General features: G+C 43.9%; 1 pseudogene; it reads right to left on the bottom strand.

Annotated features, from left to right (window-relative positions):
* Positions 1-20,605: 20,605 nt before the first annotated feature.
* Positions 20,606-59,272, bottom strand: LOC127346964 (uncharacterized; annotated as a pseudogene).
* Between the last annotated feature and the right edge of the window lie 12,817 nt (positions 59,273-72,089).

The following is a 72,089-nucleotide window of genomic DNA, read 5'->3' as shown; positions in this document are numbered from 1 at the left end:
TAAGGTTGAGTTAAGGCTAGGCACCCTAAGTAATTATTTATTCAGGGCTGCTATCAAGGTTGGTTCATCTTGTTGGTGGTAGCTAGCTAGGGTTTATAGGTCCTTATAAGCAGGGTTGATGATGATTCTTTATTTACTTCAAAAGAATAACTTTTGAAGAACATACTTCTTAAATAATAAGAAGTATATTAATTAGGGTTTAGGTGGTCTAGGTTTTACTGTTGGTTCTATTAAGTAAGGAATAATTGGCTCTTAAATAGGATGGTTGATAAGTATCCAACACTGGTAGGGTTTAGTGGAATATGGTTAGGTAATGCTAAATAATTGGTATGGTTGATACTAGGGTTTTTCTCAATGGTGTGATGCTAAATAGGGATAAATAAGGATGACGGCTTTGGTAAAAGGATCAAGGGTTTACACTTGGTTGACCCTACCTGATTATCTAGGTCTGATGAAGGTGGACACACGGGATACCCATATATTGGCGATAGGTCTTCTATACTTTATGTGGCCAAGACAAGTATTTATTTGTTACTAAGTTTCTATGTTTTGAAAGAAGGTGCCATGATCACATGTTCTAACCTAGGGTTTAGGTTAGAAGCAATCCAGGGTTCACCTGAATAATGGAACTAGGGTTCCTAATGGAGTTAGGGTTTTAGGGCTTCTTATGAAATGATGGGTTGTAATATCATTCAAAATGGAATTAGGGTTTGTTATTTACCATATAGTCCTATGATTAATAACTTCATTTTAAAGTTGAAGTTATTAGTAACTTGTAAATAAAATAATATTGAATTTGGCATGTTATTATTTTTAAACAATTAACAATTAGGGTAATTATTAATCAGGGTTTAAATCTCTCTAATAATGATTTAACAAAATAACATATAAAGATAATTACTTTTAAAGTTTTATTTGTTTATTTACTGATTTTTTATTTAAATTTGAAAAGTTTTCCTAATTTTCTGAATTTTAATTGTATTAATAATTAAAGGAAAATGCTTAATTGACAAGTATTAAATAATTGAATTTTTATCAAAAATAAAAATTTCATATTATATTTTTATTGGATAGAGTTTACTTTTTAAGAATTTTGATATCTTATTTATATTTATCTAGGTTAAAATGAATTTTTTATAATTATTTGAAGTTGCAGCAATATATGAAATTGGATTTAAAAGGAAATCTGCTAAAGCTACCCGGACAGAACACCCACACAGTCCATGACTGGTGGGCCGTGTCCACGCTGGCAGCCACGTGGTGCCGACGTGGCAACCATGTGCCTCACCGGCGGCCAGTGGTGGTCGCCGCCGGCGATTCCGGGTTCCCGCGTGGGCGCGCGCATGCTTGCTGGAAAGAGGACGCCGAGGCGAACCTCCTGGTGGTGGCGCCGCTCCGGTTTGGTCACTGGAGCGTGCCCGGCGGCGAGGTGCGGCGGCGGTGCTCACGGGCTAACAGCGTGGCAGTGCTACGGCGGGCAATCGAGCGAGGCGTGAATGCTATGAGGCTCAGAAGCTCACCAGGGTTACGCCAGGCTTGACGGCGAGGTCGGAAAAAGCCCGAGTCACCGGAATTCATGGCTCCGGCCGTCGGAGGGAACGAGCTCGACGGAGACGCTACGGATCGCCATGGCTCGATTCCTTCTGTACGATGACCATGTCGAGGACAGCGATCACAGTGGTGGTCACGGCGGGGTCTGGGGCTTCCCCAATCGACGGCGATAGCCGGGGTCCGAGTGCGTTAGGGTTTCGGTTTGGGAAGGAATTGGGGCGAAGAGAGGGAAAATGGAGGTTCTCTACGCCTTTTATAGGTGCTCTGGCGTGTGCTGGCGGTCAGCAACGGCGGCGACGACCGCGGGACGTGGCTCTGGCCATCGCGGTGGCGAGCTCCCGCGCGTCCAGGACGAAGACGAAGGCGAGGACGTCTCCTTCGTGTTTATCCTCGCAAAGAGGTACTTGGGCCGTGATGGGCTGTGCTGGGCTGTGGTTGCTGGGCTGGTTTTGGGCGCCGGCTTGGGCCAGTGTTAGGCCACTCCACGGGGCTGCACACGGCTGTGTAAGCTCCTACTCTATTTTTCCTCTTTTTGTTTTTTCTATTTTCTGTTTTCTATTTTCTATTTGAATCTGATTTGGATTCAAATTTTATTTGCAGGTTTCTTGTTATGATAATTGAATTAAGGTGTAGTGCAAGGACTATTACAATATTCTTTATTTGAAACAAATATTTTATATGGGATTATAATGCATAGTTGTGGCTTGTTCATAATAGCAAATAGGCATGGGTTTCAATTCTCATTTTAATTTCCGTTTCCTTGTGGAAAAACTATTCTGTTAATGTTGTTGGAAATTGATGATCTCTTCATAACAGAAATATTACCAAGTCTTGGTAATGCTCTTAATCACATAGTTAGCTCTATGATTTGAGAATGTTGTCATTTGCCTATTATTTTATGTGCCCATTTAATTAATAAAGAGTTGAGTCTTAGGTTAAATCTATTCCATGTTTGCTACTAGTATTGTATTAATTCTATCTTGAATGCCCTAGGGTGAACATTATTCTCAGCATAGTTTGGTTTTGATCTATGAGGATAAGTGGTTGATCACACATATGGTTTTAATTATAGTATTTAGCACTAGGCTAATCTTAGGTTCAATAATTGAAGCCTCAGATTTAGTTTGTGAGCAATTCTAAGGTTCTAATGATATTCACCTAATGGCATATGGTTTGGAACTCAAATGTGAACTAGGTTTATGGTTATGATCACCCAAGTGATGCACCAACTAGGGTTTAGTCTTCCCTATCCATGATAAGGTGGTTACTTGCTTAATAGTTGGGGTTCTCCTTTAGTTACTAAGGACTTGAGAATTAGTTTTGTCTTCTCCCAATTAACTTCTATTACTATTCTCAATTTATCATTAAAGTAACTACATTGGTTATAGTTCTTTTTATAGTTAACTTTGGTCATATGGATGGATAGTTTCTCACCATATTGTGTATGGAGTTTTACTCTAAGGTTTTCCTAGGTTCTTTAATTTATGAAGCATAGATATGGTAGGATTCTACTTATGATCACCAACTGGTTCACAAGTAAAGATTGGAATATAATTCTAGGGTTGCTTACTAGTTACCTCCCTATGATTTCATGTGGTGACTGATATCTACTTATCCTATTAGGATTTAACTTATCTACACCTACCTTAAGAGCATGATCAACTTGTTCTAAATATCTCTACCTCAAGTTCTTAGGGTTCATGATCATCACTCAATTTATAATGATCAAGGTTTGGCTTCCTAAGGTATCTCTCATTAAATTGGTTTCTCACTTCCATGATGAAGCATTATCTTGACCAACTAAGGTATAATCCTTTTATTATATTTTCTTTGGTGGACATGGCTATGGTTGCCTCTATAGTTAATATCCCAGGAGAATGCCTGAGATATCCACTTAGAGTTCTTCTCAAGGAATGATGATTTACTCATATGGATATATGGATAGTTCTCTCCCTCAAGTACAAGTGTTGCCTCAACTAACTTGAGTGTAACACCCTAGCTTGAGTTCTCTCATATAGGAATAGTTATTCTAGGGTTTAGGGTGTTCTCCTAATATCACCGTAGGTATCTAGGCTCAAGTTCCACTTGTCTAGCATAATTGGGTTAGTCTCTTCCTCACCTTATCAATTCATGGATATGGTATTATTCCATGTGATAATAGGGTATCTCACCACTCCAAGATGAAATGGTTAATCTCCTAAGGTTAATCTCCAAAGATAATGATGTAGTCACCAATATCTATGGCTAACATAAATGGGTTCTCTCTCTAGGGAAGGTCTTGAATAATATCCTAGGGTTCCTCTGAAAGATGATGATCTGAATACTTGGATGTATATCCAAGGTTTAGCTCAAGGTTTGTTATTGCTTCTCTAATAATTATTATAGAACTCTCACCTCTCTAGGTTTGATGTATAATAATATGGAATAGAGTAGAATATATATTTCTAGAGTTGATCTCCTTGTTATGTTTCCAGGATTAAAGTAGAATGAATACCATGAGGTTTCATGGTAGGATGATGGAATAGTTTTAAGACATGGAAAAGATAAGTCTAGAATAGTTCTCCATTTTATTGTTACTTGATTTATAGTTAAATAGATGTTCATATGTTATGGCAAGGAATATCATGTTGTGATCTTTAATAAAATCAAGTAGTTGATCCTTGATTAATAAGTTCTTGTGTTGATTTTAATTCCATTTGATCTAACCCTTTAGATCAATCATCTCTACCCAAAACAAGGTTTTAAACAAAGTCACATTGAGCTTTATAGCGCTTGACTTGATGAGCTACTTCAATTCCACCAAGGTCAAGTGAAACTTTAGTTACTGTGACTGTTTTACTTTAAAGCGCGAAAATTCCCCGGATTTTCTATGCATGAATGCAATGCACACTTCTGTTTCCTCTATTTTTGTAACCCCAATACCTGGGATATTACAGTCTCTACCCCTTAAACTAAACTTCGTCCTCGAAGTTTGATCTCTCTCACGTTTCTGGAGTGTGGATCTGACTTATGCAGATTATATCTTTTCTCGAACTCCGTATTAATCTTGTTGGATATATTTGAATATATCCCTTGTCCAGATTCTTCCTGGAATCCCTTATGGTTTGTCGCTGAACCATGGCTCCTTACTTCAATTTCCATGATTTCTTTCAATATCATAATCTTGTTTCCTTTCCCATTGAAGATTCAATGATGGAACTTCTTCTGGTGTTGCTAGTCTTAACTGAAGACTAATTTGATAATAAACTCCTAATTGATAAATAGGTCTTTGTTTTCCCTTACTACCAAAAGTGCAATAATGGTACTTAGTAAGGTACTTACCATGGAAATGATTTTGACGGTTTCTTTTACTAAGAAGGTTAGACTCATTTAGCCTATCCAATCATAGTTTATAGTTGATACATATAACTATTTTGGGTTCTTTAGGTTCCATGAAAGGAATTTTTCAAATAGTATCTGATTTTGGTATTGTCAGTCTTCTTCAGTCTTTGGCCATCTTGTGCTTTATTGAGCCTATTGTATTTCCGTCGTCCAACTTCTTTATGCTTGACTTACTTGAGCTTTAGTACTTCTGAGTAAATACTACTCACTTTTTCAAGTTATAATCCACTTCTTACTTCCTCGAGGTATAAAACTCGGCTTCTGGTCTGATATCCTTCTGAAAGTAGTGTTCAACACCCTTATGAAAATAAGGTTGAACTTCCTCTCAGCTCAGACCTTCTTCTTCTATTTTTCTCAAAGTATTGAGTTATTGTACATCCAACTCAATCTTTACTCTACCCCTTAGAGTTTTCTTATGGTCTTCAACTCCTTTTCTTCCAACCATTGGACTTATGGTTAGAATATTGGTCTGGTTCTAACTTATGGTTTGTACTTCTTCAAAGGTCCCGCGAAGAATGTTTGTGGTGTATCCACTCAATTGTGGACATCCAATGTGAATCCTTCGACTAAATGTTTATAGGTCATTGTTATTTGGCTAATAAGGTTTTATTCGTTCACAACTTCTTGGTATGAAGAATCCAATTATGGACTAGTTGATATCAACTGTGGCTATTTGATATCAAAAAAATGGATTCTATTATAGGTTCTAATTAACTGGACGAGACATCTTCTACTTTATCTCGCAGTATTGATCCTATATCAACTATGGTCTTCTGATATCAACTATGGTCTTCTTATATCTGCTATGATTTCATATATCATCTTCCTTTCTTCGGGGTTTATTTTGCAAGAAAACCACTATGAATATAGTATCCAAAGTGATTTCCCATGCATTCCCCCTTCTATATTAATTATGGATCTGCTTCAGCTTCACCATAATCACCAGATTTCTCACCTTCATGCTTCTTATGTACTAAAGTACTCCTCTTTTGAGGTGAAGCATGAGTTTTGGGTTGGTACTTCCTTCTAGTATTGTGGTTACTTCCCACAACTTTGCTTCCTTTATCGATGAACCTTCATCTTGTCTTCAGAATCTTCAAAATTCGTCACTTCCTCACACGAATACCATTACCCTCTAGATCTATAACATCAAGTAAGAAATTGATATTGCAACATGCATTTGCGTATCAAAGTCAAACTTCATGTATGGATCTAGTCAAACAATGAAAATCCAATAAAATCCAAGAAGATCCAGCTTTGTGCATATAATACACACCATCATAAGCCTGAATATAATAGTTGAGTAAGGCATCTCTAAACATCAGGCTGAGATGTGTAGTATATAACACCACATAATATAGGTTCATGTCGTGATACTTAGCACGAATACTTGGCGTAATACTATTTGTCTCAACATTTACTCTAACTGCTCATTTGCAATCGAATAAAATTGAACAAATTGGTCCAGAATAGTTGTGGTTGACCTAAAGTTCTTTTGGAAGTATTAACTTAGCTTCCATTATGTTGAGGACTACTTCACATGATATGTCTGGTTCTAACATTGCTACTCTAAACACATAACTATGGAAATATAGCTCTTATACTTCCAAGTGTTTATACTATCATAAGACTATGGACATGATGTGCTTAGCACACTTCCCATGGTTTTGAAACACAATTTTACATTATTGTTTGAACAACTGGCTGCTTAACATACTCCTCCTAGGTCTTCATAATGTTCTAGTCCATCACATAATGATTCTCAGATGAATCATATATGATTAGTAACTCTATCATGTAGACATATTTTATTCCTATCTCTCTTCCTTACCTCCCATGATTGACTCATCATGGTCTACACTACCTCATATAACTCATATTTATCACTAACTACCAGTTGTTTCATAAGTTTGGATAATTTACTTACCCATTACTTGTATTGGTTTACACCTTCTAATAGGATATTTTTCTTGTACACATATCTTCATTACTTGATATTACTCTTATTACAAATCTGAATAGTTCTTACTTAACCACAATATGTGTTGGTACACATCTTCCAATAGGATATCTTCCTTATGGTTGTATCCTGTCTTTGGACTACCATGTATTGTATACCAACTATGGTCTACTCATCTATAGTTTTAAGAACTTAATGATGTGCTACATATTTGGGATTAGCTAACTAACTTCACTTAGGGAAGATAGGTAAGAAGGTTGACTCAAGTGTGTCAGGATTATTCGCAAGTGAATATCCATCTCAAGTCATAAGAAGTATTTGGTTTAGCTAAGACAACTTCCTATAGACACTACCAATCCTATAGGTCTCCTTAAAGGGTTTTAATCCTAGGGTCAAAGCATTTGCTCTGATACCAACTGTGGTGACCCAACATACCACTGCATGGTGTAGTATGCAAGTCTGATATAATACCAATGAAACACCGTTCCACTAGTATTATATCGCTCAGAGTGGTACAACAGAAACATATGTGGGTCCAAGGCATGTCTATAGAATTACACACAGACTCTTTTATATAAGATCATCACAGCCTCCTACTTTACAATGAGGTAAAACTGCAAATAAACTCCAGAAAAACGACTCGTAGTCTAATCCTAACACGAACTCTATTTGCAGAGTATTTAACTAGCTATAGAGGCTATGTATAGATTCTAGCTAAATAGGAGCTAAGTTTAGGAAGCTAGTTCCTTTCTATTGCTAATCTAGGTTTCCTCCTTGTTGTATGTGGTATCTGACTCTTCTGACAGATCATGTCCCTTGAAGTAGTTGTGGACTCCTCGGCCTTCGAGTTGCATTGTAGATCCTCCTTCGATGCCTCCATATCTAAGCAGGGGATTTAAGAGTGGGATGAGTACGAGCGTACTCAACAAGTTCATTATAGGAAAGAGGTGTTTAATGCACTAGCTACGGCATTAGACCAGAAAGTCTAATACCAATGCAGGTTTTCATAATCATTTCTTCAAAAGGTTGCTTTTATTCAGAAGAACTATGTCCGTCAGCCTTCACCGGTTTACTAGAACTTCATGGAGTTCCTTTCCGGCCGCGTTCGCAGTTCCATATCCCGGAACAGGGAGTGCCAGGTCACGATTCATTACACTCTGCAGAGGTGTGTTGCTTTACCCATAAGAGATCTTAACCTTGGTGCCAACCGAGCTGCGTGCTCGTCCACACTTCCTTTGGTGTGAGGCCCGGTATAAGGTCCTAGTCAATCATGTTCCTCCGCTACCTCGAACACCCACCCTTTGTTGCATACCCCGACCCTGGGTCCTCGTCGGTCCCATTATTCCCACTCACGGGTGGACCCCGACCACGACAACAGTTTGGGACTCGTTAACCAAACTCCTTCGCCGGTAGCTGCAACCCATCATAGACCGCAATACCGTGGGGAACTTAAGGCTTCCCCAGCCTACCGCTTGCTCCTCGGGCGACAAGTGTCTACAGACGATGCCGTGGGGACTTAAGGCTTCCCCAGCCTACCGCTTGCCCCCGGCAGATACAAGTGTCTACGGTAAAGCGCGTCCGTTGATGAACGAGAGGTGGAAACACTTTTGACTACTCCGTCCCACTCCATATCTTATGGTTAACACGGGTATTACGACACAAGAATCACTAGACGACATTTTTTGTTTAATCCTAGATGGATATAAACCCTTGCAATGGAACCTCCACCATATCAACACAATCCATGGTTCCATTGCCCACCACATAGTCATATTCATAGTTATGAAAATAGTGGTTTTGCTTTTTACGCAATAGTGATAAACATAGTACTTTGCAAGTAATTTGGTAAAAATACTCAAATGACATGAGCAAGCGATGAACTTGCCTTTCTTGGCTGCAAGATTATGCAGACAAGGTCTTCGATACGCAATAACTCCAAATTCTGAAATAGCATCATCGTCCGGTAAGGATGATGTTTAAAAGATTGGCAAGGATGCAATAATGCATAAGTATGAGATGCAATCGCTCTAAGCGTGACTTAACCCCGATGATTTAGGATTAGTGAGTTGTAATTATTAGTTTCGAGTGTGTTGCACTTTTAGAGTGATTCACAAACAAGGTTCTTATTCAGGTGTGATTACTTGGTATCATAAACAGGTGACATAATACAACATAATAATCAATTGAGCACACAAGGAATTATAATTGGCATAATGTTCATATGTAAAGAACAGTTGTCAGTTTTAGTACTATATGGCATGGTTAATGATTACTTGTTATATTCTTCAAAAGAATAACTTTAGAAGAACATGTTCTTTAATAAAGAACAAGTATGATAAATAGGTTTGTGGGGTTCTATGGTGTACTATGGTTTCAACTAGTTTCTGGAGTAGGTATTAGATGGATCACAACAATGTTGGATTCATTGACATCTAGGGCTTGTAAGGTTGAGTTTAGCCTAGGCACCCTAAGTAATTATTTATTCAGGGCTGCTATCAAGGTTGGTTCATCTTGTTGGTGATAGCTAGCTAGGGTTTATAGGTCCTTATAAGCAGGGTTGATGATGATTCTTTATTTACTTCAAAAGAATAACTTTTGAAGAACATACTTCTTAAATAATAAGAAGTATATTAATTAGGGTTTAGGTGGTCTAGGTTTTACTGTTGGTTCTATTAAGTAAGGAATAATTGGCTCTTAAATAGGATGGTTGATAAGTATCCAACACTGGTAGGGTTTAGTGGAATATGGTTAGGTAATGCTAAATAATTGGTATGGTTGATACTAGGGTTTTTCTCAATGGTGTGATGCTAAATAGGGATAAATAAGGATGACGGCTTTGGTAAAAGGATCAAGGGTTTACACTTGGTTGACCCTACCTGATTATCTAGGTCTGATGAAGGTGAACACACGGGATACCCATATATTGGCGATAGGTCTTCTATACTTTATGTGGCCAAGACAAGTATTTATTTGTTACTAAGTTTCTATGTTTTGAAAGAAGGTACCATGATCACATGTTCTAACCTAGGGTTTAGGTTAGAAGCAATCCAGGGTTCACCTGAATAATGGAACTAGGGTTCCTAATGGAGTTAGGGTTTTAGGGTTTCTTATGAAATGATGGGTTGTAATATCATTCAAAATGGAATTAGGGTTTGTTATTTACCATATAGTCCTATGATTAATAACTTCATTTTAAAGTTGAAGTTATTAGTAACTTGTAAATAAAATAATATTGAATTTGGCATGTTATTATTTTTAAACAATTAATAATTAGGGTAATTATTAATTAGGGTTTAAATCTCTCTAATAATGATTTAACAAAATAACATATAAAGATAATTACTTTTAATGTTTTATTTGTTTATTTACTGATTTTTTATTTAAATTTGAAAAGTTTTCCTAATTTTCTGAATTTTAATTGTATTAATAATTAAAGGAAAATGCTTAATTGACAAGTATTAAATAATTGAATTTTTATCAAAAATAAAATTTTCATATTATATTTTTATTGGATAGAGTTTACTTTTTTAAGAATTTTGATATCTTATTTATATTTATCCGGGTTAAAATGAATTTTTTATAATTATTTGAAGTTGCAGCAATATATGAAATTGGATTTAAAAGGAAATCTGCTAAAGCTACCCGGACAGAACACCCACACAGTCCATGACTGGTGGGCCATGTCCACGCTGGCGGCCACGTGGTGCCAACGTGGCAACCATGTGCCTCACCGGCGGCCAGTGGTGGTCGCCGCCGGTGATTCCGGGTTCCCGCGGGGGCGCGCGCATGCTTGCTGGAAAGAGGACGCCGAGGTGAACCTCCTGGTGGTGGCGCCGCTCCGGTTTGGTCACCGGAGCGTGCCCGGCGGCGAGGTGCGGCGGCGGTGCTCACGGGCTAACGGCGTGGCGGTGCTACGGCAGGCAACCGAGCGAGGCGTGAATGCTATGAGGCTCAGAAGCTCACCAGGGTTACGCCAGGCTTGACGGCGAGGTCGGAAAAAGCTTGAGTCGCCGGAATTCATGGCTCCGGCCGTCGAAGGGAACGAGCTCGACGGAGACGCTACGGATCGCCATGGCTCGATTCCTTCTGTACGATGACCATGTCGAGGACGGCGATCACAGTGGTGGTCACGGCGGGGTCTGGGGCTTCCCCAATCGACGGCGATAGCCGGGGTCCGAGCGCGTTAGGGTTTCGGTTTGGGAAGGAATTGGGGCGAAGAGAGGGAAAATGGAGGTTCTCTACGCCTTTTATAGGTGCCCCGGCGTGTGCTGGCGGTCACCAACGGCGGCGACGACCGCGGGACGTGGCTCTGGCCATCGCGGTGGCGAGCTCCCGCGCGTCCAGGACGAAGACGAAGGCGAGGACGTCTCCTTCGTGTTTATCCTCGCGAAGAGGTACTTGGGCCGTGATGGGCTGTGCTGGGCTGTGGTTGCTGGGCTGGTTTTGGGCGCCAGCTTGGGCCAGTGTTGGGCCACTCCACAGGCTGCACGGCCAGGTAAGCTCCTACTCTATTTTTCCTCTTTTTGTTTTTTCTATTTTCTGTTTTCTATTTTCTATTTGAATCTGATTTGGATTCAAATTTTATTTGCAGGTTTCTTGTTATGATAATTGAATTAAGGTGTAGTGCAAGGACTATTACACCATTCGTTATTTGAAACAAATATTTTATATGGGATTATAATGCATAGTTGTGGCTTGTTCATAATAGCAAATATGCATGGGTTTCAATTCTCATTTTAATTTCCATTTCCTTGTGGAAAAACTATTCTGTTAAGGTTGTTGGAAATTGATGATCTCTTCATAACAGAAATATTACCAAGTCTTGGTAATGCTCTTAATCACATAGTTAGCTCTATGATTTGAGAATGTTGTCATTTGCCTATTATTTTATGTGCCCATTTAATTAATAAAGAGTTGAGTCTTAGGTTAAATCTATTCCATGTTTGCTACTAGTATTGTATTAATTCTATCTTGAATGCCCTAGGGTGAACATTATTCTCAGCATAGTTTGGTTTTGATCTATGAGGATAAGTGGTTTATCACACATATGGTTTTAATTATAGTATTTAGCACTAGGCTAATCTTAGGTTCAATAATTGAAGCCTCAGATTTAGTTTGTGAGCAATTCTAAGGTTCTAATGATATTCACCTAATGGCATATGGTTTGGAACTCAAATGTGAACTAGGTTTATGGTTATGATCACCCAAGTGATGCACCAACTAGGGTTTAGTCTTCCCTATCCATGATAAGGTGGTTACTTGCTTAATAGTTGGGGTTCTCCTTTAGTTACTAAGGACTTGAGAATTAGTTTTGTCTTCTCCCAATTAACTTCTATTACTATTCTCAATTTATCATTAAAGTAACTACATTGGTTATAGTTCTTTTTATAGTTAACTTTGGTCATATGGATGGATAGTTTCTCACCATATTGAGTATGGAGTTTTACTCTAAGGTTTTCCTAGGTTCTTTAATTTATGAAGCATAGATATGGTAGGATTCTACTTATGATCACCAACTGGTTCACAAGTAAAGATTGGAATATAATTCTAGGGTTGCTTACTAGTTACCTCCCTATGATTTCATGTGGTGACTGATATCTACTTATCCTATTAGGATTTAACTTATCTACACCTACCTTAAGAGCATGATCATGGATTATGCATGATCAACTTGTTCTAAATATCTCTACCTCAAGTTCTTAGGGTTCATGATCATCACTCAATTTATAATGATCAAGGTTTGGCTTCCTAAGGTATCTCTCATTAAATTGGTTTCTCACTTCCATGATGAAGCATTATCTTGACCAACTAAGGTATAATCCTTCTATTATATTTTCTTAGGTGGACATGGCTATGGTTGCCTCTATAGTTAATATCCCAGGAGAATGCCTGAGATATCCACTTAGAGTTCTTCTCAAGGAATGATGATTTACTCATATGGATATATGGATAGTTCTCTCCCTCAAGTATAAGTGTTGCCTCAACTAACTTGAGTGTAACACCCTAGCTTGAGTTCTCTCATATAGGAATAGTTATTCTAGGGTTTAGGGTGTTCTCCTAATATCACCGTAGGTATCTAGGCTCAAGTTCCACTTGTCTAGCATAATTGGGTTAGTCTCTTCCTCACCTTATCAATTCATGGATATGGTATTATTCCATGTGATAATAGGGTATCTCACCACTCCAAGATGAAATGGTTAATCTCCTAAGGTTATTCTCCAAAGATAATGATGTAGTCACCAATATCTATGGCTAACATAAATGGGTTCTCTCTCTAGGGAAGGTCTTGAATAATATCCTAGGGTTCCTCTGAAAGATGATGATCTGAATACTTGGATGTATATCCAAGGTTTAGCTCAAGGTTTGTTATTGCTTCTCTAATAATTATTATAGAACTCTCACCTCTCTAGGTTTGATGTATAATAATATGGAATAGAGTAGAATATATATTTCTAGAGTTGATCTCCTTGTTATGTTTCCAGGATTAAAGTAGAATGAATACCATGAGGTTTCCTGGTAGGATGATGGAATAGTTTTAAGACATGGAAAAGATAAGTCTATAATAGTTCTCCATTTTATTGTTACTTGATTTATAGTTAAATAGATGTTCATATGTTATGGCAAGGAATATCATGTTGTGATCTTTAATAAAATCAAGTAGTTGATCCTTGATTAATAAGTTCTTGTGTTGATTTTAATTCCATTTGATCTAACCCTTTAGATCAATCATCTCTACCCAAAACAAGGTTTTAAACAAAGTCACATTGAGGTTTATAGCGCTTGACTTGATGAGCTACTTCAATTCCACCAAGGTCAAGTGAAACTTTAGTTACTGTGACTGTTTTACTTTAAAGCGCGAAAATTCCCCGGATTTTCTATGCATGAATGCAATGCACACTTCTGTTTCCTCTATTTTTGTAACCCCAATACCTGGGATATTACAGGCGGCGTGCCGGAACAGAGACTTCTGTCCCCCGAATCTTTTCTTCGCGATGGCGGCGGCTACGGAACTCTTCGTGGAGTATGACTTGTTGTTTTAGGGTTTTTGCGACGGAGAGAATATATAGGCGAAGGGGCGATGTCGGTGGAGTCCCGAGGGGCCCACACCATAGCTGGGCGCGCCCCCCCTCTTGGCCGCGCCGCCAGGTGGGGTGGCCACCTCGTGGCCCTTCTCCGTCTCTCCTTCGGTGTTCTGGAACACTCCGTGGAAAATAAGGCCGTGGGCTTTTGTTTCGTCCAATTCCGAGAATATTTCCTGTGTAGGATTTCTGAAACCAAAAACAGCAGAAAACAGGATCTGGCACTGCGGCATCTTGTTAATAGGTTAGTCCCGGAAAATGCATCAAAATGATATAAAGTATGAGCAAAACATGTAGGTATTGTCATAAAACTAGCATGGAACATAAGAAATTATAGATACGTTGGAGACGTATCAAACGCCTGGGCAAGCAAGATCATGATCTCAGCGAGGTGCTTGGCAGTAGGAGATGAACAAGTGATTGGCCAGAGATCATTGCGAGGAGTTGTCGAGGTGCTTGGCCAGCGGCCGGCAAAGATCAGAGGTGCCGGCAAGATGCTTGGCTGGCGGCTGATACATCTCCAACGTATCCATAATTTCTGATGTTCCATGCTTGTTTTATGACAATACCTACATGTTTTGCTCACACTTTATAATGTTTTTATGCGTTTTCCGGAACTAACCTATTAACAAGATGCCACAAAGGCAGTCTCGTTTTCTGTTGTTTTTGGTTCCAGAAAGGTTGTTCGGGCAATATTCTTGGAATTCGACGAAACGAAGACCCAACATCTTATTTTTCCCGAAAGACCCCAGAACACCGAAGGAGAGTCGGAGGCCGCGCCAGCCTATGGTGAGGAGGCCCCACGCACCTCCCTGCGCCGCCTCTTCGCCTATAAGACCCCTTTCGACCTAAAAAGGCGATACCAATTGACGAAACTCCAGAAAGACTCCAGGGGCGCCGCCGCCATCGCAAAACTCCAATTCGGGGGACAGAATCTCTGTTCCGGCACGCCGCCGGGACGGGGAAGTGCCCCCGGAAGCCATCTCCATCGATGCCACCGCCTCCATCATGCTCCGTGAGTAGTTCCCCCATGGACTACGGGTTCTAGCTGTAGCTAGTTGGTACTCTCTCCCCCATGTACTTCAATACAATGATCTCATGAGCTGCCTTACATGATTGAGATTCATCTGATGTAATCGGTGTTGTGTTTGTTGGGATCCGATGGATTGTTACATTATGATTAGTCTATCTATATAAGTTTGTGAAGTTATTGTTGCTGCAATCTTGTTGTGTTTAATGCTTGTCACTAGGGCCCGAGTGGCATGATCTTAGATTTGAGCTCTATAATTATTGCTTAGATTGTATCTACAAGTTGTTTGCACATGTCTATGTCCGGAACCTGAGGCCCCAGAGTGACAGCAACTGGGATAACTGGAGGGGAAGGCTTAGATACGAGGATCACATGTTTTCACGGAGTGTTAATGCTTTGCTCCGGTGCTCTATTAAAAGGAGTACCTTAATTTCCAGTAGATTCCCTAGAGGCCCGGCTGCCACCGGCTGGTAGGACAAAAGATGTTATGCAAGTTTCTCATTGCGAGCACGTATGACTATATATGGAAAACATGCCTACATGATTAATAATCTTGATGTTCTGTCTTAATGCTATTTCAATCCTATCAATTGTCCAACTGTAATTTGTTCACCCAACACTTGTTACTTGTTATTTGAGAGTTACCACTAGTGTAGAAAGCTGGGAACCCCGGTCCATCTCTCATCATCATATACTCGGTCCTATATGTCATTGGAAGTAGTATCAACTATTTTCTGGTGCCATTGCTCTCATATTACTGCTACTGCTGCTGTGTTACTGTTACTACAGCTCTCATATTACTGCTGCTTTCACATCACCCCTGTTACTAGTGCTTTTCCAGGTCCAGCTGAATTGACAACTCAGTTGTTAAGGCTTATAAGTATTCTTAACCTCCCCTTGTGTCGAATCAATAAATTTGGGTTTTACTTCCCTCGAAGACTGTTGCGATCCCCTATACTTGTGGGTTATCAAGACTATTTTCTGGCGCCGTTGCCGGGGAGGCATAGCTCTACTCATAAGTTCACCTGGGGAGTACATTCTACCTCTCTCTCTGTTTTTACTTTATTTTATTTTGTTTTGCCTAGTTTATTTCTGTCTAGTATTATTTTGCCTAGTTTACTTTTGTTTAGTTTGTTTTTGCTTTGTTTTACTTTTCTCATATACCCAAAAATCCATAAAAATTTGAAAAACAGAAAAATTAAAAACTGTTGTTATGGAAGAACCCACAACCTATTTGGAGCTTATAGAATTATATAATAATTATAGAGAATCAAGAACGGGAAAAGTTATGAGTGTTGTGATAGAAAAATTGAATACAATTGCTAAAATCTTGCTTAAATGCCATGATATAAACTATTGCTCTAAACAGGATACTAAACATCTTAAATTTCAATGTGGCTTTAGTGAGGAAGTTTTAATTAAGAACTATAATTGGAACAGCCATATTCATATTGGGTTCGAAGAGGTAGAACAATTTGTCTTATTTATGGGAGCCACTGAGATAGAATCCTTCATGGCTAAAAATTATGAAACTTGTGTTGTTTGTAAGGACCTTGAAGATTATGTCTCTTCTATCCTTAATTTTTGCATAGAAAGTTACAGCAATAATCCTTATATCATTGATTATAAAGAGAGACTCATTAATGCACAAGAATGCACTCACAATTTGCAGGAACCCGTGGAAGAAGAAATTGATGAACCTGAAAGCTCATTGGATGAAAAAGAGGAGGAAATTGATGAACCTGAAAGCTCATTGGATGAAAAAGAAGAGGAGAGTGATGAACAAAAGGAGGAAGAATGGATTAGCTACCCATGCCAACCTTCTAATGAGAGTAACTCTTTATCTCTTACACTATTTGATTGTCCTCCATGCTTACAAGTTTTACTCATATTACTAGCACAAGTTTTACTCATATTATATATTTCAAGTGAATCCACAGGAACATAACATTCATCCTCCTTTGGTAAGCATGGGGGACAATCAAATAATGTAAGGGATAAAGAGTTACTCTCATTAGAAGGTAGGCATGAATAGCTAATCCATTCTTCCTCCTTTTGTTCATCACTCTCCTCCTCCTTTTTAACGCGCCTCTCATGACTTTACCCTTATATGATCCTCTATACTTTATAAAATGTTCCATAGAGGGTCTAGCAGGTTCTTCCATAACAACAGTTTTTTAGACTTTCAGTTTTTCAAATTTTTGCGGATTTTCGGGTATATAAGAAGAAAAAAACAAGACAAAAATAAACTAGACAAAATTAAACTAAACAAAACACTAAACAGAAATAAACTAAGCAAAAATAAACTAGACAAGACAAAATAAAATAAAATAAAATAAAAATAGAGAGACAGGTAAAGTGTACTCCCCAGGTGAACTTATGAGTAGAGCTATGCCTCCCTAGCAACGGCGCCAGAAAATAGTCTTGATGAACCAGAAGCTAGTATAGGAGATCGCAACAGTATTCGAGGGAAGTAAAATTCAAATTTATTGATTCGACACAAGGGGGGTAAAGAATACTTATAAGCCTTAACAACGGAGTTGTCAATTCAGCTGCACCTGGAAAACACTAGTAACAGGGGTGATGTGAAAGCAACAGTAATATGAGAGCAATGCCAATAGTAACACAACAGCAGTAGCATAGAGGATATGCACCAGAAAGTACTCCAGTGTGGAGTTGACTTTAGAGAAATAATGATGATAGAAGGACCGGGGTTCCCATCTATCTACAGTAGTGGTATCTCTCCAAATAACATGTGTTGGGTGAACAAATTACAGTTGGGCAATTGATAATTGTGAGCGCATGATAATGCATGCTATGATAATATAAATTTTACTGTAGTATTTAATGTGGCATTACAACATAATACATAGACCGTAATCTATCTGCGTCTATGACTAATAATCCACCTTCAGGTTATCATCCGAACCCCTTCCAGTATTAAGTTGCAAGCAACAGATTATCCCATTAAGTAACGTGTGTAAAGTAAACAATAGAATTATCCTTAGACAAAATATTGTTGTTTTCTCCCTAGTAGCAGCATCGCATCTACAATCTTACAAGTTATTGTCACTCTTCCAGGAAACTAGGTGCATGAACCCACTATCGAGCATAAATACTCTCTCTTGGAGACACATGCAACTACTTGATCAAGGTAACTACAAGTATTGGAGAGCATGCAAGATCTTAAATAACAGTAGTATGATAATATGATGAACAATCTGATCACAATTCCACAATTTATCGGATCCCAACAAACACAACACCGATTACATCATATAGATCTCAATCATGTAAGGCGGCTCATGAGATCATTTTATTGAAGTACATGGGGGAGAGAGTACCAACTAGCTACAATCGAGAACCCGTAGTCCAGGGGGGAACTACTCATGAACCATCATGGAGTCGAAGTGGAGGCGGTGGAGTCGATGGAGATGGCTCCGGGGGTCAATCCCCGTCCCGGCAGGGTGCCGGAACATGAACTTCTGACCCCCGAAACTCGTCTGGACGATGACGGCAGCGACGGAACTTTTCGTGGACAGAGGCTAGATGATTTAGGGTTTTTGCATCGAAGGGAATTTATAGGCGGGAGGGCGAGGTCGATGGCCGCCTGGGTGGCCCACACCATGCCTAGGCGCGGGCCAAGGCGAGGTCACGCCTAGGGGTGGTTTGGTCGTCTTCTGGCCCCCTCCGTCTCTCTTCTAGACTCCGTCTTCGTTTCGGTAGAATAGCAACTTTGGCCTTTGTGTGTTCCAATTCCGAGAATATTTCCTGTACAACTTTTCTAAAATAAAAAACAGTAGAAAACAGGGAACTAGCATCTTGTCAATAGGTTAGTTCCGGAAAATGGATAAAAGTGCCACGAAATGTAGACAAAACATGTAGAAATTGGTGTAAAACAAGCATGGAGCATCAAAAATTATAGATACGTTTGCAACATATCACGCCCCAAAGGCCCTTTCCGTCCGGCACGGCCCAATACAGCGTCCGGTGCCCCGAGCCCATCCCCGCTCGACAGGGCACGCTCCGGGCACGCCAGACACAATGAAATGCGAGGCGGGGAGTGGCGGGACCGACGCGTCAGCGAATCACGAATGAAGCGTCGCAACTTTGCCTTAATGGCGACGGAAGGGCAGGAGAGACGTCTCGTCGGCGCTGCGCCCTCCACGAGTCGCCGGCGTTCGCACGCCGCCGCGCGTCCTCGCGCTTTCTTCCTGCCGCTTCTAGCCTCTTTCCGCGTTATCTTCCCGCCTCTTCTGGCGGCGCCAGCGTCTATAAAAGGCCTCTCCTGCTCAATGGTAGCCACCACAGCCGCCGGCAACCCTTTCTTCGCCGCAAGCACAACCCTCGTCGCATAAACACCACTTGCGCAATGATGAACCACCCCGGCGCCGGGCTGTTCCCTCCACCACCTTCAGCACCGCAGTTCAACATCGGCTCGGAAGCTGCGGAGAACGAAGCGTGGGAGGAGGCGGCGCTGGAGGACACCATAGCGGTGTTCGACGCCGCCACGGCGGAAGTGGCGCGACGGCACCGGGCAGAGGAAATGAGCGAGCGGTGGCGTGCAGAGCGGCAGCGCCTGCACATGGAGCGGGATCTAGTACCGTGAATGGCGGGAGGGGATTGAGTAGCGGCGGCGGGAGGCGGCGGAGCGTCAACAGCAGGAGGCGGCGCTGGCATCAGCGGATGCATTGGCGGCAGCTATGGCGGCGCAAATGGAGGAGGAGGAGGAGGAGGAGGACGACGACGAATTCGACTGGTCCGACGATGACGGGACGCACCCGGACGAGGCGGCAGATAAAATATGAACGCTCGTCGAGTCCTTCGAGTCGCGGAAGAAGCTGCAAGACGACGCCCGTGCCCGCGAAGACGAGCTGATTCGCCGCGCCGTCGAACTCTCCCTCCAAGCGGCACAGCAGGGGAGGGCAGGCGATGACGCGCTGATGGAGCGCTAGCGTCTTCTCGTCACCCTCCGCAGAGAGAGGCGGCGCGCGGCGCAGGAGCTGCTGCGGAGGGGAGGCGACGACGGAGCGGGGCCATCGAACGCGCCGCCGGGTGGCCAGTAGGCTAGGGTTAGATAAAATCTAACCGTTTTCATTTAAACTTGTAAAATATAAATTAAATTTGAATGAAAATCTTTATTTTCGTGCACTTTTATTTATTTGGAGGCGCGTTTGGGGGACGCGGCTGGGGAGCGACGCTCTCCAAAAATGTGTCCCCGAAAGGCTCGATCTGACGTCGTTTGGAGGATAATTTGGGGGACATGGCTTGGAGGATAATTTGGGGGACACGGCTGGAGATGCTCTTACGTAGTCCAGGCACGAAGTGACAAGATCAAACACTCAAAGCACTAAGCAACTTAGTATGCATACAGATTCCCAGGATTACAGCGGTACGAAGTAACAACAGCAACTTATTGCACTACACCTAAGATACAGTAGTGAAATATACTAGTCTATTACGGCACAAAAGCAGGCAGCTAATTATATCTAGATCCATACAAATTACTATATTGGGACAAGGTTTGTTACCCAAGAGATAGGGCAACAGGGTACACACAACTTGATGTATTTACAATCATGCAGTCGGATGCAATGGAGTCACTTAATTAGGGCAGTCCGACCTCTATCCAGCAAGGGAGTAGTAGGAAAGAACTTTTGACTATCCACACACGGTTCCCCATCAACTGCCATGTGTAACATGCTCTCTGGACTGGGAGGCGTAAACTCGATGTTATGAAAGACAGGAGCTTTACCACACCATTTACAAATGTACAGTTCAAACGGCCCCCGCGTCGCTCCGCTCTGGGGCGACACGGGCAGCGGCGGAAACCCTAGCTAGCAGCCCTCCCCATCCGTCCACCTTCTTCCTCGCCGCCGTTGAGAGGAGCTCGCCGGCAAAGCCCGCACGCGGCTGCCAAGGACCGCGGCGGCGGGGACCTCGCTGCTCCCGCTCGTCGGGTAGAGCTCTGGCATGGAGGCGGCAACCTCGGATGGTGTGGGCGGCGCCGCCGGCGGCAGGGGCGTTCGCTGGTGCTGAGGGCCATCCTCCTCGGCCGCGTGGGTGGCGTGGGGGCGGAAGCTGCTGGTCGTGTGGTGGAGGCAGCACCCGCCTCATGGTTGGTGGCGGCGGGGCGGTTTTCTTCTCCGCCTCCTCTTCTTCCCCTCGCGTTCTCCCGGCGCGGGGGCGCTGCAGGCGGCAGCGGAGGCTACGGGCGGGCATGCAGTGGCCCGGCGTCGACCCGGAGGCGCTGCTTCGGGTGGTTGCGGCGGCGGCGCTGCATCGGGAGGTCGCGACGGCGGCGCTGCATCGGGAGGCCACGGCGGCGGCGCTGCTCCAGGAGGCCGCGACGGTGGTGCCTGCGGGAGGCCGCGGCAGCGGTTCTGCTTCGGGAGACCGCGATGGTCGGCGGGTCCCGATCTGGGCATGTTGGGCCATGCGGGCCGCGGCCGCTGGGCGGCGTCTCCGTCGTGGCGCAGGGGCGGCGCGGTGCTGGCCATGGTCCTGGGCCGGGAGGGCAGTGCGGTGGCGGCTACGGGTGTGCGGGGTGCTCATGTCCATGGCTTTCGGCGTTCGTCCTCGAGCCCCGTGTTGGTGTTGGTCGGCATCCCCTCTATGTGGCGTTCCGGCGGCGTCCACGGTGCTCTTCGGCGGTGCTCTGTTGGCTTCTGGGTGTGCAGCCCGCTGCGCGGCGGCGGCTAGAGGTTGGCCAGGAGGTTGCTGCTAGAAGACGAGCGTTTTCAGGCTTCGGTGCGAGGAGCGTTCGGCGGCTCCCCGGGGGTTGCTATGCGGTGGAAGTAGGTGGTGGTTTGTGCCGGTCCTTATTTGGCGGGCACGAGGTCTTGTGACTCTTTGCTGGGCGAAAGCTCTGTCTTGGCGGCCGGCCAGGACCGACGACGGTGACGCCTGTGGGCGCCGCATCGTTCTTGAAGGCGTCGTCGAAGTGGATGTTTCTTGATCTCCGCTCGGGTTCTCCGGGGGAAACCCTAGATCCCTCGCGGTATCGGGCGTGGGCAGCGCTTTTGTGTCGCTTTGCCTCTTGGGGCCTCGCTTTGGACGTCCACCGGACAGAGGGACTTGTGGAGGGTTTTGGTGGTTTCGGCGGAGGCGGGTTCATCTTCGGCCAGGCGGGGCGCGGCCTTGGGGCCGGCGTGGTAGTTGGAGCGGTGGCTCCGGTCTTTCACCTCCGCCTGTTGCATTGAGGTGTGGTGTCGACCTAGTTGGTCGTCGACCCGTATGGAGCGCAACCTCGGGGCTGGTGTGTGGTGTCGTGTTGTAACGGTTTTTCGGCCAGTTTTCCTTATAAACGGGCCAACTCTTTTCTCCTATATCAATGAAACGTAAAGTTTTTGCCTTATTTCAAAAAAAAAAAAAACTCGATGTTATAGAAGAGCCTTGCCATGAGGAGGAGCTCGAGGCCTATTGGAGAGGCTTTATAGCCTTGCACCCATATGTACCTCAATGATGACATCTGGAGCACAGCGAGGAACAGGGCTCGCTCGCTGAAGCCTGAAGTAGCAGCTCCTAAGTTCAAGCTTCCATAGGTTGCTACACCCTATTGCAAGGCGGACCAACTCGATATCAGAATCCCTGATGTTGCACAATAGCATATATTGGATATTTCCACTATTCTGCATGATGTAGTCAAGGCACGTGTCTAAAAGCCCTTCAGGTCTCATGTAGAGAGCAAATCTTTGGAGCTTGGTGAGCACGGACACCATTATCAAATGGCAGATTAGTTACCTGTTTTTGCCTGTTTTTGCCTGACAAGCCGAAAGTCACAAAGATTTTGGCAGAAAATCACAATTGATTCCAGAGCCACATTGGTGATATCAGATACATAGGAAGTTATGTGCTCCAGGTCACGGTAACCAACATCTACAGCTATCAGCCCTAACTGAGAAACTCCTCCTGCTTTTCTTGTAGACCTGGATTATTGTCCCCTCACTCCATTCGATGTCTTCTTAGTTTCTTGCATGTGTCGCCAACAACCTGTAACCCTCTATCTCCTATTACATTCCTCACCTGGTGACAAACTCTAGATGGAGTCCTGACTAAAAGAATATTTTCTATATGCTTATGACATATAGAGTGAAGTATAATGTATGTGTATGCATTATTATTTTGTGTGTTTCTAATAGAACTTTTTTTTGAATGGTCATGAGAAACTGTGTTAGTTATGATGGAAGTGTTTTGCTTACAGTTTCCCTCATTGTTAGATGCTGGAAATGAGAGTGCAATCAAGGGGAAACCAGTGCTTGAATACATGGTGTTCGATGTATCTGAGTGGACACTTGGCAAGCAAAACAAACTAATTCCGTTGTGCAGTACCATCCAACTTCCCCTATTACTGAACCATGACACTATACTAGCACGCATATTGTGTGTTTTGTTAATACATTCTGTCAAATTAACCATAAGGACATCAATTTTCCTCATAACAATAGTAGTAAGTTTTTTCTGTTCGTTTATCAACTTGAAAATTTATCTGGGTGGTGCTTACGGGTTAGCAGATTCTATGGAACTGAACTGTGTATTTATCTGGATTGCTCCTTCAGTATACCTTGGCTTGTACGGATTTGATGATAATTTTTACATGATCCCGAGGATTGTGTGATAGCGAGTCAACTTTCCTATCAAAATGATAAGAATTAATTTACACATTGTATATCATGCCATCGTCGTAAATTATGATAGAAACATCTACTCGATCCTATTATTCTTCACTCATGGCTACCACAAGGGTGCGGCGTGCTGCCATGTCGGCATTTGCTAGTTCTATTCATGGTGGTGGTTGAGCTCCGGGGGCCCATCTGCACCCGATGGCGTGTGCCTCTTTACGTGCCCACTCAAACATAAATAGTTCTTCGAACGCTACACATACCTGTTGGCCATGCCACAACTGAGAACACTCTTTTAACTCTTTAGATGGGTAAAATAAGGCACAAATTTCACTAAATGGGGTAAGACGAAAGAATTTCTACAAAATAGGGTAACTCGTATCGTAAATGGTACACTAGAGGGTAAAAAAAAGAATTGGTTCGCTTTACTCATACAATGAGGTGACTTAAGAAGGCACACGTGTCTTTTTTTTTGCCTTTTGTATCACTAGCCTAATAACACCCCAAGCACCTATACACACTACCACATATTTTTTATATAAGCATAGAATGGCCGAGGCAAGCATAAAGAATAGAGCGACAATGCGTGTATCTATAAAAATAATAATACTCAAACAAGATAACATCAAAGCATAGTCAAATCAGACAATAGATTAACCATCACAAATATATGAAGATGACAATAACCATATAAATTAAGCACACGTGATCTAATAGCACATAGATAGGTTGTTGCACAATTGCCACTACAAATTCATAGTCAAGAGGATGGACTACTCATCCATACTCATCATAGGAGCAACACGATGATTATGGATGCGAAAAACAATGGTGGAATTCATCTAAGAGTACCTCCGGAGACTTGCAAATGTGTTCTGTCGAGTGCTCTTTTCCTCCGGTTGCCCTACGTGACAATGTTGACAAATCACGTAATAAAATGGTGATGGTTTTATGGTTGGATGACGGAATTGGGAAAAGCACATTGGCGAAAACACTTCTCATGGATCCCACAAAGACAAGCGGCATCCATAAGCCCGAGGTGCCCTTGGCAAGGCTTTCCTAATTTTCACTTATCGTGAAAATACCTGAAATGGACATAAAATAAGGTGAATTTTTTTCTTATGGCATTTATCAATAGACTAGTGTCGTATCGTGGATTCAGACACAGAGGAATGGCGCTCCCCTTTTCGTTCGCCGTGGGGTGCATAGCAAGGTGAGCTCAATCGACGAGCGAGACGAAGTTCACAATCACACAAACCTTACGTCTTGAAAAAAAAATGCGACTTGGGGGGGTAAGAAGCCCTCCAAGCAATTCAATAGATGATATTTGGTGTGTACAGCGAGAGAGCGGGCGCTAGCACTCGAACTCACGATCTCGCGGGTCACTGCAGGTATCAGCACCCGGCAACCATCCGGGCTATGCCTACTATGTTGTATTTGGTGGATCTTTCCCGTTACAGAGTCTGTTCCCGGGAAGGAGTTGTTTGTTCCTTGCCCTCTATTTGCAGCTTGGGCCTCCATTTATACTGCCAAAGGGACACCACATAATATTGTATGGATACGTTCTCTGTGGCGTGGTGCGTGTCCGCGACGTGGCGCGCGAGCTCGGCCATCCGGGCCTAGCTTTGTCGTGGCTCCACAGGTTCTGACTTGGCGTCTCAGAGGGCGCGAGCCCGCCAGATCTATGGCTGGTGAGAGGCTCGTCCAGTCCAGGGCTTCTTTTAGGGGCCATTGCAGCCGTGTAGAATCCACACTGGGCCTTCTCGGGCCTTGTTTTCTCTCCCACTCCTCGGGATTGACTGGTTATTGCCCGTGGGACCGTGTACCCCGATATCCACGGGAATAACAATTAATACCAAAACAATAATAACAGTTTTATAAAAAAGGAAATTATGTACTCCCTCCGATCCATATTAATTGACTTCAATATGGATGTATCTTGAACTAAAATGTGTCTAGATACATCCATATTAGAGTCAATTTATATGAACCGGAGGGAGTAATTAAACTTTGAAAGGAATGGGTACATTTATGATGTATTATCCATCCGTCAGAACATAATCTCTTGGTTATCAGAAATGCAATTTGGCTCCTGGGTGCTTAGAGCATCTCTAACAGAGCCCGTAAAAACGCGAACCGAAAACCCGGAGTTCAGTTCACCAAACTCGCGTTTACGCGTCGAAAATACGCTGGCGGAGAACAGACCCCGTAAACTAAAACTGTAAAATGGAATATTCCCTAAATATGCCAATAAGACCCACCTGTCAGTCATTTTTTCTTTTTTCTCTTTTTTTCTCCCATGTCTTCTTCTTCCTCAGGCTCTTCCCGAGCTCTCCCGGCCGGCCACCAGCGACAGGGCCCCCGTCGCGCCACCCCACCCCCCGCCGAGCGCCGCCCTGATACGTCTCCAACGTATCTATAATTTCTTATGTTCCATGCTAGTTTTATGACAATACCTACATGTTTTATTCATACTTTATATCGTTTTGATGCGTTTTCCGGAACTAACCTATTGACAAGATGCCGAAGTGCCAGTTCCTGTTTTCTGCTGTTTTTGGTTTCAGAAATCCTAGTAAGGAAATATTCTCGGAATTGGACGATATCAACGCCCAGTATCTTATTTTTCCACGAAGCTTCCAGAACATCGGAGAGAGACCAGAGGGGAGCCAGGGCGGCGCGGCCAAGGGGTGGGGCGCGCCCCCCTATTGTGTGGCCCCACCAGGGCCCCTCCGAGGCTGCCCTTCCGCCTACTTAAAGCATTCGTCGCGAAAACCCTAAAGGAATAAGCCACGATACGAGAAAAGTTCCAGAGCCGCCGCCATCGCGAAGCCAAGATTCGGGGGACAGAAGTCTCTGTTCCGGCACCCTGCCGGGACGGGGAAGTGCCCCCGGAAGGCATCTCCATCGACATCACCGCCATCTTCATCGCCGCTGCTGTCTCCCATGATGAGGAGGGAGTAGTTCTCCATCGAGGCTAAGGGCTGTACCGGTAGCTATGTGGTTAATCTCTCTCTCATGTACCTCAATACAATGATCTCATGAATTGCCTTGCACGATTGAGATCCATATGATGAGCTTTGTATCACTATTAATCTATGTGCTACTCTAGTGATGTTATTAAAGTAGTCTATTCCTCCTTCATGATGTAAAGGTGACGTGTGTGTGCATCATGTAGTACTTGGCGTAGTTTATGATTGTAATCTCTTGTAGATTATGGAGTTAACTATTACTATGATAGTATTGATGTGATCTATTCCTCCTTTCATAGTCTGTCGGTGATGGTGTGCATGCTATGTTAGTACTCGGTATAATTGCGTTGGTCTATCATGCACTCTAAGGTTATTTAAATATGAACATCGAATGTTGTGGAGCTTGTTAACTCCGGCATTGAGGTGCTCTTGTAGCCCTACACAATTAATGGTGTTTTTCATCCAACAAGAGAGTGTAGAGTGGTTTTATTACGTGATCAATGTTGAGAGTGTCCACTAGTGAAAGTATGATCCCTAGGCCTTGTTTCCAAATACTGCAATCATCGCTTATTTACTGTTTTACTGCATCTTTACTTCCTGCAATATTACTACCATCAACTGCACGCCAGCAAACTATTTTCTGGCGCCGTTACTACTGCTCATATTCATTCATACCACTTGTATTTCACTATCTCTTCGCCGAACTAGTGCACCTATACATCTGACAAGTGTATTGGGTGTGTTGGGGACACAAGAGACTTCTTGTATCGTGATTGCAGGGTTGCTTGAGAGGGATATCTTTGACCTCTTCCTCCCTGAGTTCGATAAACCTTGGGTGATCCACTTAAGGGAAACTTGCTGCTGTTCTACAAACCTCTGCTCTTGGAGGCTCAACACTGTCTACAGGAATAGAAGCGTGCGTAGACATCAAGCTATTTTCTGGCGCCGTTGCCGGGGAGGTAAGGTAAAAGGTATTCACATCCTCCGACTACTAAGCTATCTCCTAGCACTGTTGCCGGTGTGTGAGTGCTCGAAGATATTTCCTTTAGATCCTGCAATTGCATCTTTTTGTTTCTTGTTTACACTAGTTAGGCATAATGGAAAACAATAGTGAGCTTTTTAATCTATTTCCTGAGTTAAGACATGGATGGTTTGATGCGAAAATTAAAAAACCTATGGAACGTTATTTGCATGCTAGTAGCAATGATATTAGTATGAACGCTTCGAACACCATTGTTGCTAATTCTATGGAAAATTCTAAGCTTGGGGAAGCTGGTTTTGATGAGCAGGATATCTTTAGTCCCCCAAGCATGGAGGAGAAAATTTACTTTGATGATACTTTACCTCCTAAATATGATGATTACAATGATGACTATGAGGAGAAAATTAATTATGATTACAATATGCCTCCTATATATGATGATTATGGTGATGAGAATAATAATGATAGTTACTTTGTTGAATTTGCTCCCACTACAATAATTTTATGCATGTAGCTCATGATAAGAATGTTTCATGTGATAGTTATATTGTTGAGTTTGTTCATGATGCTACTGAAAGTTATTATGAGAGAGGGAAACATGGTTATATGCATCTTAATAATATTAAGTTTCCCCTCTTTATGTTGAGAATCTTGAAGTTGCGCTTGTGTTGCCTTTTTATGCTTGTTGCATTGTGCTTACATGACTTGTTTATTTACAAGATTCCTTTTCATAGGAAGTGGGTTAGACTTAAATGTGTTTTGAATTTGCTTCTTGATGCTCTCTTTTGCTTCAATTCTTATTTCTTACGCGAGCATCATTAAAATTGCTGAGCCCATCTTAATGGCTATAAAGAAAGCACTTCTTGGGAGATAACCCATGTGTTTATTTTGCTACTGTTTTGTTGTGTCTTTGAAGTTGTTACTACTGTAGCAACCTCTCCTTATCTTTATTTTATTGCAATGTTGTGCCAAGTGAAGTCTCTAATAGAAGGTTGATACTAGATTTGGATTTCTGCGCAGAAACAGATTTCTATCTGTCACGAATTTGGGCAGCGCTCTCTGTAGGTAACTCAGAAAAATCTGCCAATTTACGTGCGTGTTCCTCAGATATGTACGCAACTTTTATTAGTTTTGAGCTTTTTCATCTGAGCAAGTTAAGTGCCCCAGAAAAATTCGTCTTTACGGACTGTTCTGTTTTGACAGATTCTGCCTTTTATTTCGCATTGCCTCTTTTGCTATGTTGAATGGATTTCTTTGTTCCATTAACTTCCAGTAGCTTTGGGCAATGTCCAGAAGTGTTAAGAATTATTGTGTTACCTCTGAACATGTGAATTTTTGATTATGCACTAACCCTCTAATGAGTTTGTTTCGAGTTTGATGTGGAGGAAGTTTTCAAGGGTCAAGAGAGGAGGATGATACAATATGATCAAGAAGAGCGAAAAGTCTAAGCTTGGGGATGCCCCCGTGGTTCATCCCTGCATATTTCAAGAAGACTCAAGCATCTAAGCTTGGGGATGCCCAAGGCATTCCCTTCTTTATCGACAACTTATCAGGTCACCTCTAGTGAAACTATATTTTTATTCAGTCACATCTTATGTACTTTACTTGGAGCGTCTATGTGCTTTTATTTTTGTTTTGTTATTTTCATTCTCTGAATAAATTCATGCTTGTGTGGGAGAGAGACACGCTCCGCTTTTTCATATGAACACTGGTGTTCTTAGTTCTATCTTTAATGTTCATGGCGGAGTTGAAAACCGCTTCGTTAATTGCTATTTGGTTGGAAATAGGAAATGCTTCATGTGGTAATTGGTATAATGTCTTGAATAATTTGATACTTGGCAATTGTTGTGCTCATATAGATCATGTTTAAGCTCCTGCATCATGTACTTTGCACCTATTAATGAAGAACTACATAGAGCTTGTTGAAATTTGGTTTGCATGATTGGTCTCTCTAAGTCTAGATATTTTCTGGTTAAGGTGTTTGAACAACAAGGAAGACAGTGTAGAGTCTTATAATGCTTGCAATATGTTCTTATGTAAGTTTTGTTGTACCGGTTTATACTTGAGTTTGCTTCAAACAACCTTGCTAGCCTAGCCTTGTATTGAGAGGGATTACTTCTCGTGCATCCAAATCCTTGAGCCAAAAACTATGCCATCTGTGTCCACCATACCTACCTACTACATGGTATTTTTCTGCCATTCCAAAGTACATTACTTGAGTGCTACCTTTAAAATTCTATTCTTTGTCTTTGCAATACATAGCTCATGGGAAAATAGCCTTAAAAACTATTGTGGTATTGAATATGTTGCTATGTATCTTATTTCTTATAAGTTGCTTGTTGAGCGATAACCATGTTTCTGGGGACGCCATCAACTTTTACACCTTTGTTGAATATCATGTGAGTTGCTATGCATGTTCGTCTTGTCTGAAGTATGGGTGATTTTCATGATCAATGGTTTGAGTATGCATATTGTTAGAGAAGAACATTGGGCCGCTAACTAAAGCCATGAATCATGGTGGAAGTTTCAGTTTGGACACAAATCCTCAATCTCTTATGAGAATATTATCTGTTGTTGAAATTCTTATGCATTAAAGAGGAGTCCATTATCTGTGTCTATGTTGTCCCGGTATGGATGTCTAAGTTGAGAATAATCAAAAGCGAGAAATCCAATGCGAACTTTCTCCTTAGACCTCTGTACAGGCGGCATAGAGGTACCCCTTTGTGACACTTGGTTGAAACATATGTTATGCAATGATAATTCGTGTTAATCCAAGCTAATTAGGACAAGGTGCGGGCACTATTGGTAATCTATGCATGAGGCTTGCAACTTATAGGATATCTTATACATAACGCATATGCTTTATTACTACCGTTGAAAAAATTGTTTCTATGTTTTCAAAATAAAAGCTCCAGCACAAAAATAGTAATCCATGCTTCCCTCTGCGAAGGGTCTTTCTTTTACTTTATGTTGAGTCAGTTTGCCTACTTCTTTCTATCTTAGAAGCAAACACTTGTGTCAACTGTGTGCATTGATTCTTACATGTTTACTTATTGCACTTGTTATATTGCTTTATGTTGACAATTATCCATGAGATATACATGTTACAAGTTGAAAGCAATTGCTGATACTTAATCATCCTTTGTGTTGCTTCAATGCCTTTTACTTTGATGCTGTGTTTGGTTGCACAGAATTCGGGCTCGGAATTGGAATTGAGGTCCAAATTGGCGAATTCTGCTATTTGTTTGTGCTTGGTATTGGATCCTGGAATCGATGGGCCAATTCCGAGGGCAGCCCGCGCGCGGCTAACTTATGTGTGTACCGATTCAGAGGGTCAGACCTCTGTATTGCTCTGAATTGGAGACGACCATCGCTCGCTCGCCCTGGCCGACCCTCTCGCTCCGCTCCGCCTCGCTCGCCCTGGCCAACCCTCTCGAGCGCCGCCCTGGCCGACCGACTCCAGCGCCGCCGTCCCCAACTCCAGCGCCGCCGTCCCCTCTCCGGCTCCCCTCTCCTCCACCAGCCCGGATTCCGACGCCGCCTCGCCCCTGGCCGGCCCTCTCCGGCGCCGCCATGGCCGACCGACTGGAGCGCCGCTCGTCGATCGACTCAGCGCCGCCGTCCCCGACTCTGGCTGCTGCCCCTCTCCGGCTCCCCTCTCCTCCACCAGCCCGGATTCCGACGCCGCCTCGTGTTGGAGATATGCCCAAGAGGCAATAATAAAAGTGGTTATTATATATCTTTATGTTTATGATAAATGTTTATATACCATGCTATAATTGTATTAACTGAAACATTGATACATGTGTGTTATGTAAACAACAATGAGTCCCTAGTAAAGCCTCTTAACTAGCTTGTTAATTAATAGATGATTAGTTTCATAATCATGAACATTGGATGTTATTAATAACAAGGTTATATCATTATGTGAATGATGTAATGGATACACCCAATTAAGCGTAGCATAAGATCACGTCATTAAGTTATTTGCTATAAGCTTTCGATACATAGTTACCTAGTCCTTATGACCATGAGATCATGTAAATCACTTATGCTGGAAAGGTACTTTGATTACATCAAACGCCACTGCGTAAATGGGTGGTTATAAAGGTGGGATTAAGTATCCGGAAAGTATGAGTTGAGGCATATGGATCAACAGTGGGATTTGTCCATCCCGATGACGGATAGATATACTCTGGGCCCTCTCGGTGGAATGTCGTCTAATGTCTTGCAAGCATATGAATAAGTTCATAAGAGACCACTGTTGGAGATATGCCCAAGAGGCAATAATAAAAGTGGTTATTATATATCTTTATGTTTATGATAAATGTTTATATACCATGCTATAATTGTATTAACCGAAACATTGATACATGTGTGTTATGTAAACAACAATGAGTCCCTAGTAAAGCCTCTTAACTATCTTGTTGATTAATAGATGATTAGTTTCATAATCATGAACATTGGATGTTATTAATAACAAGGTTATATCATTATGTGAATGATGTAATGGATACACCCAATTAAGCGTAGCATAAGATCACGTCATTAAGTTATTTGCTATAAGCTTTCGATACATAGTTACCTAGTCCTTATGACCATGAGATCATGTAAATCACTTATGCTGGAAAGGTACTTTGATTACATCAAACGCCACTGCGTAAATGGGTGGTTATAAAGGTGGGATTAAGTATCCGGAAAGTATGAGTTGAGGCATATGGATCAACAGTGGGATTTGTCCATCCCGATGACGGATAGATATACTCTGGGCCCTCTCGGTGGAATGTCGTCTAATGTCTTGCAAGCATATGAATAAGTTCATAAGAGACCACATACCACGGTACGAGTAAAGAGTACTTGTCAGGAGATGAGGTTGAACAAGGTATAGAGTGATACCTGATGTCTACGCCCCCTCCTTTTCCTGTAGACAGTGTTGGGCCTCCAAGAGCAGAGGTTTGTAGAACAGCAGCAAGTTTCCCTTAAGTGGATCACCCAAGGTTTATCGAACTCAGGGAGGAAGAGGTCAAAGATATCCCTCTCATGCAACCCTGCAACCACAAAGCAAGAAGTCTCTTGTGTCCCCAACACACCAAATAGGTGCACTAGTTCGGCGAAGAGATAGTGAAATACAGGTGGTATGAATAAGTAGCAACGGCACCAGAAAAGTGCTTTGCCCAGGACAGTAAACAAGCAGTAGTAACGCAGCAGTAGTAACACAGTAAAATAGTAAACAAGCAGCGATAGCAGTATTTATGAACAAGGCCTAGGGATCAGACTTTCACTAGTGGACACTCTCAACATTGATCACATAACAGAATAGATAAATGCATACTCTACACTCTTGTTGGATGATGAACACCATTGCGTAGGATTACACGAACCCTCAATGCCGGTGTTAACAAGCTCCACAATTCAATGTTCATATTTAAATAACCTTAGAGTGCATGAAAGATCAATACGACTAAACCAAGTACTAACATAGCATGCACACTGTCACCTTCACACTATGTAGGAGGAATAGATCACATCAATACCATCATAGCAATAGTTAACTTCATAATCTACAAGAGATCATAATCATAGCCTACGCCAAGTACTAACACGGATGCACACACTGTCACCATTTCACCGTGCAGGAGGAATAAAACTACTTTAATAACATCACTAGAGTAGCACATAGATAAATTGTGATACAAAACACATTGCAATCATAAAGAGATATAAATAAGCACTTCACTATGCCATTCATAACAGTGAATAAGTATTCTGTGAAATATAGCCTAAGAGACCCACACGGTGCACACACTGTCACCTTTACACACGTGGGACAAGGAGTCTCCGGAGATCACATAAGTAAAACCCACTTGACTAGCATAATGACATCTAGATTACAAGCATCATCATATGAATCTCAATCATGTAAGGCAGCTCATGAGATTATTGTATTGAAGTACATAGGAGAGAGATGAACCACATAGCTACCGGTACAGCCCCGAGCCTCGATGGAGAACTACTCCCTCCTCATGGGAGACAGCAGCGTTGATGAAGATGGCGGTGGTGTTGATGGAGAAGCCTTCCGGGGGCACTTCCCCGTCCCGGCGGCGTGCCGGAACAGAGACTCCTGTCCCCCAGATCTTGGCTTCGCGATGGCGGCGGCTCTGGAAGGTTTCTCGTATCGTGGCTTTTTCGTATCGAGGTTTTAGGTCGAGGGGCTTTATATAGGCGAAGAGGCGGCGTCAGAAGGTCGAAGGGGCGCCGACACTATAGGGCGGCGCGGCCAGGGCCTGGGCCGCGCCGGCCTATGGTCTGGGTGGCCTGTGGCCCCCCTCTAGTCCTTCCCGGGTGTTCTGGAAGCTTCGTGGAAAAATAGGATGCTGGGCATTGATTTCGTCCGATTCCGAGAATATTTCGTTACTAGGATTTCTGAAACCAAAAACAGCAGAAAACAGCAACTGGCCTTTCGGCATCTCGTCAATAGGTTAGTTCCAGAAAACGCATAAATATGACATAAAATGTGCATATAACATGTAGATATCATCAATAATGTGGCATGGAACATAAGAAATTATCGATACGTCGGAGACGTATCAGCATCCCCAAGCTTAGTTTCTGCTCGTCCCGAGCAGGTAAACGATAACAAGGATAATTTCTGGAGTGACATGCCATCATAACTTTGATCATACTATTGTAAACACATGTAATGAATGCAGCGATCAAAACAATGGTAATGACATGAGTAAACAAATGAATCATAAGGCAAAGACTTTTCATGAATAGTACTTCAAGACAAGCATCAATAAGTCTTGCATAAGAGTTAACTCATAAAGCAATAATTCATAGTAAAAGCATTGAAGCAACACAAAGGAAGATTAAGTTTCAGCGGTTGCTTTCAACTTATAACATGTATATCTCATGGATATTGTCAACATAGAGTAATATAACAAATGCAATATGCAAGTATGTAGGAATCAATGCATAGTTCACACAAGTGTTTGCTTCTCGAGGTGGAGAGAAATAGGTGAACTGACTCAACAATAAAAGTAAAAGAATGGTCCTTCAAAGAGGAAAGCATCGATTGCTATATTTGTGCTAGAGCTTTGGTTTTGAAAACATAAAGAGAGCATAAAAATAAAGTTTTGAGAGGTGTATGTTGTTGTCAACGAATGGTAGCGGGTACTCTAACCCCTTGCTGCATAAAACCTTCAAAGAGCGGCTCCCATTTTATTTTATTTTTGGGTGGCACTCCTTCCAACCTTTCTTACACAAACCATGGCTAACCGAATCCTCGGGTGCCTGCCAACAATCTCATACCATGAAGGAGTGCCTTTTTATTTTAGTTTTATTATGATGACACTCCTCCCAACCTTTGCTTACACAAGCCATGGCTAACCGAATCCTTCGGGTGCCGTCCAACAATCACATACCATGGAGGAGCGTCTATTTTTGTTAATTAATTTGGGACTGGGAATCCCATTGCCAGCTCTTTTTGCAAAATTATTGGATAAGCGGATGAAGCCACTAGTCCATTGGTGAAAGTTGCCCAACAAGATTGAAAGATAAACACCACATACTTCCTCGTGAGCTATAAAACATTGACACAAATCAGAGGTGATAAATTTTGAATTGTTTAAAGGTAGCACTCAAGCAATTTCCTTTGGAATGGCGGAGAAATACCATGTAGTAGGTAGGTATGGTGGACACAAATGGCATAGTGGTTGGCTCAAGTATTTTGGATGCATGAGAAGTATTCCCTCTCGATACAAGGTTTAGGCTAGCAAGGTTGTTTGAGGCAAACACAAGTATGAACTAGTAAAGCAAAACTTACATAAAAGATATATTACAAGCATTATAAGACTATACATTGTCTTCCTTGTTGTTCAAACACCTTACTAGAAATTATCTAGACCTTAGAGAGACCAATTATGCAAACCAAATTTTAGCATGCTCTATGTATTCTTCACTAATAGGTGCAAAGTATATGATGCAAGAGCTTAAACATGAGCACAACAATTGCCAAGTATCAAATTATCCAAGACATTCTACCAATTACTACATGTAGCATTTTCCGTTTCCAACCATATAATAATTAACGAAGCAGTTTCAACCTTCGCCATGAAAATTAAAAGCTAAGAATACATGTGTTCATATGAACCAGCGGAGCGTGTCTCTCTCCCACACAAGCATTTATTCAAACAAAAACAAAAACAAGAAACATACAGACGCTCCAAGTAAAGTACATAAGATGTGACCGAATAAAAATATAGTTTCAAGAGAAGGAACCTGATAATTTGTCGATGAAGAAGGGGATGCCTTGGGCATCCCCAAGCTTAGACGCTTGAATCTTCTTGATATATGCAGGGGTGAACCACCGGGGCATCCCCAAGCTTAGAGCTTTCACTCTCCTTGATCATAATATATCATCCTCCTCTCTTGACCCTTGAAAACTTCCTCCACACCAAACTCGAAACAAACTCATTAGAGGGTTAGTGCATAATCAAAAACTCACATGTTCAGAGGTGACACAATCATTCTTAACACTTCTGGACATTGCCCAAAGCTACTGGAAGTTAATGGAACAAAGAAATCCATCCCACATAGCAAAAGAGGCAATGCGAAATAAAAGGCAGAATCTGTCAAAACAGAACAGTCCGTAAAGACGAATTTTAAAAGGGCACCAGACTTGCTCAAATGAAAATGCTCAAATTGAATGAAAGTTGCGTAAATATCTGAGGATCACTCACGTAAATTGGCATAATTTTCTGAGTTACCTACAGAGAATTTTGCCCAGATTCGTGACAGCAAAGAAATCTGTTTCTGCGCAGTAATCCAAATCTAGTATGAACCTTACTATCAACGACTTTACTTGGCACAAAAAAACACAAAACTAAGATAAGGAGAGGTTGCTACAGTAGTAAACAACTTCCAAGACACAAATATAAAACAAAGTACTGTAGCAAAATAACACATGGGTTATCTCCCAAGAAGTTCTTTCTTTATAGCCATTAAGATGGGCTCAGCAGTTTTAATGATGCACTCGCAAGAAATAGTAGTTGAAGCAAAAGAGAGCATCAAGAGGCAAATTCAAAACACATTTAAGTCTAACATGCTTCCTATGCATAGGAATCTTGTAAATAAACAAGTTCATGAAGAGCAAAGTAACAAGCATAGGAAGATAAAACAAGTGTAGCTTCAAAAATTTCAGCACATAGAGAGGTATTTTAGTAACATGAAAATTTCTACAACCATATTTTCCTCTCTCATAATAACTTTCAGTAGCAACATGAGCAAACTCAACAATATAACTATCAAATGAAACATTCTTATCATGAGTCTCATGCATAAAATTATTACTCTCCACATAAGCATAATCAATTTTATTAATTGTAGTGGGTGCAAATTCAACAAAGTAGCTATCATTATTATTCCCATCATCAAATATAGGAGGCATATTGTATTCATAATCAAATTCATCCTCCATAACAGGTGGTAACAAAAGACTACTATCATTATAATCATCATAAATAGGAGGCAAAGTATCATCAAAGTAAATTTCCTCCTCATTGCCCGGGGGACTAAAAAGATCATGCTCATCAAAACCAGCTTCCCCAAGCTTAGAATTTTCCATAGCATTAGCAACAATAGTGTTCAAAGCATTCATAGTAATAACATTCCCATTAGCATGCATATAAAGTTCCATGGGTTTTTTAATTCTCTCTTCAAACACATCATGTCCTAATTCAAGATAAAGTTCATAAAGATCTCTCATATTTTTGTTGTTTTCCATTATGCCTAACTAGTGTAAACAAGAAACAAAAAGTTGCAATTGCAGGATCTAAAGGAAATAGCTTCGAGCACACACACAATGGCGCCAGAAAAGTACTGTTACCTGGAACCGGAGTATGAGTGCCTTTTACCTTTCCTCCCCGGCAACGGCGCCAGAAAATAGCTTGATGTCTACGCCCCCTCCTTTTCCTGTAGACAATGTTGGGCCTCCAAGAGTAGAGGTTTGTAGAACAGCAGCAAGTTTCCCTTAAGTGGATCACCCAAGGTTTATCGAACTCAGGGAGGAAGAGGTCAAAGATATCCCTCTCATGCAACCCTGCAACCACAAAGTAAGAAGTCTCTTGTGTCCCCAACACACCAAATAGGTGCACTAGTTCGGCGAAGAGATAGTGAAATACAGGTGGTATGAATAAGTAGCAACGGCACCAGAAAAGTGCTTTGCCCAGACAAGAAACAAGCAGTAGTAACGCAGCAGTAGTAACACAGTAAAATAGTAAACAAGCAGCGATAGCAGTATTTAGGAACAAGGCCTAGGGATCAGACTTTCACTAGTGGACACTCTCAACATTGATCACATAACAGAATAGATAAATGCATACTCTACACTCTTGTTGGATGATGAACACCATTGCGTAGGATTACACGAACCCTCAATGCCGGAGTTAACAAGCTCCACAATTCAATGTTCATATTTAAATAACCTTAGAGTGCATGAAAGATCAATACGACTAAACCAAGTACTAACATGGCATGCACACTGTCACCTTCACACTATGTAGGAGGAATAGATCACATCAATACCATCATAGCAATAGTTAACTTCATAATCTACAAGAGATCATAATCATAGACTACGCCAAGTACTAACACGGATGCACACACTGTCACCATTACACCGTGCAGGAGGAATAAAACTACTTTGATAACATCACTAGAGTAGCACATAGATAAATTGTGATACAAAACACATTGCAATCATAAAGAGATATAAATAAGCACTTCACTATGCCATTCATAACAGTGAATAAGTATTCTGTGAAATATAGCCTAAGAGACCCACACGGTGCACACACTGTCACCTTTACACACGTGGGACAAGGAGTCTCCGGAGATCACATAAGTAAAACCCACTTGACTAGCATAATGACATCTAGATTACAAGCATCATCATATGAATCTCAGTCATGTAAGGCAGCTCATGAGATTATTGTATTGAAGTACATAGGAGAGAGATGAACCACATAGCTACCGGTACAGCCCCGAGCCTCGATGGAGAACTACTCCCTCCTCATGGGAGACAGCAGCGTTGATGAAGATGGCGGTGGTGTCGATGGAGAAGCCTTCCGGGGGCACTTCCCTGTCCCGGCGGCGTGCCGAAACAGAGACTCCTGTCCCCCAGATCTTGGCTTCGCGATGGCGGCGGCTCTGGAAGGTTTCTCGTACCGTGGCTTTTTCGTATCGAGGTTTTAGGTCGAGGGGCTTTATATAGGCGAAGAGGCGGCGTCAGAAGGTCGAAGGGGCGCCGACACTATAGGGCGGCGCGGCCAGGGCCTGGGCCGCGCCGGCCTATGGTCTGGGTGGCCTGTGGCCCCCCTCTGGTCCTTCCCGGGTGTTCTGGAAGCTTCGTGGAAAAATAGGATGCTGGGCGTTGATTTCGTCCGATTCCGAGAATATTTCGTTACTAGGATTTCTGAAACCAAAAACAGCAGAAAACAAAGAATCGCCTTTCGGCATCTCGTCAATAGGTTAGTTCCAGAAAACGCATAAATATGACATAAAATGTGCATATAACATGTAGATATCATCAATAATGTGGCATGGAACATAAGAAATTATCGATACGTCGGAGACATATCAATACCGATGATCAAACCTCGGACAAGTAAAATATCGCGTGACAAAGGGAATTGGTATCGTATGTGAATGGTTCATTCGATCACTAAGTCATCGTTGAATATGTGGGAGCCATTATGGATCTCCAGATCCCGCTATTGGTTATTGGTCGGAGAGAGATCTCGACCATGTCTACATAGTTCGCGAACCGTAGGGTGACACACTTAAGGTTTGATGTCGTTTAAGTAGATATGGAATAAGGAATGGAGTTCAAAGTTTTGTTCGGAGTCTCGGATGGGATCCAGGACATCACGAGGAGGTCCGGAATGGTCCGGAGAATAAGATTCATATATAGGAAGTCATATTCCAAGTTTGGAAATGATCCGGTGCATTTATGGCAGGTTCTAGAAGGTTCTAGAAAAGTCCGGAAGAAATCACCATGGACTCCACCTTGCATGGCCAGCCAAACCCTAAAGGGTGGAGTCCCAGGTGGACTCCACCATAGGTGGCCGGCCACCCCACCTAAGGGAAAGGTGGGAGTCCCACCTTGGGTAGGACTCCCCCCTTGAGTAGGTTTCCCACCTATGGGAGGTTTTGTTGTTGGGGTCTTATTCGAAGACTTGGACTACAACTCTTGGGGATTTCCACCTATATAATGAGGGGCATAGGGGAGGGGCCGGCCACACCAAGCCACTCTTGGCCGCAGCCCCCAAGTGGCCGGCGCCCAAGCCCCCTCTCCCCAAACCCCAGCTACCTCTCCTCCACATACAACTCCCGCATACGCTTAGGCGAAGCCCTGCCGGAGTTCTCCACCACCACCGTCACCACGCCGTCGTGCTGCCGGGATTCCGAGGAGGATCTACTACTTCCGCTGCCCGCTGGAACGGGGAGAAGGATGTCGTCATCAACACCGAACGTGTGACCGAGTACGGAGGTGCTGCCCGATCGTGGCACCGTGATCAAGATCTTCTACGCGCTTTTGCAAGCGGCAAGTGATCGTCTACCGCAGCAATAAGAGCCTACTCTTATAAGCTTTGGAAATCTTCAAGGGTGAGTCTTGATCATCCCCTCGTTGCTCCCGTCTTCTAGATTGCATCTTGGCTTGGATTGCGTTCTCGCGGTAGGAAATTTTTTGTTTTCTATGCAACGAATCCCTACAGTGGTATCATGAGACTTGCTCCACGTTCGACATGCAACTTGTATTGCATAAGTGGCTTTGCGGGTGTCTGTCTCTCCCACCATAGTGAAGATTCAATTTACTCTTTCTATTGACAACACTAGTATCACCGTTGTGGTTCATGTTCGTAGGTAGATTAGATCTCACTCGAAAACCCTAAACCACGTAAAATATGCAAACCAAATTAGAGACGTCTAACTTGTTTTTGCAGGGTTTGGTGATGTGATATGGCCATGATGTGATGATGAATATGTATGAGATGATCATTATTGTATTGTGGCAACCGGCAGGAGCCTTATGGTTGTCTTTAAATTTCATGTTGAGTAGTATTTCAAAGTAGTTGTAATAGTTGCTACATGAGGTGAACAATCATGAAGACGGCGCCATGGACCTTGACGCTACGCCGACGATGATGGAGATCATGCCCGTTGATGATGGAGATCATGTCCGTGCTTTGGAGATGAAGATCGAAGGCGCAAAGACTAAAGGGCCATATCATATCACATATGAATTGTATGTGATGTTAATCCTTTATGCATCTTATTTTGCTTAGATCGCGACGGTAGCATTATAAGATGATCCCTCACATTAATATCAAGATAATAAAGTGTTCTTCCCTCGTATGCACCGTTGCACAGTTCGTCGTTTCAAAGCATCTCGTGATGATCGGATGTGATAGACTCAACGTTCACATACAACGGGTGTAAGCCATGTTGCACACGCAGAATACTTGGGTTTGCTTGACGAGCCTAGCATGTACAGACATGGCCTCGGGACAACGGAAACCGAAAGGTTGAACACGAGTCATATGGATGATATGATCAACATGTTGATGTTCACCATTGAAGCTACATCATCTCTCGTGATGATCGGTTTTGGTGTAGTGGATGTGGATCGTGTACCACTTAACAACTATGAGGGATGTTGTATTAAGTGGGAGTTCATTAGTAATTAGATTAAAACATGAACTAATTATCATAAACATAGTCTGAGTAGTATTTTGAATTAATTTATAGTATTGGCATCCGTTTTCTACCAAGCGCTAGTCTTATAATTGAGATAGAAATACTGTTAAAATCTGACAAGAAACTTTACTGATCGGTACCGTATTGTTAAAGAATCAAGAAATGATTAAGTCCTATTGCAAACTTTTAGTAAACCTCACATTGTTGATTCAAAGAGCTATGGTTTCAATTAGTACCTAAAGTTATCTTGTCTCCATGAAACTTGAAGTTCAAATCTGTTTGAAAAGTAAGGAGCTGAAAATTTAGTTTTCAGAAATAATCAAGGTATGAGATATATGTGATATCTAAGACCTTATTGCAAGATGATAGAATATAATTTGGTGAGACTACATAAACTCATAAGTTTTATGGGAATGTACGAAGGTTGAAGATGCAAGGCGTCCCAATCCTCCAACTATTGGAGCACTAACAATATTCGCATATCCATGAAGTAATCGTCCTTAGTATGCACTGTTGCTAAGACTCGTCGTTTCGAAGCATCACGTGATGATCGGGTGTTATAGATTCTACGTGTGCATACAACGGGTGCAAGCTAGATTTGCACATGCGAATACTGAGGTTAAACTTTACGAGCCTAGCATGTACAGACATGGTCTCGGAAAAGTCGTCATGATATGATGGATAAAAATTATGAGTGAAATTGTTCATCATATTACAAAGTTACTAATAGTGAAATCTGAAACACTTGTCATATGATGATCAACTTCAAAGTAAGAACCTCAAGGTTATTGGTATTTGACCAACAAACCTAGAAGTTATTGAAGGAGAATGAGGAAAACTAAAAGAGAAACTACAAAAAATATTTTGGCAGAAAGAAAAGAAAAGACTAGAAAGTCTAGTTCAGGTGTATATAAAAGATATACATGTTAGGGTTGTATTCCTAGTTTGGTCACTCAATGAAATTCTTCGGTATTTGTACCATATTGGTTGGTATGAAGTGTCATACAAAACAACGCAATACAAGAATATAATGGCCTAAGTGACTGACAAGGAATATGATAGAAATGCACGTCTAGAACAAAAATAAAGTGTTATTATGTTCGTCGTTGGCATTCTATCTAGCCCTTAGAATTTATAATAAAGAACTTAATAATTGTTATTTTGCTCTGGTCAAATGAAAACAATGAGTTGTTCAAATTATGACATTACTCCATGTACGATGGATAAGTTATTATAAATCTTAATGGTGAAAACAAACATACATAAACACTGACGCTAAAATGCCATAAGGCAAATGATTTGAATTCCACTTATTTGTGGAAACCGCCATTTAGGTCATGTTAGAGAGGAACGCATGAAGGAACTCCATGCAAATGGATTTTTGGAGTCATTTGATTTTTGAATCGTTTGGCGCTTGCAAATCTTTTCTAAAGAGAATGACTAAAATACCGTTCATAGGCCAAGAGTTGAACGGGCAACTAACTTAGTGGAAAAATACATGATGATGTATGTGGTTCACTGAGCATAGTTGTGTGCGGGAGATTCTTCTACTTCATGAAAACTTCCAACAATGAATTGAGTATATATGTATATATTCGATAAGAAAGAAGTTTGAAACATTTGAATGGATTCAAATAAATTTCAGCATGAGGTGGAAATCATCGTAATAGAAAAAGTCAAATATCTATGATTGGATCATAGTGGAAATATTTGAATTACGAGTTTTAGTGAACATCTAAGAGAGTTATGAAGTTGTTCTACAACTCACGTTTCTTGGAGTATCATAGTGATGATGGAGTATCCGAGAGATGTATCCAAACCTTGTTGGGTCAATGATGAGATAAAATATTGATGCTATTATATTTTTGTGGATTATGCTTTAGTGACTACCGCTTTTACACTAAATAGAGCATCATCATGATCCGTTGAAATGACACCATACGAGTTATGGCATGGGTATGAACCCTAATAGTCCTTTCTTAAATTTTGGAATGCATAGCATAAAGTAAATAAGTTTACAACCAAAATCGGATGAATGTCTTTGTTGGTTATCCCACATAATTGATTGGGAATTCTTTCCACTATGGAGACAAAGACAAAAGTGTTTGTCGATGTTTCTTACTTATTTCCAAGAAATTGTTTTTAGCGAAGTATTTGAGTGGGAGGACAATAAAACTTGATAAGGTTTATGAACCTGAGCATAATGATCAGAGTAGCGCAGCATCGGAATTGGTTCCAGAAGCGGCCACGACGATCATGGCTCCCATGTCTACAAAATGTTATAGTCATGGAGATCGAAGTACTTATTGAACCTTGTAGGTATGATTTACTTTGTGATCAAATAAATGATTTGTGAACAAAGGATTGTTTTTGAACAATGATAAACCAACTACAAACAAAGAAGTTATGATGGGCCCTGACTCCGTTAAAATGGCTATACGCCATGAAATCCAAGATAGATGAATACTTTTTGAAAGTAAATGGATCTATAAAATTGATGGACTTGGATGGAATATCCTTGAATAAGCTCGACTTGTCGAAAAGTTGTTTACGACAAAGTTCAAAGAGTTGACTACGATAAGATTAGATCTTCCGTAGCAATGCTTATAGTCTATGTGGATTATTCTAGTAATCACTACATATTTCTTTTATGAGATATGTTAGTAGGATGGCAAAATATATTACTTAACAGAAGTGTGTATTAAAGGTGTATACAAGATACAACCAAGAGTTTTGCTAGTCCGTAGAATACTAGATAGGAATACAAACTTCAATTGGATGAAGTGAGTATTGCGGAGTTGGAATCTTCACCGGATGAAATGATCAAAGAGTTATGATTTCATCAGAGACGATGAAGAGGCTTGCATTTGCAAGAAATTAAGTGGGAGCGCTGAGACATATTTGTAATACTTTATGTAGGTGACATATCGTTGATTATAAATAATGTAATTATATAATTGATTAAAAAGGTTTCATTGAGAATTAAACTTTAATGAAAGGATATGAACTGAAACATATTTAGTGTCAAGATCTATGAAGATGGATTGAAACACATAAAAGTTTAAGTTAAAAAGTACATAGAATGAATATTGAGGTAGTTCAATATAAAGAAGGTGTTCTTTTCATGTGAAGGTTTTACAAGACTTGAGTGTATTTGACACTCAATGAGTAAAAACACATGAGTGATTTTAGATCACGAATAATATGTACAATATCAGATGTCCTATGCTCTAAATGGTTAGGAGCATATACCAGAATGATTCATGTGATGATCATTGGATAAACAGTAAAGAATATCCCTGAGTACTTTAGAAGAACCAAGGATATATAGTTTTGTATGAGTAATGACAAACAAATCATTGTAAGGTGTTGCAACGATATTAGTTTGGTCACATATAAAAATAAAATTTCAATCTCAAATTAGGATAAGTGTTGTTTAAAAGGTAGCACAATGAGCTAGAATTTGTCTATGCTAGATTTAGATGAGTTCTAAATGTTGTGACGGATTCTACAAACGAAGGCAGAATATGTCATTGTTTTGACAATGACTGAGGATGTTAAGTCAAGAGGTTCTTTGAGAACTTGGTGTAGTTCCGATAGTGTCAGAACTTTGAAGCTATATTGTGTATGACAATATTAGTGACATATTTCAGACCGCGGAATTAAGGTTCCACCAGAAGATCAAACATATTTAATGCCGACTCATTTGGAAAATGAGTGATGCGTGAAGACGCAAATGAATTGCAAAATACGTACGTTTCTGAGTGTGTCAGAACCGTTGACTAAAGCTCTCCCTAGGGCAAAGTATGACCAACACCAGAATGCCATGGGTGTTAGGTACATTACAATGTAATCTAGATTATTGACTCTAGTGCAAGTGGGAGACTGTTGGAGATATGCCCAAGAGGCAATAATAAAAGTGGTTATTATATATCTTTATGTTTATGATAAATGTTTATATACCATGCTATAATTGTATTAACCGAAACATTGATACATGTGTGTTATGTAAACAACAATGAGTCCCTAGTAAAGCCTCTTAACTAGCTTGTTGATTAATAGATGATTAGTTTCATAATCATGAACATTGGATGTTATTAATAACAAGGTTATATCATTATGTGAATGATGTAATGGATACACCCAATTAAGCGTAGCATAAGATCACGCTATTAAGTTATTTGCTATAAGCTTTCGATACATAGTTACCTAGTCCTTATGACCATGAGATCATGTAAATCACTTATGTCGAAAAGGTACTTTGATTACATCAAACGCCACTGCGTAAATGGGTGGTTATAAAGGTGGGATTAAGTATCCGGAAAGTATGAGTTGAGGCATATGGATCAACAGTGGGATTTGTCCATCCCGATGACGGATAGATATACTCTGGGCCCTCTCGGTGGAATGTCGTCTAATATCTTGCAAGCATATGAATAAGTTCATAAGAGACCACATACCACGGTACGAGTAAAGAGTACTTGTCAGGAGACGAGGTTGAACAAGGTATAGAGTGATACCGATGATCAAACCTCGGACAAGTAAAATATCGCGTGACAAAGGGAATTGGTATCGTATGTGAATGGTTCATTCAATCACTAAGTCATCGTTGAATATGTGGGAGCCATTATGGATCTCCAGATCCCGCTATTGGTTATTGGTCGGAGAGAGATCTCGACCATGTCTACATAGTTCGCGAACCGTAGGGTGACACACTTAAGGTTTGATGTCATTTAAGTAGATATGGAATAAGGAATGGAGTTCGAAGTTTTGTTCGGAGTCTCGGATGGGATCCAGGACATCACGAGGAGGTCCGGAATGGTCTGGAGAATAAGATTCATATATAGGAAGTCATATTCCAAGTTTGGAAATGATCCGGTGCATTTATGGCAGGTTCTAGAAGGTTCCAGAAAAGTCCGGAAGAAATCACCATGGAAAGTGGAGTCCCGAAGGGACTCCACCTTGCATGGCCAGCCAAACCCTAAAGGGTGGAGTCCCAGGTGGACTCCACCATAGGTGGCCGGCCACCCCACCTAAGGGAAAGGTGGGAGTCCCACCTTGGGTAGGACTCCCCCCTTGAGTAGGTTTCCCACCTATGGGAGGTTTTGTTGTTGGGGTCTTATTCGAAGACTTGGACTACAACTCTTGGGGATTTCCACCTATATAATGAGGGGCATATGGGAGGGCCCGGCCACACCAAGCCACTCTTGGCCGCAGCCCCCAAGTGGCCGGCGCCCAAGCCCCCTCTCCCCAAACCCCAGCTACCTCTCCTCCACATACAACTCCCGCATACGCTTAGGCGAAGCCCTGCCGGAGTTCTCCACCACCACCGCCACCATGCCGTCGTGCTGCCGGGATTCCGAGGAGGATCTACTACTTCCGCTGCCCGCTGGAACGGGGAGAAGGACGTCGTCATCAACACCGAACGTGTGACCGAGTACGGAGGTGCTGCCCGATCGTGGCACCGTGATCAAGATCTTCTACGCGCTTTTGCAAGCGGCAAGTGATCGTCTACCGCAGCAATAAGAGCCTACTCTTATAGGCTTTGGAAATCTTCAAGGGTGAGTCTTGATCATCCCCTCGTTGCTCCCGTATTCTAGATTGCATCTTGGCTTGGATTGCGTTCTCCCGGTAGGAAATTTTTTGTTTTCTATGCAACGAATCCCTACAGTGGTATCAGAGCCGTGTCTATGCATAGATGGTTGCACGAGTAGAACACAATTGTTTTGTGGGCGTTGATGCTTATGTTGTCTTTAGTTCGAGTACTTTGCATCTTTGTGGCATGGTGGGATGAAGCGGCTCGGGCTAACTTTACATGACCGCGTTCATGAGACTTGCTCCACGTTCGACATGCAACTTGTATTGCATAAGTGGCTTTGCGGGTGTCTGTCTCTCCCACCATAGTGAAGATTCAATTTACTCTTTCTATTGACAACACTAGTATCACCGTTGTGGTTCATGTTCGTAGGTAGATTAGATCTCACTCGAAAACCCTAAACCACGTAAAATATGCAAACCAAATTAGAGACGTCTAACTTGATTTTGCAGGGTTTGGTGATGTGATATGGCCATGATGTGATGATGAATATGTATGAGATGATCATTATTGTATTGTGGCAACCGGCAGGAGCCTTATGGTTGTCTTTAAATTTCATGTTGAGTAGTATTTCAAAGTAGTTGTAATAGTTGCTACATGAGGTGAACAATCATGAAGACGGCGCCATGGACCTTGACGCTACGCCGACGATGATGGAGATCATGCCCGTTGATGATGGAGATCATGTTCGTGCTTTGGAGATGAAGATCGAAGGCGCAAAGACTAAAGGGCCATATCATATCACATATGAATTGCATGTGATGTTAATCCTTTATGCATCTTATTTTGCTTAGATCACGACGGTAGCATTATAAGATGATCCCTCACATTAATATCAAGATAATAAAGTGTTCTTCCCTCGTATGCACCGTTGCACAGTTCGTCGTTTCAAAGCATCTCGTGATGATCGGATGTGATAGACTCAACGTTCACATACAATGGGTGTAAGCCATGTTGCACACGCGGAATACTTGGGTTTGCTTGACGAGCCTAGCATGTACAGACATGGCCTCGGGACAACGGAAACCGAAAGGTTGAACACGAGTCATATGGATGATATGATCAACATGTTGATGTTCACCATTGAAGCTACATCATCTCTCGTGATGATCGGTTTTGGTGTAGTGGATGTGGATCGTGTACCACTTAACAACTATGAGGGATGTTGTATTAAGTGGGAGTTCATTAGTAATTAGATTAAAACATGAACTAATTATCATAAACATAGTCTGAGTAGTATTTTGAATTAATTTATAGTATTGGCATCCGTTTTCTACCAAGCGCTAGTCTTATAATTGAGATAGAAATACTGTTAAAATCTGACAAGAAACTTTACGGACTGGTACCGTATTGTTAAAGAATCAAGAAATGATTAAGTCCTATTGCAAACTTTTAGTAAACCTCACATTGTTGATTCAAAGAGCTATGGTTTCAATTAGTACCTAAAGTTATCTTGTCTCCATGAAACTTGAAGTTCAAATCTGTTTGAAAAGTAAGGAGATGAAAATTTAGTTTTCAGAAATAATCAAGGTATGAGATATATGTGATATCTAAGACCTTATTGCAAGATGATATAATATAATTTGGTGAGACTACATAAACTCATAAGTTTTATGGGAATGTACGAAGGTTGAAGATGCAAGGCGTCCCAATCCTCCAACTATTGGAGCACTAACAATATTCGCATATCCATGAAGTAATCGTCCTTAGTATGCACTGTTGCTAAGACTCGTCGTTTCGAAGCATCACGTGATGATCGGGTGTTATAGATTCTACGTGTGCATACAACGGGTGCAAGCTAGATTTGCACATGCGAATACTGAGGTTAAACTTTACGAGCCTAGCATGTACAGACATGGTCTCGGAAAAGTCGTCATGATATGATGGATAAAAATTATGAGTGAAATTGTTCATCATATTACAAAGTTACTAATAGTGAAATCTGAAACACTTGTCATATGATGATCAACTTCAAAGTAAGAACCTCAAGGTTATTGGTATTTGACCAACAAACCTAGAAGTTATTGAAGGAGAATGAGGAAAACTAAAAGAGAAACTACAAAAAATATTTTGGCAGAAAGAAAAGAAAAGACTAGAAAGTCTAGTTCAGGTGTATATAAAAGATATACATGTTAGGGTTGTATTCCTAGTTTGGTCACTCAATGAAATTCTTCGGTATTTGTACCATATTGGTTGGTATGAAGTGTCATACAAAACAACGCAATACAAGAATATAATGGCCTAAGTGACTGACAAGGAATATGATAGAAATGCACGTCTAGAACAAAAATAAAGTGTTATTATGTTCGTCGTTGGCATTCTATCTAGCCCTTAGAATTTATAATAAAGAACTTAATAATTGTTATTTTGCTCTGGTCAAATGAAAACAATGAGTTGTTCAAATTATGACATTACTCCATGTACGATGGATAAGTTATTATAAATCTTAATGGTGAAAACAAACATACATAAACACTGACGCTAAAATGCCATAAGGCAAATGATTTGAATTCCACTTATTTGTGGAAACCGCCATTTAGGTCATGTTAGAGAGGAACGCATGAAGGAACTCCATGCAAATGGATTTTTGGAGTCATTTGATTTTTGAATCGTTTGGCGCTTGCAAATCTTTTCTAAAGAGAATGACTAAAATACCGTTCATAGGCCAAGAGTTGAACGGGCAACTAACTTAGTGGAAAAATACATGATGATGTATGTGGTTCACTGAGCATAGTTGTGTGCGGGAGATTCTTCTACTTCATGAAAACTTCCAACAATGAATTGAGTATATATGTATATATTCGATAAGAAAGAAGTTTGAAACATTTGAATGGATTCAAATAAATTTCAGCATGAGGTGGAAATCATCGTAATAGAAAAAGTCAAATATCTATGATTGGATCATAGTGGAAATATTTGAATTACGAGTTTTAGTGAACATCTAAGAGAGTTATGAAGTTGTTCTACAACTCACGTTTCTTGGAGTATCATAGTGATGATGGAGTATCCGAGAGATGTATCCAAACCTTGTTGGGTCAATGATGAGATAAAATATTGATGCTATTATATTTTTGTGGATTATGCTTTAGTGACTACCGCTTTTACACTAAATAGAGCATCATCATGATCCGTTGAAATGACACCATACGAGTTATGGCATGGGTATGAACCCTAATAGTCCTTTCTTAAATTTTGGAATGCATAGCATAAAGTAAATAAGTTTACAACCAAAATCGGATGAATGTCTTTGTTGGTTATCCCACATAATTGATTGGGAATTCTTTCCACTATGGAGACAAAGACAAAAGTGTTTGTCGATGTTTCTTACTTATTTCCAAGAAATTGTTTTTAGCGAAGTATTTGAGTGGGAGGACAATAAAACTTGATAAGGTTTATGAACCTGAGCATAATGATCAGAGTAGCGCAGCATCGAATTGGTTCCAAGCGGCCACGACGATCATGGCTCCCATGTCTACAAAATGTTATAGTCATGGAGATCGAAGTACTTATTGAACCTTGTAGGTATGATTTACTTTGTGATCAAATAAATGATTTGTGAACAAAGGATTGTTTTTGAACAATGATAAACCAACTACAAACAAAGAAGTTATGATGGGCCCTGACTCCGTTAAAATGGCTATACGCCATGAAATCCAAGATAGATGAATACTTTTTGAAAGTAAATGGATCTATAAAATTGATGGACTTGGATGGAATATCCTTGAATAAGCTCGACTTGTCGAAAAGTTGTTTACGACAAAGTTCAAAGAGTTGACTACGATAAGATTAGATCTTCCGTAGCAATGCTTATAGTCTATGTGGATTATTCTAGTAATCACTACATATTTCTTTTATGAGATATGTTAGTAGGATGGCAAAATATATTACTTAACAGAAGTGTGTATTAAAGGTGTATACAAGATACAACCAAGAGTTTTGCTAGTCCGTAGAATACTAGATAGGAATACAAACTTCAATTGGATGAAGTGAGTATTGCGGAGTTGGAATCTTCACCGGATGAAATGATCAAAGAGTTATGATTTCATCAGAGACGATGAAGAGGCTTGCATTTGCAAGAAATTAAGTGGGAGCGCTGAGACATATTTGTAATACTTTATGTAGGTGACATATCGTTGATTATAAATAATGTAATTATATAATTGATTAAAAAGGTTTCATTGAGAATTAAACTTTAATGAAAGGATATGAACTGAAACATATTTAGTGTCAAGATCTATGAAGATGGATTGAAACACATAAAAGTTTAAGTTAAAAAGTACATAGAATGAATATTGAGGTAGTTCAATATAAAGAAGGTGTTCTTTTCATGTGAAGGTTTTACAAGACTTGAGTGTATTTGACACTCAATGAGTAAAAACACATGAGTGATTTTAGATCACGAATAATATGTACAATATCAGATGTCCTATGCTCTAAATGGTTAGGAGCATATACCAGAATGATTCATGTGATGATCATTGGATAAACAGTAAGAATATCCCTGAGTACTTTAGAAGAACCAAGGATATATAGTTTTGTATGAGTAATGACAAACAAATCGTTGTAAGGTGTTGCAACGATATTAGTTTGGTCACATATAAAAATAAAATTTCAATCTCAAATTAGGCTAAGTGTTGTTTAAAAGGTAGCACAATGAGCTAGAATTTGTCTATGCTAGATTTAGATGAGTTCTAAATGTTGTGACGGATTCTACAAACGAGCAGTAATATGTCATTGTTTTGACAATGACTGAGGATGTTAAGTCAAGAGGTTCTTTGAGAACTTGGTGTAGTTCCGATAGTGTCAGAACTTTGAAGCTATATTGTGTATGACAATATTAGTGACATATTTCAGACCGCGGAATTAAGGTTCCACCAGAAGACCAAACATATTTAATGCCGACTCATTTGGAAAATGAGTGATGCGTGAAGACGCAAATGAATTGCAAAATACATACGTTTCTGAGTGTGTCAGAACCGTTGACTAAAGCTCTCCCTAGGGCAAAGTATGACCAACACCAGAATGCCATGGGTGTTAGGTACATTACAATGTAATCTAGATTATTGACTCTAGTGCAAGTGGGAGACTGTTGGAGATATGCCCAAGAGGTAATAATAGAAGTGGTTATTATATATCTTTATGTTTATGATAAATGTTTATATACCATGCTATAATTGTATTAACCGAAACATTGATACATGTGTGTTATGTAAACAACAATGAGTCCCTAGTAAAGCCTCTTAACTAGCTTGTTGATTAATAGATGATTAGTTTCATAATCATGAACATTGGATGTTATTAATAACAAGGTTATATCATTATGTGAATGATGTAATGGATACACCCAATTAAGCGTAGCATAAGATCACGTCATTAAGTTATTTGCTATAAGCTTTCGATACATAGTTACCTAGTCCTTATGACCATGAGATCATGTAAATCACTTATGCTGGAAAGGTACTTTGATTACATCAAACGCCACGTAAATGGGTGGTTATAAAGGTGGGATTAAGTATCCGGAAAGTATGAGTTGAGGCATATGGATCAACAGTGGGATTTGTCCATCCCGATGACGGATAGATATACTCTGGGCCCTCTCGGTGGAATGTCGTCTAATGTCTTGCAAGCATATGAATAAGTTCATAAGAGACCACATACCACGGTACGAGTAAAGAGTACTTGTCAGGAGACGAGGTTGAACAAGGTATAGAGTGATACCGATGATCAAACCTCGGACAAGTAAAATATCGCGTGACAAAGGGAATTGGTATCGTATGTGAATGGTTCATTCGATCACTAAGTCATCGTTCAATATGTGGGAGCCATTATGGATCTCCAGATCCCGCTATTGGTTATTGGTCGGAGAGAGATCTCGACCATGTCTACATAGTTCGCGAACCGTAGGGTGACACACTTAAGGTTTGATGTCGTTTAGGTAGATATGGAATAAGGAATGGAGTTTGAAGTTTTGTTCGGAGTCTCGGATGGGATCCAGGACATCACGAGGAGGTCCGGAATGGTCCGGAGAATAAGATTCATATATAGGAAGTCATATTCCAAGTTTGGAAATGATCCGGTGCATTTATGGCAGGTTCTAGAAGGTTCTAGAAAAGTCCGGAAGAAATCACCATGGAAAGTGGAGTCCCGAAGGGACTCCACCTTGCATGGCCAGCCAAACCCTAAAGGGTGGAGTCCCAGGTGGACTCCACCATAGGTGGCCGGCCACCCCACCTAAGGGAAAGGTGGGAGTCCCACCTTGGGTAGGACTCCCCCCTTGAGTAGGTTTCCCACCTATGGGAGGTTTTGTTGTTGGGGTCTTATTCGAAGACTTGGACTACAACTCTTGGGGATTTCCACCTATATAATGAGGGGCATAGGGGAGGGGCCGGCCACACCAAGCCACTCTTGGCCGCAGCCCCCAAGTGGCCGGCGCCCAAGCCCCCTCTCCCCGAACCCCAGCTACCTCTCCTCCACATACAACTCCCGCATACGCTTAGGCGAAGCCGTGCCGGAGTTCTCCACCACCACCGCCACCACGCCGTCGTGCTGCCGGGATTCCAAGGAGGATCTACTACTTCCGCTGCCCGCTGGAACGGGGAGAAGGACGTCGTCATCAACACCGAACGTGTGACCGAGTACGGAGGTGCTGCCCGATCGTGGCACCGTGATCAAGATCTTCTACGCGCTTTTGCAAGTGGCAAGTGATCGTCTACCGCAGCAATAAGAGCCTACTCTTATAGGCTTTGGAAATCTTCAAGGGTGAGTCTTGATCATCCCCTCGTTGCTCCCGTCTTCTAGATTGCATCTTGGCTTGGATTGCGTTCTCGCGGTAGGAAATTTTTTGTTTTCTATGCAACGAATCCCTACACCTCGCCCCTGGCCGGCCCTCTCCGGCTCCACCATGGCCGACACTCTCCAGCGCCGCCTCGCCCCTGGCGCATCTCCGGCCTCCCCCGCACCAGCTCGGCACCCGGCAGCCCCACGCGGCCGCAGCTCCAGCCCTTCCCCCTGTCCAGCCGCGGATCTCGTGCACCTCGCCGGCTGTCTGGCGCTTCTCCCTGCCCGCCGTCGTCAGAAGAATCTCGGGCTCGCCGGCCGGTGGTCTGCTCCCCTTGCCCCATTTACATTTCGATTTTGCAGATTTGGTGGAGAAGAAGAAGTGCTGATTAAAATTGAAATTTTGCAATTCCACACAATGTGCATCCAAACAAGATTTAGAATTCCATTGATCTTTTGATTCTATAGCTGAATACCACGCGCATCCAAACAACATTTGTGGTATTGAATTGAATTGGTTGATTTGGTTTTCCATTGCCAATTAAATTCAGAGCCCAATTCGTTGCAACCAAACACAGCATGAATCTATTGCTTTATGAGTTAACTCTTATGCAAGACTTATTGATGCTTGTCTTGAAAGTACTATTCATGAAAAGTCTTTGCTATATGATTCAGTTGTTTAATCATTGTCTTTACCATTGCTTTGAATCACTGCATTCATCTCATATGCTTTACAATAGTATTGATCAAGATCATGTTGGTAGCATGTCACTTAAGAAATTATCCTTGTTATCGTTTACCTACTCGAGGGCGAGTAGGAACTAAGCTTGGGGATGCTTGATACGTCTCCAACGTATCTATAATTTCTTATGTTCCATGCTAGTTTTATGACAATACCTACATGTTTTATTCATACTTTATATCGTTTTGATGCGTTTTCCGGAACTAACCTATTGACAAGATGCCGAAGTGCCGCTCTCCTGTCTGCTGTTTTTGGTTTCAGAAATCCTAGTAAGGAAATATTCTCGGAATTGGACGAAATCAACGCCCAGTATCTTATTTTTCCACGAAGCTTCCAGAACACCGGAGAGAGACCAGAGGGGAGCCAGGGGCCCCACACGCCAGGGCGGCGCGGCCAAGGGGTGGGGCGCGCCGCCCTATTGTGTGGCCCAACCAGGGCCCCTCCGAGGCTGCCCTTCCGCCTACTTAAAGCCTTCGTCGCGAAAACCCTAAAGGAATAAGCCACGATACGGGAAAAGTTCCAGAGCCGCCGCCATCGCGAAGCCAAGATTCGGGGGACAGAAGTCTCTGTTCCGGCTCCCTGCCGGGACGGGGAAGTGCCCCCGGAAGGCATCTCCATCGACATCACCGCCATCTTCATCGCCGCTGCTGTCTCCCATGATGAGGAGGGAGTAGTTCTCCATCGAGGCTAAGGGCTGTACCGGTAGCTATGTGGTTAATCTCTCTCTCATGTACCTCAATACAATGATCTCATGAATTGCCTTGCACGATTGAGATCCATATGGTGAGCTTTGTATCACTATTAATCTATGTACTACTCTAGTGATGTTATTAAAGTAGTCTATTCCCCCTTCATGATGTAAAGGTGACGGTGTGTGCATCATGTAGTACTTGGCGTAGTTTATGATTGTAATCTCTTGTAGATTATGGAGTTAACTATTACTATGATAGTATTGATGTGATCTATTCCTCCTTTCATAGTCTGTCGGTGACGGTGTGCATGCTATGTTAGTACTCGGTATAATTGCGTTGGTCTATCATGCACTCTAAGGTTATTTAAATATGAACATCGAATGTTGTGGAGCTTGTTAACTCCGGCATTGAGGTGCTTTTGTAGCCCTACACAATTAATGGTGTTTGCCATCCAACAAGAGAGTGTAGAGTGGTTTTATTATGTGATCAATGTTGAGAGTGTCCACTAGTGAAAGTATGATCCCTAGGCCTTGTTTCCAAATACTGCAATCATCGCTTATTTACTATTTTACTGCATCTTTACTTCCTGCAATATTACTACCATCAACTGCACGCCAGCAAGCTATTTTCTGGCGCCGTTACTACTGCTCATATTTATTCATACCACTTGTATTTCACTATCTCTTCGCCGAACTAGTGCACCTATACATCTGACAAGTGTATTGGGTGTGTTGGGGACACAAGAGACTTCTTGTATCGTGATTGCAGGGTTGCTTGAGAGGGATATCTTTGACCTCTTCCTCCCTGAGTTCGATAAACCTTGGGTGATCCACTTAAGGGAAACTTGCTGCTGTTCTACAAACCTCTGCTCTTGGAGGCCCAACACTGTCTACAGGAATAGAAGCGTGCGTAGACATCAAGCCCCGCCCCGCGCCGACCTGCCGCGCGCCGCCCCGCGCCCGCCAGGCTCCGCTCAGCGCCACCCCGCGCCCCCTGGCTCCGTTCCGCCCCGCGCTCGTGCAACCCCGCGCCCCCAGCTCCGCTCCGCCCGCGCTCGTGCAGCCCCCGCGCCGCCCCTGCCCCGGTGCCGCCCGCCCTGCCCGGCCCCGCCTCGTCGAGCTCGACCCGCTTCCCCTGCCCCGGTGAGCTCGACCCGGCCTCCCCTGCCCCGCCCCGGCCAGCCTCGCCCGGCCTGCCCCCGCCTCGGCCAGCCCCGCCACGAGCTCGCCCCGCCCCGCGCCACCCCACGCCGCGGCCAGCTCATCCCGCCCCGCGCCGCCCCACGCCGAAGCGAGCTCGCCGGAATTTGTTTGACCTTCGGCCGGATTTTGTCGAATTTGGTCCTATTCCGGTAGTCCTCCGGCGGAAGTGCACTGTTCCGAGCTGAAGTTTCAGCCCGCCAAAACACCACTAGGAGTACAGTTCGCGTTCAGTTCAACCTTTCGACCCCTACAAATAGGAGCCAGAGTTTGGTTTCAGTCTCGGCCCGTAAATTTTTTTTCGGTTTCGTCCCGTTTACAGTAACTGATCTGCGCCGATTTTCGAACTGAACCCGTATACTAGCGGTTATTTTTCGGTTTTGGGATTTTTACGGGCTCTGTTACAGATGCTCTTATGCTCCCTTCATCTGAAAAATATATTTTAAATTTTTAGAAATTCCAACAATTTTTTTTGCATTTACATCGTCAATTTATGTGTATTTGTACATGTTCACGAAAAAATAATATTTATTTGTAGTCAATGTAAAATAGATAATATATGTCTCAGAAAAGCCTTATTTTTAGGACCAAATTTAGTTCTTTTTGCACATCCCAAACGACAAGTCGATTTTTCACAGAAAGACTTTATGCGCATGTAGCGTGTGAAGATTTTTCTGACATTTCATAATGCATGATGTATTTCAAAATAAATGGAGCATATACACACAAGAGCCAAAACATCACTCCCGTTGGTTATATACATTGTTACATATTTTGCGTTATATTTATCATTTCTCTCGGTTTCATATGTTAATACATATTTCTTGTGAGTTGGGTCATGTAAATGTATATTTTGCTTTTGCAAGGATACTAGTTTACAAGCTACACATTTTTCCTACAAGCCCTACAAAAACACTTCAGCATTTTGTATCTCGTAGAACCTTCTACCAAGAAATTTAATGATACTCATAAAACAAAAACAGATATAATCACATTGTATGACACCTAAGGGGCACCATATTAAAAAAATGTGTTTTTGTCAATCTTTTTCTTTGTTGAGATTTAGACATTGCCAAATCACTTTAGTTAGGTATACTTGCAATATTCTAAGCTAAATTTTAATTCGTGGCATAAGTTACAACACAAGATTCCATATTAAGACGGAGCAAAAATCATCTATTAAAAAGAAAAAAATGTTTAATATAAACATAACGTTTCGACGCAGTTATTTGCAAACTTGTCTTGTTTTGTTAGTGCCTTAGTTTAGAACATGCTAGCAATGCAAGAACTGATCTAACAATACATTCTAATGAACAGTAATGTGAATATAAAAAGTATAAAGCAAATTCCTGGAGTTCGCACATTACTTCACATGTAACTTAGAACATTGCAGCTAATACAAACCATACTAGACAGTAGGTAATAAATATTCAACAAATTTGAAAGCAAAAATGAAATAAAGATAAAGTAGACATAAACTTTGCATGGAATATTAAATATAAGTTGGTTGCAAACCTGGCGGAAGATTCTTAGTCCATTTTTCCGTAGACCACCAACTTGAGAAGTTGAGAAAAATGCATATCCTTCTGTTGGCCGGAGCTCAGAATCTCTTCGGTCTACTTTATAAGTATAACTTAAAGCAAAAGGCAGATCACTTCCTAAATACCTCTTTATAGATTCGGATGCCATTTGCGAGGGATCAATTAAGGTACGCCATCCCAGATTATAAGACACATTATGGTGCGAGTTTGAAAGCAAACTAACGGAAAGGCTAAGAAGACGCCGAGCCAACAAAACTGTTGATATCGATTGAAGTATTGGCAGTTGTACTCCTATACCTATCTCTAATGACTGATCCCAACCATATGTCGCTGAAGTATCCTTATGTCCCTGTAACCACATAGGTTCTTCAACATGAGCCATCCTTCAATTGACAATGACCGTATCTAAATATAAGCATTTGTGTGGAAATGTTTCATATACTGAATGCAATTTAATAGTAATGCATGAGCCAATCAATATTTTCAGTGCGCTCTTAGTTTGTTAACTCTAAGTGTAAGCTAGAATTCAAAATGATGTCACACAACACAGGAAAACTTATATTTTAGCCACAAAATAAGATTTTTCGCATGGTTTTGCTTCCTGACTAGCGTTCATTGCCTGTCGTTACAAGTAATTAAGTACACGATACAATGTTGTATGGAAACAACAATTATATATGTTTCCTTATTGACAGTTCTTCAATGGTTTTCTTGGGAAGATAGTTGTATGCCAAAGATCAGGATGATATACATGTATTTAGTGGAGTGCTCTAAAATAACGGTAAAGAATTGAAAGTCACGATCACGTAAAGTATGAAATCATATAGTATAATTATTAGAACAAACAGATGTATCATTGTCAAATGATAGAGGACATATGCCAACTTCGGAGGTGATACAAAGACGCACCAACGCAACCAAAGAAGACTCTAAGCATTAGTGCTTCATCTCATTCCACCAACAGAGTCACGCAATGTAGCTGAATAGTGGGGAACCAGTAACGGTAACTTCAGAGACTTTGGTTTGCTAGCAATGCAACAAATGAACTACACACATAGTAATATTATCAATATGTCTAGTGCTTAATTCAGCACAACTTTCTCTGTCCGACACATCTCCAACAGAATAAGTACCAAAATGAGGGAATTTTGTGTTGCAATTTTACATTCATACTCAAGAGCGTCTAAGTATTCACCAATTAACAACGAAAATATGATTATGCCAATCAGACATCTTCACCTGTGGCTAGGAGGACCTGTCGATGCTTCCGAGAGGAACCGCGTGGCTGACTCCACCACTTCGATGACAACATCGGCAGTATCGGGAAACTCACACAGGCCGGCGTCAAGTCTGATGGAGACTGATTCGAACGAGTTATCGCGGTGCAGCACCATGGTGGCAAGTCTGGAGGCTATCAACGGGTCTGCATGGTGTCGGCAGAGTAGAGAAGGTCGGTGACCTCCAGATCAGGGAGTCGTGGGTCCTTGGACATATGCCAACTTCGGAGGTGATACAAATACGCACCAACGCAACCAAAGAAGACTCTAAGCATTAGTGCTTCATCTCATTCCACCAACAGAGTCACGCAATGTAGCTGAATAGTGGGGAACCAGTAACGGTAACTTCAGAGACTTTGGTTTGCTAGCAATGCAACAAATGAACTACACACATATAATATTATCAATATGTCTAGTGCTTATATACGAGAGATTGGATCGGTGAAGGGAGAGAGAGAGATATGCGATGAGGCGATGGCCAACAGGTCCATGTCGTGATCCTTTATATAGAAGCCGTGGCTGGCTTAGATTACAACAACCAGCTCAACAAACCACTAGATATTGGCTACGCTAAGTTATCTAGCTACCTCAATGGTTATCTAGTCTAACAGCTAACCATACAATCTACATACGTTAACAGCCTCCCTCAATCTCAGCATGGTACTACCAAGTTGAGATTGTTTCTGAACTTTACAAAAGATTGTACAGCAAGAGGTTTTGTCAGTATGTCTGCAAGCTGATCATGTGTAGACACGAACCGCACATCAAGATCCTTGCGAGCCACCCTCTCACGGACGAAGTGGTAATCCACCTCGATATGCTTGGTTCGAGCATGAAAAATGGGATTTACTGCTAGGTAGGTTGCGCTGAGATTATCACACCATAGACTTGGAGCACGACTCAAGAAAATTCCAAGTTCCTTTAGCAGTCCCTGAATCCACATGATCTCGGCTGTTGCATTTGCTACTGACTTGTATTCGGCTTCGGTACTGGAACGAGACACAGTAGGTTGTTTCCTGGAGTTCCATGCAACAAGATTGGCACCAAGAAACACTGCATGGCCGCCTGTCGACCGACGATCATCAGGGCATCCTACCCAATCGGCGTCAGCAAAGCCACTGAGAAGTAATGATGGTGATTTCTGTAACAAGAGCCCAAACGACTGAGTTTGCTTGAGATAGCGCAGTATTCTCTTCACAGCAGTCCAGTGCACATCTGTCGGATTTTGAAGAAATTGGCAGACTTTGTTGACACAAAAACATATATCTGGGCGTGTTAAAGTGAGGTATTGTAAGGCTCCAACAACACTTCGATACCTTGTTGCATCAGCTGGTGACAAGGCAGTTCCATCAAGCCGAGATAGTTTTTCAGAAGTGGCCATTGGCGTGGAGAGACCTTTTGCTTGCAGCATATTGGTGCGTGTCAACAGATCTGAAATGTATTTCTTCTGGGCCAGGACAACACCATCTCGTGTGTGCTTTACTTCGACGCCGAGGAAGAAGTTGAGTGTACCAAGGTCCTTGACAGGAAACTCTGTGCGCAGCTGACGAAGGAGTTGATCCGCTGCAGCTGAGGTAGAACTGACAATAATGATGTCGTCCACATACACTAGCATAAATACAGTGGCAGTCTTGGATCGGTGGATAAATAGCGAGACATCAGCTTTTGAGGGCATGAAACCAAGTTCCTGCAGTTTCCCACTGAGGCGTGCAAACCATGCGCGCGGCGCTTGTTTGAGTCCATAGAGGGACTTCTCCAGCTTACAGACATGACGAGGATGCTGCTGATCAACAAAACCGGGTGGCTGGACCATGTACACTTCTTCTTCAAGATAGCCATGTAAGAAGGCGTTGTCGACATCAAGTTGTCGCATGTGCCACCCCTGCGTCACGGCGAGAGAGAGAATGACACGGATAGTGGTGGGTTTCACCACGGGGCTGAAGGTGTCGTCGAAGTCGATGCCGTGTCGCTGCTTGAAACCCTTGGCGACGAGACGCGCTTTGAAGCGCTCAATGGTTCCGTCCGGGTTGTGCTTCACCTTGAAGACCCAACGACTGTCGATGAGGTTAACGCCACTCGGAGCAGGGACAAGACGCCACGTCTCGTTGCGGTGCAAAGCCGCAAGCTCGGCGTCCATGGCAGCTCTCCAGCGAGGGTGTTGGAGTGCAGCTTCGAGTGTGGGAGGCACACCATCATCAGTGGCGCGCACAGCAGAGTAGGTCACGGTGCCGTCCGTGCGTTGCTTGGGTTTCGTCACCCCATGGCGGAGTCGCGTCTGCATCGGATGCGTGCGCGCAGACCCAGCCGGAACATGATGGGCGGGCGACGGAGGCCCGTCGTTGCCGCCAGATGGGGACGCGTCGGATGCCGAGCTGCTGGAGCCGCGGCGGGAGGAGGCGCTGCTGGACGCCTGGCCTGGGGACACGGGGTCTGAATCAGAGTTGGACTCCATCGGTGCATCTGCATGGTGATGCGCAGAGTCACCGTCTCCATCAGCAGTGCTGGGTGTTCCTGCATCAGAATCAACAGGCTGAAGCTCCACGTTAGTCAGGAGGTCAGTGATACTAGAAACAGTACTGCCGTAGGACTGGGATGACACAGAAAAGTGGCGTGAAAAAGGGAAAACTTGCTCGTCAAAGATGACATTGCGCGAGATATACACGCGGCCAGATTGAACGTCAAGGCACTTGTAGCCTTTGTGGTTGCTGCTATATCCAATAAACACGCATTCTTTGGAGCGGAAGGTGAGTTTATGCGCGTTGTACGGACGAAGGAGAGGCCAGCAAGCGCAACCGAAAATTTTAAGAAGATCATAGTTCGGTTTGGCTTTGTCTCCTAAGAGGCGTTCAAGAGGTGTAGCATTGTCAATGACACGAGTGGGTAATCTATTGATTAGGTAGACGGCAGTATAGAAAGCTTCATCCCAGAATTTCACCGGCATCGATGCATGAGCAAGGAGAGCAAGGCCTGTTTCGACAATGTGTCGGTGTTTTCGTTCGGCGGAGCCGTTCTGTTGGTGTGTGTGTGGGCAGGAGATGTAGTGAGTGATACCATGATCACGAAAATATCTATGGAGACGGCGGTATTCACCACCCCAATCGGATTGCACACTTTTAATTTTAGAGTTAAGAAGGAGCTCAACATGTTTTTGAAAGCGGAGAAAGATGGCTTCAACATCGGATTTAGCATGGAGGAAGTATATCCAAGTGAATTTTGTGAAATCATCAATAAAGCTCACGTAATATTTAAAACCACCAACAGAAGGAATTGCGGGACCCCAAACATCTGTATAAATAAGCTCTAAGGGAGCTGTAGAAACATGGTTCGAATGAGGAAAAGGAAGTTGATGGCTCTTGGCCATCTGACAAGCATTGCAAACATTTGCATGCGAGGAATTACAAAAAGGAAGTTTATTGAGCCTCAAAATAGAGTGAACTACTTGGCTCGATGGATGACCTAATCGCCGATGCCATTGCTCCTTGCTAGTCTTAGCCGAGAACATGGCACACTTGTTGGCTTTTATTTCTGATGGACGAATGGGGTAAAGTCCCGCCTCACACCTGCCTTCCAGCACCCTTCTCTTCGACTCCAGCTCCTTAACAACAAAGTGATAGGGATGAATCTCAAGAAAAACATTGTTATCTTTAGCAAGTTTGTGTGCACTAAGGAGATTTTTAGTAATGTGTGGAACATGTAGAATATTACGAAGAGACAAGGGTTTGGCAGTAGTGTTTAAAGTACCATGACCAACATGAGAAATGTGCAGACCTGCGCCGTTGCCGACGTGGACACGTTCGTTGCCGTTGTAGACCTCGCGGATGGCAAGACGATCTAGATCACTTGTGATGTGATCGGTCGCCCCGGTGTCCATGTACCAGGTTGGGTCGACGGTGTACCCGGTGGCGGCATGGTTGCCGGAGTGCTCGTCGTCGTTGTAGGCGTGGTTGTAGCGCTGGTAGCACCTGATCGCGCTATGGCCGGTCTTGTTGCAGATCTGGCACACCGGACGGGGTGCACCATTGGCGCTGCTGCTGGCCTGGCCTTGTCCTCCATAGCCACGTCCTTGGGGTGGTGCACCACGACCACCTCCACGGCCGCGTCCGCGACCTTGACCGCCGTTGCCACGGCCGCCGTGCTGGTACTGTCCGCCGTGCTGGTGTTGTCCACCATGCTGGTGCTGGGCGCCTCCTCCTCCAGTGTTGGGGCGGCCGCCGCCGCCGTTCTGGCGCCCGGTGAAGTTGGCAGATGGACCACCAGTCCCGATGATGAGCTCGGCGTCATGCTGCTCGTGGCGATGTTCGAAGGCGAGGAGGTGTGAGTAAACCTCATCGAGCGTGACATCGTCGTTGCGCGTGGTGAGCGAGGTGACCAGCGCGTCGTAGTCCGGCCCGAGGCCGGCGAGGATGTATGAGACCACCTCTTCCTCGCGCAGGTGCTGACCGATAGCGGCCAACGTGTCGGCGAGGTGCTTCATGTTGCGAAAGTAGTCAGCCGCCGTCGTGCCCTTCTTCTTGGCGGCGGTGAGCTGGGCGCGGATTTGGATGATCCGTGCGCGCGAGCGAGAAGCGAACATGCTCTCCAGGATAAGCCACGCGTCATGCGCGGTGGCGGCGCCCATGATGGACGCGAGGACCTCCTCCGTGACGGTGGCGAAAAATCCGCCAAGGACCGTCTGATCGCGAACATACCATGTCGCGTACTCCGGATTGGTGATCTTGCTCCGGACTTCATTGTCGCCAGTGCCGGAGACCTGCTCTATGGTGGAAGGTGGGGCTTGGGTGACGCCGGTGATGTGGCCAAGGAGGTGAGGGTGGCTACGGAGGTGGGTGATCATCTGAGCTCGCCACAGCATGTAGTTGGTGTGGTTTAGGCGAACGGTGACCGAGGAGGTGACTGGCATGGCGGGAGCGACAGAGGAGGCTGAAGAGGCCATTGGGCGTGATGGCTCTGATACCATATACGAGAGATTGGATCGGTGAAGGGAGAGAGAGAGATATGCGATGAGGCGATGGCCAACAGGTCCATGCCGTGATCCTTTATATAGAAGCCGTGGCTGGCTTAGATTACAACAACCAGCTCAACAAACCACTAGATATTGGCTACGCTAAGTTATCTAGCTACCTCAATGGTTATCTAGTCTAACAGCTAACCATACAATCTACATACGTTAACAGCTTAATTCAGCACAACTTTCTCTGTCCGACACATCTCCAACAGAATAAGTACCAAAATGAGGGAATTTTGTGTTGCAATTTTACATTCATACTCAAGAGCGTCTAAGTATTCACCAATTAAAAACGAAAATATGATTATGCCAATCAGACATCTTCACCTGTGGCTAGGAGGACCTGTCGATGCTTCCGAGGAACCGCGTGGCTGACTCCACCACTTCGATGACAACATCGGCAGTATCGGGAAACTCACACAGGCCGGCGTCAAGTCTGATGGAGACTGATTCGAACGAGTTATCGCGGTGCAGCACCATGGTGGCAAGTCTGGAGGCTATCAACGGGTCTGCATGGTGTCGGCAGAGTAGAGGAGGTCGGTGACCTCCAGATCAGGGACAGCCATGTGCATCCTATACTTGAACGGCGCTTTCGCCGTCGGCCCCTCCAGCTCCTCGGCGTCGTCATCCTCCTCGTCGAAAGTCGACCTCGATGTCCTCACCACGGGAGTGCTGCGGGGTTCCTCTGGCACCTCGTGGGGAACAGGTTCCGATGCTTGCGCGCTCGGCGGTGGAATCCCGGGGAGGGGGGGGGATATAATCTCGGAGGTCGGTGGCCAGCGTTTTAGAAGCCCGTTTTCATATTGGGCCTGGTTACATCTGTTCGTGGACATAACTTCTCCCTAGGCGCGCATCAAACTATCCTGGCACGGTCGGTGTGACCTATATTCTAGAAAAAACGGGCCGGCCGGGGTCCTGTGTGTTGTTGGAACAAATCTTGTTATTAGTACTAAGTTTAGAGTTTGATCATGTTTATTTTTTGTGTAATCGAGTCAAGGCCAGAAGCTGCGTTAGTCTGCACGCACAAAGCTGTGATCATGCGTCTAGACAAGCTAATGGTCTTGGGTAGCCAAGAATAAGTTCATGTAGATGCTAGCTGATAGGATAATCATGTGTATGCGCCCAGCGGAAAACTAGCTTTAGGAGTGATCAAGTTAGTTTAGAGGAGGTGCATGCGTGTGACTCCTTCAATGTAGCTGCATGCATCTGGCCTAGCTAGTGGGTCGAGTGGCCGAGTCGTATGGCTGCGGGCTCTAACGCGACGCGGCCGGCGTCCAACGGCCACGAATACTAGTGCACCCTAAGTATAACACAATGCGAGCGCACACACGCGCGCCACGACGGACGCGGTTTATTAGCTAACAATCTCCCCCTAAACCGCGACCTCACCGCGCGCCATGGCTTTGCTCCGCACAGACGCTGCAGCCTCCATCTTCTTCCTCAGCGACGCACGCCAAGCTCCGCTGGCGACGCACGCCGGACACCTCCAGCGACAAACGCCGAAGGATGTAGCCGAACTCGAGCACGAACTCAAGCACAACGACGACATACGCCTCGACTCCGCCACCGAGCTCCTCGGCGACACACGCCGAGCTCCTCCATGACGCCACGCCCTCGGCCCTACACGCCCCGGCTCGCGCACACGATCACGCACTGACGTGATCGACGCGGCCGTCCTGCGCTCCGCTGGACGCGTTCTCCACCGGTGATCCGCACGCCCTCGGCTCACGCACATGCCGCGCCCTGACACAAGCAACGTGGCCGCTCGAGCTGCCTCACCCGCCGCACGAACGGCTTCTCCTCCATGCCGCCGAGCCACGCCGCGCCACCGCAGCCTCTGCGCCACCACGCAGGTCCGCCACGGCCGCCGCGCTTCCCGCACGCACGGCATGGCCATGCTCCACGGCCTCAGACCATGAAGACTCTGATACCAATTGTTGGGATTGCCAGAGGGCAGCCCCCCTTCTTCTACCTCGTAGCTACAAAAACTCAAAGTAGAACAATGGAGAACGGCAGAATTTTGGCCTCGCGCTACCCAAACAGCCGAGCTTTTTCTCTGTATTCCTCTCAAATGATCAGACTGATTACAATGCTTAAGTAGGCTCAGCGCTCGTATACGCACCACACCTTGGCCACTAACTACATGCACGCATGCACTCACACCACTAACACATGACCTGATCCATGATCCACATGACCCGGATGCCACTGCTGCCTCTCCGCACGAACAGAGCTGCAACTGACGCGCCATGCATGCAGTTTGATCGAGTCTTCAGCTGCTGCAGTGCTCCTTCTCCGGCCGCGCGCATGACGCGCTCTAACGCGATGCGGCCGGCGTCCAACGGCCACGAATACTAGTGCACCCCAAGTATAACACAACGCGAGCACACACACGCGCGCCACGACGGACGCGGTTTATTAGCTAACAATCTCCCCCTAAACCGCGACCTCACCGCGCGCCATGGCTTTGCTCCGCACAGACGCTGCAGCCTCCATCTTCTTCCTCAGCGACGCACGCCAAGCTCCGCTGGCGACGCACGCCGGACACCTCCAGCGACAAACGCCGAAGGATGTAGCCGAACTCGAGCATGAACTCAAGCACAACGACGACATACGCCTCGACTCCGCCACCGAGCTCCTCGGTGACACACGCCGAGCTCCTCCATGACGCCACGCCCTCGGCCCTACACGCCCTGGCTCGCGCACACGATCACGCACTGACGTGATCGACGCGGCCGTCCTGCGCTCCGCTGGACGCGTTCTCCACCGGTGATCCGCACGCCCTCGGCTCACGCACATGCCGCGCCCTGACACAAGCAACGTGGCCGCTCGAGCTGCCTCACCCGCCGCACGAACGGCTTCTCCTCCATGCCACTGAGCCACGCCGCGCCACCGCAGCCTCTGCGCCACCACGCAGGTCCGCCGCGGCCGCCGCGCTTCCCGCACGCACGGCATGGCCATGCTCCACGGCCTCAGACCATGAAGGCTCTGATACCAATTGATAGATTTCCCCTGATACACACACGTTAACATGGTGGAGAAGATGCACACATACACATGAAGAGTTCTAGCACACACGCACGTAGTGCTTTTTCTGTATTCCACTCCACAACTCAACTCAGCTGGTTACAGTGGCTTATATAGCCAAACTCACACGGCTAATACGCAGCCATTAACCCACTAACGTCATGCACAAACACTAACATGTGTGACCGGCCGAGCAGCCAGCGGCGGAGCAATCGTCGGTCCCGCCTGCGCGCACCAGACCAGGTTGGGGCGGTGAGGACTGAGTACTCCTGGGCGTGGGGCGAGAAAGGGCGCAGACTCGGTGGAGCAGGCGGCGCAAGGGCGGGGATCATCGAAGCAGCCGCGCTCAATATAGTTGTGATATTTTGTTCGTCAGTTTTCTCTGGAAAAGGGTACAGTAATTTTTTGTCCCTCAGTTTGCCGGATCTTGTTATTCTGATGTCGTGATTATCCTAGGACTTATAGTTAGAGTGATGTCGTTAATGTCAGAACTCCACCGCCTACAAAATAGGAAACCCTAATCCTTGTACAGCAAGTACTTGTGCTCTGTATATATGTATGAAACAGTCCATTTGTTTGGCCTTGTTCATGACTTCAGGTTATGGATTTTGATGGGGTCATGGCAAGGAGTACAGTCTACGATCGGCTGGGGCCTATTGATTTTGATGGGTTCATGGCACATCCTACAGTCTACGATCAGTTGGCGGCCTCTCTGTCCTGCTCTCGCGGACTTATCTCTAGGGACGCTGAAACTTTGTTCTGCCTTGGAGTAGCTGCCGGTATTTGTTGGGGGGCATGGAGGTACTACCATCGTCGTGCATGCTTGCGGAAGTATGGCTGGGATATGCCGATGTCGGCTCGCAAAATGGATCCAGTGATCGGCCGGGACGATGAGATCGATCATGTTGTTGACATACTCTGCCGCTAGAACAAGAATTGTGTTGCACTCGTTGGCGATGCAGGGGTAGGCAAGACGTAGCCGAGGGCCTCGCCCAGCGCATTGCCGCCGGAAAGGTCCCTGCTGCTCTCGCCGGTGCCCGCGTTGTGGAACTCGATGTCCACTACAGGAATCTGGGGATATGCCGACGGCCGCCGGCCCTCGGCGTAGCACAGCGTTGCCCTCGGCACACGGTACGCCGACGGTGCCCCTCGGCGTAGCTCCTCGGGGAAGGTCGGTCTCGGCAGAGCACAGGTGACCCTCGGCGTAGACGTCGCCGTCGGCGTAGCCGCAGAGGGCCGACGGTTGGCCCCACCCGTCGGTGTAGCGGCGCTCGGCGTAGCACAGTGACCGGAGCCGTCCGTCTAACGGCCGTTTGTGCTACGCCGAGGGGCACACCGTCGGCATAGCGCACCACGTGGCGTGCCCGTGGCTTCCCTGGTGGCATCTACGCCGTGTCTACGCCGAGCGCCGCCCCGTCGGCATAGCGCGCCACGCGGCGTCTCCTGGCTCGCCTGGCGAGCGGCTACGCCGAGCGCCTCCCCGTCGGCATATCATGCCACGCGGCATCTCCTGGCTCGCCTGGCGCAAGCTATCCCGAGGGTTAAACCGTCGGCGTAGCCAGTACCATTTGGTCCATGTCGACGCTACCCCGAGGGGGAAGCCGTGGGCGTAGCTTGGACCATTTGGTCAATTTTTTTGGTTTTTTTGCTGTTTTCCAGATTTGGCAGATAATAAAAGCACATAAAATTCACATAAAATTCACAGGAACTTCGCATGAAGTGCAAATACACATAACATGAAGTGCATACATAGTGTCATAGTGCATACATAATGCCATAATGTGCATACATGGTGCCATAGTGTGCATACATGGTGCCATAGTGTCGATAAGATACATGGGACAACTAGAGGAGCTCGTCGCCGCTAAACACCGGCCCGGGCCGATTCCTTCCAGTAGAAGCTGCGGAAGAACCACCGGGAGAAGGACCGGGAGAAGTACCGGGAGAAGTACCGGGAGTAGCACCGGGAGAAGGACCACCATGATGAACCGGTGTCATCTCCCTCCCACCACCCTGGTTTCCGGAACATCCCGTTCCCTACACACATGTTCCCGAGATGTTAGCAATTTGCGAGGCAAAGGAAAGCCGTAGTATTCGGTTTGGCGAAGAACTTACCGCTGTTCTCCCATAGTACTCCGCAGCGAAATTTTCCTTCGATGGCATGTTTGGCGCCGGCCCCGGAAAGGGAGGCATCGGCCCTAAATCTACTGTCTGTCCAGTTTGATTGGCCACCATCAACGCCTACAAGATAGTTTACATGTCAGTCTTTGCAGAAATGAAGCATCAAACTAGGGAAAAGTGGGACTTGTCATCATTTGCGAAAACAAAGGTTGGAACTTACATGTATATATACCATGTACTCCATGAACTGCTGCTGCTGCTGGTTGAAGGCCACCTGATATTCTTGATGAGCGACCACGTAGGCCGCCTCGAAGTCAGGCTACAATTTCACAAATTCATGTCTCGTTAGCACTTAGCAATGTATGAACGAAAGTCGGAAAGAGGATGGAAATGAGGGAAACTTACGTCGTATGCGGGTTGTTGCCGAGCCCGGCGACGAGGCGGGAGAGGGGGGCTGTCCTTGGTGAGGCCCGCCTTGAGACGCGTGAAGGTCGTGGTGAGCTTATGCTTCACAGCCTTGTTAAGCATCTTGAGACGGCCATGCGGCAACCCTCCGGACGAAAGGACCAACGACTCCTCGTCGAGCTCCGCGGTCATGGGGTCATCCACCTCCGGGTGACGATGCCTCACCATCGCGCAGTAGTTCTCGGCGTCCTCGGCGTAGGTGCCGAAGTACTCAGGGAGCGAGGGCTGAGGCTGCGAGAGATCGGGCCTCTTAAGCCGCATCCTGTTGTATACCTCGACGTCAGAAATCTCCTCGTCGGGTCCTAACTCGGCCCTCTGCATCGCGAAAGGAAATGTTGTGAGTATCAACTTTGAACCTGACGGAAAATAAAATGTATACATACCATCTTCCCCTTGTAGCGCTCGTAGCTGAGGTTTCCCCCGCAGTGTGTGCCACCGTCGCCTCGGTTCTCCGCGTTCCGCCTCGCCACGGCTGCAAAGTCCTCGTCCATCCCGAGCCACCTCGTCCTAACCAACTCCTCCCATGCATCGGGATGCGGCTCGGCCCATCTCCTCATTCCTCTCCTCCAACCACTCTGGCGCATCTCGGTAAAGGAGAGAGAAGAAAATAGAAAAAAAACTAAGCCGAGGGTGGCCGTCGGCATAGGTAGGTCATGCACTATGCCGAGGGGCACCCTCGGCGCCTCGCTAACACCGTAACCGGGCCGTCACACGCGGAGCAGCTGTGCAGTAGACGCAGGCACTACGCCGACGGCTGTTTTTACGCCGAGGGTGGCCGTCGGCGTATGGTGCTCTACGTCGAGGGTACGACTACGCGGAGGGGCTCGTTGGGCCGCTGCCCTGGACCGGACGTACGCCGACGGTCCCGACATTTGGCCGTCGGTGTACGCCACGGCCGTCGGCGCAGCGCGCCATTCCTGTAGTGTCGGGGCTTTTGGTCGCTGGGACAACCATCGCGGCATGTTCGAAAGGCGCATAAAGGACGTGATCAAAGCGGTGGAGGCTTCGGACGGCAAGGTTATTCTGTTCATCGACGAGATGCACATGCTTATTGGCGCCGGATGGTGCGAGGGCAGTCGCACGGATGCCGCCGACATGTTGAAGCCAGCGTTGGCCCGTGGTCGGATTCGCTGTGTGGCTGCGACAACTTTGAAACAGTACCGTACGTACATTGAGAAGGATTCTCCACTGGAGCGGCGGTTCCAAAAAGTGCACACGTCGGGGAGCCAAGCATAGATGCCACCATGGCAATTCTACAGGGTCTATAGACGAGGTACGAAAAACACTATGGCTTGGAAATCCAGAAGGAAGCTCTTGTCGCTGCCACGCGGCTTGCTGGCCGCTATATCACTGGTGATTAACTCATTAATTTCAATCCCGCTCCTTAATACGCGCTCACCTAATCATTATGAATTTTTTTTTTTTTGAAACGGGGGCAAAAGCTTTGCCCCAATCTATTAATTAAGAAGAAGGTTTATCATGAAAGAGCATGCGGTTACAAACGGACCGGACCTTATTACAAAAGGGATTACTCTCGCGGCATCAAGTTACTTAAGCTCTTAGCTCCTGCTAACACCCAAAGACGGGCCTCGCCCCTAATTCTATCGAAAACTACTTGTGCCGGCGCACTCTTAGAGCGGAAGACTCCAGCGTTTCTCTCGTTCCAAACCTCCCATGAGACCAACAAGGTGACGGATGCCATTGCCTTGCGGTGGGGCATTCCTCCACCTGCCATGAAGTTCCACCAACCTTGAGTATCGAAGTTAGTCCATTGTGTGGCATTGAGGGAGGTGAGCCCCAACCAATTTTTGACAAGGTCCCAAAGGCGGATGGTGAAGCGGCAATGGACAAAAAGATGCTCGGTGGATTCCGTACATTGTTTGCAAAGGGGGCAAAGACAACAATTATGCCAACCTCGTTTAGCTAAGCGGTCGGCCGTCCAAATTCTACCATGGTTGGCAAGCCATGCAAAGAATTTAACCTTGGGCGCCCATGCCTTCCATATCGTCTTGTTCATGGGCGAGGTGATTGACCCAAGATGTTGAAGCTCATAAGCCGACTTTGCCGTGTAGTTCCCGCTCGGGGTAAGCCTCCAAGTGATATCGTCCTCCACCTCGGGGTTGAGGTTGATGGTGGAGAGAAGGGACCAAAGGTCGACAAATTGTGAAAAATGGTCAAAGGAGAAAGAAGCATCCAAAGTAATTTTGCTAATCCACGCCTCGCCATTCATAGCATGCGACACCTTCCAATTCTTTCTCTTGGACACTGCATAAATGAGAGGGACGATGTCGATCGGCTTTCTACTGTGAAGCCAAG

Source organism: Lolium perenne, chromosome 4 (assembly GCF_019359855.2).
Source record: "Lolium perenne isolate Kyuss_39 chromosome 4, Kyuss_2.0, whole genome shotgun sequence".
In the NCBI taxonomy this organism is placed as follows: domain Eukaryota; kingdom Viridiplantae; phylum Streptophyta; class Magnoliopsida; order Poales; family Poaceae; genus Lolium; species Lolium perenne.
The sequence above is the reverse complement of the archived record's forward strand: the minus strand, read 5'-3'. Positions and strand labels throughout refer to the sequence as shown.